Below are 72089 nucleotides of genomic sequence, written 5' to 3'. Positions count from 1 at the left end.
GAGAGGCAGGGACAGCGAAAAAAAAATGCAGAGAGGGATTTTATAAAAGCCTGAAGGCAGCAGAGGCTGATTGTGCCGAAAAAAGCAAGCTTCTCAGAAATACCCTTGACCAGCTTTAAAATAAATCAACCAAATAATAAGGATTAACAAAATATATGATTCCTGTTATACCACAGCTAAGCAGCACGGCTTATTATCTGTGCCTTTTCCTGAACCACTGCACCAGACTGTCAACAACTGTATCTACACAGTCTGGGGCAAACAAATACGCAATATTTTGCACATAGCTGAATCACATGGCAAATTGATCTCTTCCTAAATTAATGTTTTCTTTGGAAAGCATTTTCATAGCTTGACATTTTGCATACTTGCTTTCTTGCTAGAGTTAGATATGAGGGTCGATACCATGAACAGCAGTTTATCTGGCTGCTTAAGACCTACATGCAGCGTCTCTGCCGGTTGCCTGGCAACCTCAATGTGACAGCAAGACTCACAGAAGTCACTGCACCCGACTGTTGATCGGCAAGAAGTAGTCAAAGCACGTAACTCCTCGTAAAGGTCATGGTAAAGGCACAAATGGTTGTTTTTGACCATGCTTGCTTACAGGCTATAGGGAAGGAAATGTCAATCTGTCACTTGAAATGAACTTAAATTTTGTGTCTTGTGATTCATGATCACCAGCAAATGAATCCTCCTGAGTTTGGTGACACCCTGACCTTTTACTCCACTAGCATCATCATTTTATTGCAATGACAAAAAGTTAATATAATGACTAATGATCCAAGTCTGGCTGTTTCCATGTCCTTGTCACCTGCTTCATGGCTGTCACTCACAGTATGTTAATGCATGTCAGTAGATTTGATCTTCCCTTGTAAATTAATACCCAACAAAATTTCTGGTTTCTTAAGAGCTAATTCTCTCCGATGTGCTGATTGTGATATCTTACGGTTTCCACCTCTAGCTCCATCATGAGGTTGACTATTGTGATTTTGAGTGAAATTTCTCAACAACTACTGTGTGGATAGTCATGACAGTTGGGAGACTCATGCAAAATTTTAATTTGTCCGGTACTTTGGTTTATGAGCAAACACCTGCAGAATCACTGATATTCCCATCAGCCTCAGCTGCACTCTGTGTTTAGTGCTAATTAGCAAACACTGAACTATAATGGCGAGTAGCGTAAACATACCTGCTGAACATCAGGAAGTTTGCAAGCATAGTTATTGCGAGCATGTTAGCATGCTGACGTTGGCATTTAGATCAAAGCACCACTGTGCCTCAGTACAGCCTCACAGAACCAGTAGCCTGGTTGTAGATTCTTTGTCATACTTGTACTTGTGTGCGGATTAAACAAAGATACGCTGTGATAATTAGCGAGCTTTAGAGGTGTTCTTTCCCCCGTTTCCAGTCTTTATGCTGAGCTAATCGCCTCCTGGCTCCCGCTTTTTTACTTGACACACAAACATGAGAGCAATATCGATCTTCTCATCCAACTCCCTGCAAGAAAGCAAAGCGGCTCATTTCCCAAAATGTTTGACTATTTGTTCAAGAGAGACAGAGACATCGACGACTGAGCCGAGACACAAATCAAACAGATAATAGACTGATAGGACAGGCAGAATCAAACACACAAAGACAAATTTCACACTTAATCAAGGCAGATTTGTTGAGACGACTCTCAGTGCACCCTGAGTGAAGAGAGATCAGAGTAGTGTTCTCACACTGACTGCCCCTGGTGATCAGCTTTAATACTCTGTTTAAAAATAGCCACCTGGGCTGCAGATTAGAGTTTGCCATCCCCTTTGATTATGCTGCTCACAGGTGTTCTTATGAGACGCAGCGGCTGTGAGCCTGAGCTTCATCTTACCCTCTGACAGCGTGGAGAAGGCGCAGTGAGGGGAAGGCGGTGCGCACGTCCACAGTGTGCAGCAGGATGAGACGAAGGGCCCACTCCACGCGCTCCTCTCCCCCCTTAGCCATGAAGGCCGGGATCCACAGCACGCTGCCGCTGAGGCTTTGAAGACGCTGCAAAAAGCGATCCCTCCACTCCTCGTTAACCAGGTCCTGGAAGGCCCGCTGCACCACTGAGGGGTTCATGGTCACTAAGTTGGTCCGCCATCCAACATCCCGATGGTATTCCTCCACTGGTGCCAGGTTACACCTGAGGACAACAGGCGCAGGGCACTCAGTTTCAAATGGCAAATTATTTCCTATAAATATCTTTTATATATCTGATTTCTTTTGTTCTGAACATTTCTTCCATTTTTTTTCCCTGTTAAGAGTTTTTCCCCATCCGAACCACAGGTGTTGTACGCTGTGATCTGCAGTTTGTATGTACCGATTTGTGATGTCGGGCTACATATAATAAATAAAATTGATTTGACTCTACCACACACACAAACCTAAATCAACAAGAATAAGAAAGTTCTTTAGAGGGGACAAGTATGTCACCCTCCTAATTCTTACACTTCTTCCTCTCCCTTCTTAGCTGCAGCTCTGACATCCCTTCTCACATTTTTATTTTTTTATTAACACGTACCCGCTGAACAAGGCAGAGCCCGAAATATCTCTGTCTTTAGTGGACTGTTTTTAATGATTTAATTAAAAAAGATGTGAGGAGAAACTTTGTGAGTGCTCAGTCTGTATGTAACCTTTTTTTCCTGGCTGGTATCACCCTAAACAAGTGGTTCTGAAAAAGTTTTCAGATTCATTAATTGAAATAATCATGATTAAATATTTATTTATATAGTTTCCAAAGGGCTTAATTACAGGCTGCATTTATTTCATGATTAGACTTTTAGCAGTCATTACTTATTCACACAAACTATTTTCTTTCCATGAACAATTACAGGCCCATCATATTCAAGTACTGGGCAAGTCCTATAATTTTCATGTTATCTATTATGTCTATTTCATCTTTTCTATATATTATCTTTCTAATACATTTCTCTTATGTTATTCTATTACATAACTTAGTAGAAGTATTAAAAAAAATAAGCTATGGCAAATTATTCCAGGAGACATACTGACGGAGATCCCTGATACATTAATGCCTAAAGAACCTAAAGAACACTGAATGAATCAGGAATGTAGATGTTTCTGTACATAGACGACTCGTTTCACTAATATAAAAATGATGAGAATCACATGCAGACTCACAAGTGAGCTCAAATAAAAACCCAAACATTACCCTTTATAACGGTACTGATCGTACAGGTCTTCAGAGTGAGTCTGAACGATAATCTGTATCAGTGTTTGCTGCTTTGAATATTAGCATAATGATGAGTGAAATTTTGGGAGCTGGCTCATGGACTGTATTCCAAGGAGAACTGAAGACATTTTCTTCTGGCAGCTCACTGTGGCTCAACACTTTACCTTGACACTTTTACTTCGTTATCTCCTTTAATTTATCACCCATCTGTCCATGTCCTAAAGCTATTCAAACCATTTTCCCCCGCAGAAATTTCTACCAGGAGTGAAATAGAGCAGAAATGCAAGTGAAATTCAGCAGAAAAGCAGACAATGGCCTTTTTGTTAATTGATGTTAACCTCAGCCTCAGAATAAATGCCAGAAAACACAAAAGCCAGTAATTATCTTCACGGTGAAGCATCGCTGTTCTCTAAAAAGTGTGGCAGGAAAACACACACAGGAGTGCCTGTTTTAATAGCTTTGCATGCTCAAATTTACACGCTCATCATGTATATCCAAAACATTGACCTTTCAGGTTTGTGACAATTATGTTTTTTTAAAGGTCTGTTTAGTATAAGAAATAAAAGAAAACTTGAAGGTCACATCGGTACACTTTTTCATGTTTTTGTCATGGTGTGTCTAAAGCCCCCCCAATATATGAAAAAAGACCATCTTCTGTCCTTTTTGCTTGCTCTACGTTTCAGAAAATGTGTTCAAAAACAACAGTAAGATTTATGTCACAAAGGGTTTAGCACCACCTCTTGCTCAGTGAGTATCCGTCCTACTGAATACCACGTTCAGCCACAACAATGTAGAAAAACATTTATTTAGGCAGTGGCAGAGCGCACTGAACACCATGTTGTGTATGCCAGTTTATACAGTTTAATATGACAGTTTATACATACATTGTCGCTGCTGATTGGACAACACCTCTGACACTCCCACCAAATGAGAGAAAATGTACTATTGTTTTACACTGTTGCGCACCATTTTGCAAAACATATTGTTTAATCTGGAAACCGTAGCATAACAGTGCATGCTGTTTTCAGATTGAACGCGCACCTGGTGACTCCTGGTGGGCATAGCTTGCTCAGGGCTGTGGGAGCTGACCAACCAGAGAAGACTGGCCCCTACACACTCCCACTCCATGACGAGTGTGACTCCGTGAGTCACACAAGGGGGAGGGTGCAAGTACACTGGTAAGCTACTGGTAGGGGCCGGACTGGAATTGGGCTGGAGTGTTTCAGACAGAGGGTGAATGGAGGTGCTGAAAATATGGACCGTATGAGAAAATTAATGTGTTTCTCAGGAAAAGAGCATTTCAGAGTCTCCCAAACAATTTAAGTGAACGATGAACAGTTTTCAAACATAAAAAATGACAGAAAAAAAGGCTCCAAGCTGACTTGAGAGGCATCATTTACACCATGTTTTTACTGGTCATCATTCACCTCACTTCAAATAGTTTGGGAGATTTCCTGGTAAACTCCAGCAGTGTCTTGTGGACTAAAAATCCTAAACCCGACCTTCACTCGTCATGGGGGTGATAATGACTGAATTTTCATTTTTGGGTGAATTGTCCCTTTAAGGTATAAATTTTGTGCATACTCCTTAACCAATAGTTGAAAATGCTAATAATGGAACAATCATTATTAATCAATAAGATAAAAAAAGTAATTTTTTTCTTATTTTAATTTTTTCTTGTCATAAGTTTCAGTTTCCTTATTCACCAACTGCCCCCAGCAGACAAAACAATGTCAAATGAGGCACAATTACTGCCATTTCTAGACTCTTAATCATCATATGCTTCCTTTAATTCTTTAGTTTATCAGAAAAATTCAAGCATCACCAAATTTGTACAACTATAGATGTGTGACTGGACAGAGACTTTTTGTTCTTTTACAGCCTTTTGGTTGCTGTAAACACACAATAGTAGACCTACTTTAGGAAACAGTGACAAATGTGCACCATCTGCCAACTCTAATTTACTCTTGAAAGTTCCCATTAATTTCACCAAATTACTTTATTATATCATCATAACACTGAGCTGAAGTCATCTATAACAAGTAGCCCAAACACTGTCAACCCACTTAGTGAAAACTGAGTGTGGGGCAAAGAACTATATTTAGCTGAGACATTATCTCCCTATCTGAAACACGAATGCCAGAGCAAATTCCTCAGCTTCTCAAAATGCCACATTCCCTGTTGTCTGCCTTCAGCCAACCATTACTGCCGCCACCGCCGCCGCCGCCATGCCCGGGCATTATTATCATGCTGCTGGAGTCTAGAAATCATGACCTCTTCCTCATCAGCATAACATCGCAGCACTTAGAAGAGACAAGACACGCAGACAACAGAATCAATTTCAGAATAAAAGAAAAAAAAAAAGTGGGACATACAAGGATTTTGAGGCCCATTCAGCTATCGATCAATCAGCTCAATGAGGTGCCACCGCAGACAGCTGCTTCCTGCTCCATTTATACAACAACATTAAAGCCATTGATTTATGAGGGGATGTTTCTCGCAGCGTGTTTTGTTAGATTGTCCCTTGCTGTACACAGAATACCAACCACAATACTTTTTTTTGGCACCTTTCATTATAGTATAACCGTAGACAGATTTATTTTCCGCCAATGACAAGTATGAATAGTGATAAATAACCTGCTCAGAGACTCCTTTGCTTACACCCAAACACGAGACACGACGCCGGCTGATGGCTTCACAAACAGAATCCTCTGATAAATGAGAGCAGGACCCCTGAGAATGTCAGTGTTTCTCTGACAGGCACAATGTGTTTCTGCTGGCTGAAAAAAAAAAGCTTTTCAAAATGTCAATTTAATGTATAATCATGCATTTAATTGCACTCAGACTGCCAGCTCGGTTCCAACTTTAAATAATTAAAAAAGCTCTGACGGCTTTCTCAAAAAGTGCAATTAATGTTTCCAGCTGCGTGAGCAGTGCCGCCTCAAAACCTGAATTATAATATTATACTCCCAGTAAAGTGAGATAAACCTAAAACTGAAACTAATGTGCTAATCCATTTCAATAACCGTCCACTTTAACTTGCATGTTTTATGAGTTCTGTCAAGTGGAAGGCTTCCAGCGTATTTCTGTGGTGAAAAATAATACCTGATAACAAAGTCGTGGGAGTCGATCTCGGGTCCACAGCTGCTGTTCAACAGGATCCCAGAGTTCCCCACAATGGCGCAGCGCCTGTGATGTTGGTTCTTCATGGGGGACACAGTTGGCAGGAGACGGTAGAGATTCTCCGAGATGTTTGTGGTGCTGTGGCGATCAAAAACATAGTGGATGATGTCTCCCGGTTTCAGCATGCCCTTCAGAATAGAGATGTCTCTCTCCGGATCAAGAAATCTCAGAATATTCTTCCTGCGGGGAATAAAAGAAAGAGAAAACATGCACCGGTTATGAAAGAGGCCGCTTGGTCGAGTGTGAAAATGTTGAAGTAACAGTGATGAGCCTGCCTGATGAGGTTGGAGAGGGTCTTGTTGAAGGTCCAGTTGTTCGATGACAGCCTGGAAGTGTTGTTGTAGCTCGGACCGATAACATTTATATCTTTGCTCAGTCTTGTCAAAGCAGTCGGATCCACGTGTGCTGCAGTCTTTCTAAATGGGAATGAAAAAATCAGGTTATTGATACACTGTGTCGATCAATAAGAAACTTTGCCTTGTTAATTGGTCCATGTATTGTGGGATTTTAATCTTTTTTCCCCAGTTAAAGGTGTCATAAAGTGAATGGTTAGAATGTGATCCGCTCAGATCACCAAGGTCTTGTCTTCTTGGGGACACGACTGTGGTGCGGCAGTCAAATAAGTCTGCAACCGGCTTAACAACTTGTCCTCGGATGATTCTTAGATGTTGGAAAGAGCTTCAAACACCTACACTGAAAATGTGGAAGGAACAACTGATGGAAATAGCTGCATGTGCAAAGATGCTGGGAAGACTGAACTGCAAAAACAATACGGTTAAAGAACAGCGGGTGAGTTTCAGTGGATCTATGTGAAACCTAACCTCAAGAAGGATCTGATACTTTAGCATAGTATTACATAATCTTGGTGATGCACTAACTGTCTCTCCTATATCAATATGCGTTTGCTTACCTGCCTATTTTTTGTTCTGTTTGTTTTGTTTCCCCCTTTTCTGTTTTTTTGTGTGGATATTATTGCTATATAACCCAATAAAACGATCATTTTCATGGGACTTTATACTTCCATTGTATAGAAAGATTTTACATACAAAGATAAACTCAGGATCAGCTTAAACATAAAATATAATGCATTTTTTATAGATTAATAATTAGTATTATAGTTAAAATTAGTTCCACCTGTTCTGATACATTTTAGCAAGTACAATTATATGGACTTTTACTCCAAATGGAGCATTTTTGCACAGGGGTACTTATTTTATGACCTATCTTTATATAAAGAGCTGGAGAAAAAGTTGAATGAAATCACTTTATTTGTCAGGGCACACAGGAAATAGACAAACAAACAAAAAACCTGCCATAATGGCGAGCTGACCCGTCCTTTTATGTTAACAATTTCTTCTCCATCTGAAAAACACACCTGCTAAATGATTAGCTGTTTGTGTGTCATGTTTCATTGTGAAGGCATATGATGATGACGCTGCTGTTTATAAACCAGGGCATATTCATTATGTGCTTCAATGGCAGTTTGCATTTAATGCATTTACGTGGAACTATTTAACATTTTATTAAACAGTTTCATTGAAGTGTCTATTGATGATATATATCACAATCGTTCTATTGCCCAGGCATAAGTAAAGCCGCTGAACACTTTCTCCACCACTGTGCGTGTGTGTGTGTGTGTGCGTGTTTAAACTAAACTGACTTCACTTGACTCAGCTTGAATGAGGCTTAGAATAACTAAAATGCAATAAAATTATGTTACTTGAAATACAGCATTTTAATTCAGATTTATTCTTACGGCAGATGCTTTGTTATAACAGATTGATGGGTATTTATAGCAGCTGCCTGCCTTCTTGCTGTAAAAAGTAATGAGACACTCACACTGTGAATGACTCACTGTGTTACTGTTCAAGGCTGTAAGGGAATCAAATGACCAGTGCCAACTGGAAATATAGAAAGACCAGTGAGCAGCGGAGGTCTACAGCTTCATGTATATGCACATATGTAATTGTGTGTGGAGATAATTGGATTTCAGACCTGTGCGGTTTGGGGATGAGCCGGTGTACAGTCATCTTCTTTGAGTGTCCATTATTTCTAGAAAAAAAAAAGAGATTGAATTATGAACCACATACTGTAGCCTGAAGTCTTGGGTGATAATGGACAGATGCTTTGAATCCTTTCAGTAATCCTATCATGTAACAATAATGCACCCAGAGTATTGAATACTAGCCTTACTGTACGTCTGTCTTTTACAACAGAATGAAGGTGAAAAGCGCATCAAGGTATTTTTAGAGCAATCCACTGTGGGCCCATTTGCTGATGTAATGAGGAGAAATGTGGCCTTAATGGAGCCCCATTATACTGAAGGAGGAGGTTTTCTTTTCACAGGGGTGTTGAATTCACCAGCCGTGATGCATTTACAGTAAACACGCGTGTGTGGATTCAGATTTTTAAGCAGCAGCCTATTTTACAATCATGACCTTGGTCACATCTGATAAAATCGTGACAAGCTGGCGGCAGCTGTGCAAATGAAGGAGCATGTAGAGACTGACAGACAGGTGGTGGGCCCCGTTCGCTCACATTTTACAATCCTGCTGGCTTTAAATATATAATTGTATTAAGCTGCATTTATGCACAAGTGGAATTGGTTCTGGTTCTTCTCCCACGGCGAATCTCAAACCAATATGACCTCATTATGATGTGAGCCACAGCCGGGTAATTGCATTCAAAACAAAATGTTCTTGCTGAAAGGGAAATGTGAGAATCCAAAAGGCTTCACAGAGAAAAAACAAAAAAGGAGTCGTTTTTTGCTGTTCAGGTAAAACATCAGGCTTTGAGAAACACTGATCAGCATTTTTCACCATTTTCTGACATTTAAGGGACCAATCAAGTAATCGATTACTTGAGAAAATGATCGACAAATTAATCAGTAATGAAACTAATTGAAATGTAATCAAAAAAAAGAGTAATTTTTTGCTATTCAGGTACAACAGTAGGCTTTGAGAAACACTGATCAGCAATTTTCACCACTTTCTGACATTTTATGGACCAACCAACTATCAATATCTTGTGAAAATGATCGACAAAGTGATCAGTAATTAAAACAAAAAGAGTAATTTTGCCATTTAGATAAAAACAGAAGGCTTTGATGCTTTAATTTGCTTACCCAAATTAAAATAAATAAATAAACTGGGTAAACAATGCATTAAAGTACCATCAGGACCTAGTAAGAATAGCTAAGAAAACTACCAAAAACGTCACATTGGTAGCTAAAGTCACCAAAGGGATGCGTTGTTTGCTAGCTAGCTAAGAAGTTAACAAAATGTTAGTTTGCTGAAAAGTTAAAATGTCACATTGTTTGCTAGCTGGCTAAAAAATTAGTTAGCCTATGGCTTGAAACTTCCCTCCACTTTTCACCATTCTGTGACATTTGGACCAACAAATCAACTGAGCGCTCAGAAAAATGATAAATAGATAAATTGGCAATGAAAATCCCTGAAATAAAAAGTCATTTTAAGCAGCATGCTTTGGGAAACAATGATCAATATTTTTTAATTAAATTAATTAAAATTACTGAAATGAAAAGCAAATTTTTGCTCTTCCTGGTATAACAGTAGGATTTTTGGAGCTGCTATGATAATGATGAGGTCTAGAGGAGAGGAGGACGCTGAGACCTGGTCGGTTTTTTACATGTGAAAGAAGTATAATGGTGCTGAATTAAGGATGCACAGTATTTCCTTTCCTTGCAGGTCAAATGCAAGTAGGACACAGTGAGTGTTTGACTTGGAAGATTGCTGCTGCACTGCTCAACATTTCAAAGTGTGCAAACGAAAGAGAAAAAAAAAGAGGAAAGCCTCTTTTGTTTCCAATCTGTTGCCCCCTCCTCCTCCCTCTCTTTCTCTATCTGTCTGTCTCCGTTTCACACTCACACTCCACTCTGTCTCATAGTGTAAACGTATCCTATCCCGCATGCAGGCTGCTGCAAGACAAATAGCCTAATCCTTGGAGACCCGGGCAGGCTGCTGGAGAACAGCTGCTCCTGCTGCACCCAAGTGTTACAAACGTGGAAACAAAACCACACACACTCCACATTCAACTCCAAACTTCATTTCAATACAAATAAACTCATTTATTTCACTCATTTATGCTTTTTTCCACCCCTTCCTTCTCCTCCAGCACTTAATAGATGCAATCCTGTGAGGAAATAAAGCTGCTGGACAAGAAAACAATGGACCACACTAACACACACACACACACACGGCATGCACGGGTAAATTACGGTGGGCTACTTACGCAGTTTCTTCCTCCACTTCTGCAATATCATCTATGATCAGAACCACCACCAGCAGCGTTACAAAGCCGAACAACAGCGTGCGGAATACAAGCGGCATGGCTGAGGGGGGCAGGCAGAGGCTGCAGCCGGGAGTCCCTCCTGCGTCCACCAAACACAACACTGTTACATTAACCTTCTTATGTTTCCAATTTACAAATCGACAATCCGCTCAGTCATCTCTCCCATTGTTCTTATCGCCGGAGTCGGACACAAGCTGCGGTCCTTCTCCTCCTCTTCCCCTCTCTCTGATGAAGATGATGATTGCCTCTCTCTCTCTCTCTGTGTGTGTGTGTGTGTGTGTGTGTGTGTGTGTGTGTGTTTCCCGACGGGCCGATGCCGCTGCTGCCGCTGTCTCCACTGTTACCTCTTATTCCCCAGTCAAACTTTGTAAGCGTGCACCTACACAGCCTGCCATGGGAGCAGCAAGATGTAGACCACATGCGGTCTTAAAGGCGCAGGGGCGCACAACTCTCCAGCCGTCTCCGTCTTCACAACCACCAGCAGCCGGTTTGGATTCACTCTCCAGGTGTTGTTGGCTCACCGCAGTGTGGAGACAGTCAGACAGGTGTATGTGGGCAGGTTTGCGCCGAGCGGATTCATATCCAATCAGAGAACCTGTTTTTTTTTTTACCAAACGAGGGGTGTCTGATAGCCTACATTTCAGAAATAGAGGTCAAAGCCTGAATGAGGCTCATGTGGCCACCAAACACAGTGACTGAGCCCCAGTAGATCAGACACCGGATGGAGGTAATGGGAACATCTTTTTATAGCTGCTGGAAGATAATGAAGTGCATTAACTACTGTTCTTAAAGGGACAATTCTGCACTTTTCATGTGGATGTCTCTCATCTAATTGATGGGAATCAATTAAAGCAATAAATATCCCAGGAGAAGCTATACTGACCAATAAAACAGAGTTTTCCTGCTTATAGAGCAATTCTGACAGTGCCTACAAAAATAGCCTGTAGTTCTTCCTGCATCCAGTGACATCACTGTGACATCACCAGATGCAGGGAGAGCAACAAATCCCGCAGCAGGAAAACCTTTGGTCAATATAGCAGGCATTAACACAACGTATTGCTTCAATTGACCATATTTTGCCATCAACACTGATTGGACTTGCCTAATTTCCCTTTAAGTAGCCTACCTAAGCCTACTTGAGCGTTTATATTTTACATGTTTTATGCCTCTACTCCACTATATTTTAGAGGGAAATTGTACTTTTTACTATTGCACCCGCAAAGATTTAATTTGAGATCTAGTTAGAGTTTAGAAAATTAGCTAGCTAAAAAGTTTACAAAAAACTGTTTGCTAGCAAGTTAAAAAGTCAACAAAAGTCACATTGTTTGCTAACTCACTTAAAAGTTAGCAAAACATTACATTGTTTCCTAGTTAGTTAAAAAGTAAACAAAAATTGCATCATTTGCTAGCTCACTTAAACATTAACAAAACATTACATTGTTTGCTAGCATGTTAAAAAGTTAAAAAAATTTGACATTGTTTGCTAGGTAGCCAAAAAGTTAACACATTACATTGTTTGCTGACTTGCTAAAAGTTATCAAAATGTTACATTGGTTGTTAACTTGCTCAAAAGTTAACAAAACATTACATTGTTTGCTAAGTAGCTGAAAGGTTAGTTAGCCTAGTTAGTCTATAATGATTGCTTGAAATATCTCCTGGCTGAATGAAAGGAACATTATGGAAGACAATAAAATATTTAAAAAGGGACACCAGCAGAGTAGTTACAAAACAGACTGCCTGGCAGCCACTGGCAAAATGTTTTGGAAGAGAGAAGAGACACATCATAAAACTTCACTTTCTTTGAGGAGCTTGATTATTTTTTCCTCAAAACCTTTTGAGCATCTATTTTTAAAAGTTAAACCTCCCCAAGTGTAACCTTAAAGTGAATACTAGATCACATTTTAAATTGTTTAAAGTTTTGCCAGCACTGCGAAACTGACTTGCAGCCAAGAACACAATAACTAAATTCACTTGCATATCAACAGTATTTACAGTGCATACACACAATTAACAGAGACAGCATATTGTATTTCTCCCCACAGAGATGAAGGGCCCATGCTGCTTGGAATACTCAGCCCCCTTTAAAGTCTTCTAGATAAACGGTTGGGATAAACACTCATTTAAAATGTATCATGATGGTTTCTGTGTTGTGACATCTTCAAAGTGAATGCTTTGGATATTCCTCCAGTTTTCCAGTAGGTCTTTTGGGGCTCTGTAATTAATGACTAAGCCCTTTGGTTATGCAACAAAAAATGCAAAGTTAAAAACAGCAGCATCACTCAGAGGCTCTGGTTTAAGGCGCCCTGGGCCTGGGTCCTAGTAGGCCTGTTTGGTAATCCACCCATGACCATCCATGACCAAAGACTGATTTCCCCCTCAGATGGTTTCCTTTAAAGAAGTGTTCAAGACCCAAAGAACTAAAAGTATCAAATATTTCACAAACGAGCAACAATGGAAGGAAAGTCCATCATTTTTTCTTTTCTCCAACTTCATTTATCATCTTACAGCAGCTTTGATTTGTCTTGTGACCCTTTGGAAATGGTCTGACCCTATGGATTAATCTACCAAACTGTATGAAGAAGTTAAGCTCGATCAGCTACACCAATAAAATGCTACTTACTGATGCATCAGTATTAAGACTCTAAAATGTCATGTATAATAATAATAATAGTAGAACAGTAAGGACCAAGAAAAGCCATCCTGCCTCCCAGTGACAGTACCTGCCATCCCATGATAGTACTACATTATGTCGTACATATATTCATTTACAACAACAATACAGCAACATGCGCTTCTATATAATAATCTTAACACTTCTTAATCCTACAGCTACAAACCTCTTAAATGAGGTTTAAGGTTTTTGGAGCAGTTAACTTCAATAGTTGGGAGGAAGGCTGAGATGAAAGTAATATGAGTTTCTTTATTTTCACTTCGGGGTGAGATATTCCCTGTAAGTGATAAATGTTGGACACTGCTCTCATCTCCAAAACAGATGTTTTTGAAGCGTACATTTCTCATTTCTTTTGCATTGCTCAGGGAATTTCTTTTTTTTCCTCTTTTACAAAATGGCAGGACTGCTGATGTTAGGAAAATAAACGCACCAGACCATATATCTTTGTATTACCGTTACTACCACCGGCTCTGCTGTGTTTTTCATTATATATTTCTGAAAGCTTGGGTTTATCCTGAAAAAGCTAGCTGGGCACGTTTGTTCTCTCTTGCAGTTTCCTGCTGAAATGTTCTTTATACCTCCAGCACATAAATGATAATGCTGGACTTGCAGTAAAGAGCCGTTGCACTCAGAGCCACAATCTGAATCAGAGTTCACAAATTGCTGCTTAATTAACGAGTGATTAAGCACTGAGTAAACACATGTTAACATTTTAATTATCTATAAGTTTCCATTTTAATTATAACAGCTACATTAACTGCACTGGAAGCAATCAGTGTAATTAACCACAGTGTGTGGGAACACTGTACCCACATTGTGGTAGTTGATGTGTCACTTCATAAATAATTTAAAGGGAAAAAATAAAGCATTTTTAGAGTATGCAATAATTAAAGTGACTATTGCATTATACATTTGTTCATAATCCTCGCAGAGTTTCATTTAATCCTGTTAAACCAGTGACAAATCACAAAGATGTCCAGTCTTGCTCGTCCCACTTTATAGTTGCCTCAAATGAGCTCACATCTTCAGCTATAGAATATTGATAGGATCAATATAGGATATTGAAGTATCCACTGACGTACCACCAGACTTCAGAGCAGCTTCTTTCCTCAGGCTGTGAGACTTGTTAATTCATCCCCCTCACTCCATCAGAATATATAGTTTTGTAGCAGAGAAGAGGTTTTCAGTTTTTTCTCAGTCACTAATCCCTTACAAGATAGAAAATATACCAGGAAGCCCTTAATGTAGGCCTATGTCGCTTGGAACAGAGAACCAGTTTCCCAATTAATGGGTGACATATGAGTGACATGTGCTTGACTGACAGCAGGAAGATTTATATACATATTTATTAAGCGTTATAGGTTGTTGTATTAGAATGTAATCTATTAACTATTTTAGATTTAAAGATTTGAATATTATTTATTAAACCATGAAGGCTTTTGTAAATAAATAAATAAATACATGCATTTTTTTTTTATATTGAGATGATTTAAAGGTAGAACGTGCAGAATTTGTCGGTTGCTGTTTGTAAATTCACCATTCAAAGTTGGCCCCTCCTCCTCAGCTCAGTGAATGGGAGAGAAAAAGAGCGGTGGTGGTTGAGATTTCTAAAGCACAAATAAACACGCCCACGCCGCCATACAATGCCAGATTTTGTGTGAATGCAGTCAAAGCAATCTTTCATCCTGTCACTGTGTCCTCAGTCTGCCCTGCCTGTGTATGCCTGTGTGAATGTGTGTGTGTCTCTTTCTGCAGCTCTCACAGACAGAGAGCAGACAGAGACAGACACAGTGATGTAACTGTTGGTCGCTAAGTCCTGACCTCGCACTCTGCATGGCGTTACTGGCTGGGGGCTCCATACCATTTCCCAAAGGCTGATGCACAGAAACGTCCCAAACGCCGCTAAATGTGAGAAAGTAAGAAAATACAAGAATGGGGCAGGATCTCTGCAGATTTCCAGTCCCTGGGCTGGCAGTTTTAAAGCTCTGCTTTAAATCTGAAAACTTTTCTCTCACCCTCTGGCAGAATGCCACAGACCCTTGACTTAAAGGGACTATAAATGTGAGTTTTGTTATACAACGTTGTGTTGTAAAACAACCAATAAATGACCTCTTACTGTATCACAGTTTATTATTATGTGTTTGCTGGCTACAGGATGGCTGACCACATGGTTCACACATGGTTAGTTGGTTGGTGTTTCAATGCAAATCGAACATTACACAGTCAAAGCAAATGTAAAGTATCTGTTTTCAAATTTCATGCATATATTATCTAAACAATTGTATTTCATAGACACGAATAGGGCTAATTTACATAAAATGAAAAGTGCAGCTGGAGCCTTGAGAGTGTGCATAATGACAAGAATCCTAATCATATTTACCTGGTAATAATATCTAATATTATCTAATGCTGATTCGTTATTAAAACTGTATATTCTGCATTTATATACATGATTTGACACTAAATGAAAACTCTCACATGAATCTCTCTCATCTTCTACAGCCTTTAATCTTATTGTTGAAAAATCAAGCATGAAAATGTCAGCAGGCTGAACGGAGTCACTCCAATAGATTAATGTCACAGAAATACACACAGGATATATTCCTCAGCAACATGACAAAGACATAAATCAAAGTGCTCCACTGAGGATTTATTGCTTGATTTTTCCTACCAGACTTGTTGTGTAACAGTTCGTCTTACTAAAGCACCCATTAGGCTAATTGGCACCTCTTGATTGAAAGAGAAAACTCTCGCCTGTGGCAGCTTCTATTTCGAGGTTGGTTGTTGGCTTTTTCTGTTTTTTTTGACTTTGCATCGAGGATACTTTCCCGGTTCTCGTCGTAGTTGCATTTTGTGTGTGTTTGATGTGACGAGCATCAGGAGTGAGGTGTGTATCAGAGAGGGAGATGCTGCTGAAACTGTTGCTGTTGTCAAACACGAGCTTTTTTTTGTCTTGTTGAAGAGTGTCATTGTGGTATTATTAGACTTTACAACCACCTGCAAACCACACACACACACACACACACACACACACACACACACGCACACACACACACACACACACACACACACACACAGAAACACACTTGCTCATTTTTCAAAGCATTTTATATTTACCAGTCACAAGAGCTTAGAAATGATGGCATCTATGACATGTTTTCATAAAAGGCTACTTCCATGCCTGCTTCAGCACATGAGCCAAACGTTAACATTTTGAATAAAGTTATAATTTATTATTTATTGTTTACATGGAATCAATTATTTATGTAATCAAGAGTGAAATCTATGATATAATGAAACTGTGATTCATTCTGGTCCAGCAGACTGTGTTTTGTTGTATTTGATAACAAAACTGTCTCCTTTTCTGGCACAGAACAAGCTCAGTTTTGGCTCAAGAGCGACTTAAGCTTTGGTACAAATTCATTATTTTGATTCATTTAAATATGTAATACACAAGCCTCTCTGATCTGTCTTCAGATTAACAGCACACAAAATGTGCACTGCGTAAAAACAACAAGCTTACACGCACTAAACCTTAACCCCTGGACTTCCTGCTGCTGTGACAGACTCAGGTCAGACTCTAATTGGCTGCGCAGGTGTGAGTTTCTTATTTGAAACATGGAGGGCAACCTTTTGAAATATTTTGGGAATGTGATTGTTGGCTACAGGGAAATGTCATCTCGGTTACACCGGTGCACCTTTACTTATATAAGACAATGCTTGCTGTGCCTCCACACAACCTATGTATCTTTATTACAAAGAAAAGACACTGCACGGCAGTCTTTATATTTATATTTATTTATACTTTATATATTTGTGTTCTCCAGATTTCTTGATGCTCTCGGTCCCAAATGCCTGAAATTAAAGTGGAATATAGAAAACCGCTTTTGGGTATTTGCTCCCTCTGCATGGAATACAGTACTGAATGACTTAAGACTCAAAGAAATAATTTTGTTTAAGGTTCAGTGTGTAAAGTTCAGCATAATCACCTGAAATTAAAAATGGTTGTTTTTGTTACCCTAGAATGAGCCATTTATACAGAGGCAGCTGGTTCTCTTCCACGGAGGCTGCCATTCCAAGTTTCATTTCTATACATGCAGAAAGTGAGGGTGAGACGAGTGGTATGCAGTCCAAAATAAAAGAATTAGAAGCAGATATCTTTAGTTGTCCTGTTTTTAACTCACCTGTTTACACAACTGACTCCTTGAAAATGATCTTTCTATGATCTGTGAGCTCCCTCACTTATTTATTTATGCAGCTGACTGTCTTGGCCAGGTCTCATGTGAAAGGCGGTGGAAACCTAAAAGTTCGAGAGCAAAGGTCATCCGTTCAGCTCCCTGGACCAGCAGGATAAATCCCCCTTGAGCAAGACGCTGTGTGAACGTGATCAGAGTGTTCCTGGAAAAGAGGGCATTGCTCTCAGTGAAACTTCCCTTTAATAAATAAAGTAAAATAATCTCAGTGGGACTCTCCTGGTTAAATAAAGGTTAAATAAATGAAAATTCTTATTTCACGCTGTCAGCTTCATCGGTCACATACGGTATAGCCAAAATGTCAGTGTCAAAGTAGTGGCTGATGAGGTAGTGTGTATGCATATCTCACCATGATATCTGGTGTAAGCAAAAAGGCAAAAACAAACCCAAGAGCATCTGCTTACTGAATAGATGCTCCCAAAAATGAGGATTAATTGAGCATAATCACAATGTTTTGACACTGTCATCAGTTAATGTAGAGGCTCAAAGTAAAAAAGGAAATTTGCCTTCAGTCCGCTGTGAACGGCTTTTATTTTTGCCTAGAAAGGGTCATCATTCTTAAAACATGAGAGGATATTTGGTTCTTTCTCTGCTGCTTTGTGTCTTCACTGTGTATGTATTATAGATAAATGCAAATGTATCATGTCATTATGCTGATGTTGCCAGTTTAGTGATGAAGGTCGATTGCGAGATCAGCCAACTACCGTCTTCGGAATATATCAAGATTTGAAGAGTTTATACCTCAGCAGGATTGAAAAAAACATTGCCACGCTTTGATTTTTTTTTTTTTTAGGTTGAGCTCGACTGCTGTCAGGGAGTTTTTACACGTCTCTCTAAAAGGTCAATCATTCAGAACACAAGGAGCATGGATCACTTCTTAGATCTGCACACTTGCTTCTCGCGTGTCAAAGAATTTCCTTTGGTTTATAAAGCGCTGGATGGTTTACAAAAGAACATTCATGATCCGCTCATTCAGACCTCTTAGATGGTCTGAATACTGTCCTCAGAGCTGAAACTAAACACGGAGAAGCAGCATTTTATTCTCCCAATACCTGAAATAAACTCAGAGAAAATTTGAGATCATTGCATTTGTTTGCCACTGACTTCTAATAAATTAAATTTGGTGTTTTCATTCATAGGTTGTACTGCTCTGTAGCTGCACTCTAACACTTATTTTGCTGTTTTATTTAATCTTTTATTATATTTATGCCCGAAAAAAAAATCTATTTATGTTTTATATATCATTGTCTTTCTTGTACATCTTTTCACAGTACCTTTTTATTTCTTTTGTGAAGCACTTTAAATTGCCTTGTGGAAAGGTGCTGCAGAAATAAACTTGCCTTTTTCTTTTGTCCTTCTTCCCTCAGCTCTGCTTGCTGTCTGAACCATATTATTTACCGTTCTAACCTACTTTGGAAGCTGAAGCAGCTTTTTAAATGACGATAAAACACTGAGTAGCAGTCTGATGAAGCATCCAGGTTGGTGAATAAGAGGAATCGTTGGCTTATACTGTATATTTACCCACTCGATTTACTTGAGAATGCATCCAGTAAATTATCACGCCGAGCATCAAACCTGACAGCTTCTCAAACTCTCCACGGCTCCTTTATGAATAGTGGCTCAATGCTGGAATCTAAAAGCTAAAGCAGGAGCTTCGAATCTGCTGTGCGAATCAAAATTAGACAAGTCTCTCTGCCTGTGTGGTCCATTAATTTTTCGGCTCAACACTTCACTTCTTACTGAGTGAGCACTTAGTGCAATATTGAAAATGCACTATGAGCCATGAACTGACACTGACAATCAAAAAACACCATGCTGTTCCCTTTATGATGTTTCAACACTTGTTTAAAGTCAAAGATGTGATGTGATAGAAAATCTATACAATATGTGCTACATATCAAAGCCAGAGTGTTCATCATATCGTGAATTTGTATTATGTATTATGTTCTTTTGGATCTAAACCTTTGTGTATGCAATGACCAAAAATTAAATAAAAATAGTTTAAAAGACATGTATTTGAGTTAAAATGTAGTATTACAGCTTTGGTGTGTATCAGTAATATAGTCTTTGTTGTTATGATTTGGGGAAGACCAGGGCCACTGTGGAAATTAGTCCTGCAACTTTTTGTGTTATTTTTATTGTATGCATTACTTCACATTGTTTGTTTTACTTGCTTGTTTTATTTTATTATATCTTCTTTTGGTTTATATGGTTTGTGTTTTGTTTTCAACTTTTTGCTGTGAATGTTTGGACAAGTTTATTATGTGTAGGTTGCAGAGGTGTGGACTTTTGTCACATAACTGCCACTCATGTCAGACTCACCAATTTCATGACTTTAGACTTGAAAGTAATAAAGACTTGCAACTTGACTTGGAATTAAACACCAGTGGCTTACATGACCTTGAGCTTTTCGACAACAAACCCAAAGATTAAAATGTATGTTATTTAAAAAGTGTGCCATGTATCAAACTGTTAATTCGCAACAAGCTGACGCTGAAGTCCCCAGGTCCACTTTGGAAAAAATGATACCAAAGACAATTTTGTTTGCAGATAAAAAAAAACAAAACGTAGTGGACAACAAAAAACAAAATGCAAAACATGCAGGCAGAAAATTACAGATGGAGAGACAACAATTTCCAATTTCCTTTGACATTTGAAGCTACACCAAGAACGGTAAGTTCAGGCTCTATTGTTAAAATGTCACTACATTTGGTTGAGAGTGGATTATGACTTGTTTAGGACTTTGTACTTGTCTTGGGACTTGAGTGCAAAGACTTGAAACTTACTTGTGACCTGCTACACAATGACTTGCTCCCACCTCCTGTGGCTTGTTTATGAAAAAAAACCCAAACCAAACCAAAGAAAACATAACATGAAAACGCTGGACAAAGCAACCCTCTAAAACAATGTCTATAAAAATAATTCAAAAACACTCAAATTTTAATCTATTTTCTGAAAAATAATTTATTTCCAGAGTAAAATAAATGATATGTTGCCATACAAAAAGTGTAAGAAAAGGGACAATGTCAAAACTGTAACTGCAGAGTTCAGTAGAGTAACAGGTTGTATGCGCTGAGTTGGATCCAAATAAATGTCCAGGAATAAATTCAGTGTGTTCACTTTGTTTGACCTTGCACACACAGCCTCCTGTAGTACTTTATCCCAGATATTACAGGTTTGAAGACACAGATTATGCTCCCCCCCACCCCCAATAACGCAACATACCACTTTCATGTCTATGAATTGTCCCAAATCTTCTGTGGCATCAGACACACATTTCAGACAATTAGATTATATATAATTTATACTGTTCTCTCAAATACAATCTAATAAAACAATCTGGGCCTAATGAAACAAATATATTACTCCTTAACTCTTTTACTTTAATGTCCAAACACAAAGACATATTACTCTTTAATTTTCTTCTTTGCTCTTCCACTAGGTGTAAAAGACAAAAGAAAATAAAATTAACATTCTTATCGAATAATCCCTTATTAAGACATATTAGGCTGAATAAACTCTGCAGATGTAAAAATAAACATGGAAATGAAAGAAACTGCTGCTATAATGAGAAACAAACCTGCAGTCTGACACAAATCTAGTAACAAACACGGATGTATCAGATGTGAATTGCACATTTGCACCTATGAGACGAGACCTCACAGTCTAGTCTAAACAGTATCAAAAACAGTGCCTGTGATCCAGCAAGAGAACAAGAAACCAAACAGTGCATGATGACATGAAAACATGATCTTGTTTAAAGGTATTAGACGTGATTTTATGACAGTTAAAACATCTAACAGACCACTCTAATAACCCCCGTCAAGGTGTTTCTGTTCTCGTTTTATAAGAAACCTTCCTGCACTGAAAATAAACCGATGAACTATTAGTTGTAAACACTTGGCAACTTTTAAATATGAATCACTGAAGAATCACCCATAGAAATCTCAGTTTTGGAGAGGGTGACAGACAGAACACACAGTGCACTGACTGAAAGGAAACTGTCATTCTTCACACAGATCACTGGAATCATGACAGACCTAAAAACAATATGGCAACTATAGTTGTAGTAGCATCATGTCCACTTACTAATAATCAACTAGGACTGAGCCAGACAGTACTGTAAGTCGTCTTCTACCACCAAGTCAACACAGGAATTCACCGGCAACACTGGACAACACCTCGCTGATACGTAAACGACTAAAATGGACCCTTTCAAGAGTTTGCCGGGGACGTGGACGGCAGCGGAGAGCCACGTCTCCTGTGACCTGAACGGGCCGTTAAATAGATTGCCTTTATCAAAAAAGTTTAGAGTTTATTTTATCCTTTCAAGAAAAAAAGAATAAAATCATAAAATAGTCCTTTGAGAGAATATGAATATCCATATTGTCCTTTTCTTGCATAACAAACTATAAAACTGACTCCATATTTTCACAAAACTCATGGTCCTCCAGGCTGTATATAAACTTTGTCCTGTCCACTAGTTTGGGGCCGTCTGTGAGAGAGGGGTAAAACTCAGCTGGCGTCATGTTACCCTCATGACCTTTGATGTATTTCTTGTAGTTCCTGCGTAAGCAATACCACGTGGTGGTGTAGAGGAGGAAGGCGACGCCTTTCAGAATGATGGCGAGGCTCACGTACAGGTGCCTGTACTTTACGTTGTCGTACAGCAGGCAGGCGCCCTTATCGCCGCAGTCTGAGCTCCAGAAAAGGCAAGTGGAGTCGATTCCAGCACCAAAGATCAGAGGAGGGGGGATGAAGCCTGGAAGACAGAAAACAATGATTGAGCCCACAAACTCAAATAACTTCAAAGCTAAGAAAAACTACTCCATGTGCATTCTGGGTCAAAAGCAAGCAGCTTTCATTCATTTAAATTTTTTTCTTTCTTTTCTCTACATGACATGCTGTGTTCCGACATTAAATGCCCCAGTTCATCCTTTCTATTCTCAAATTTTAAAAAGTTAAAAGCGCCATCCACCTTTGGGTAAATACTGAACTTTAGAAGATGCCTTCCACTGCTTTGCACCTTGTAAGTGAAATGAAATATAGATCATTTTAACTGGAATGTCTCATCTCATTGATGCTGTATGTGCTTTTGTTATATTCTTTATATATACAGTACATCTGTGTGCTTTTGCTACTACATCTGTGGAGTGTACTACGGTGCAAGTTTTCCTGCACACTTATTTTTTACCAGACAATACACTCACACTCAATACGCCTGCCGTATGTCTAATGCTGCACATTAGAGCTCTTAAACTTTTAACTTGATAAATTTAAACATGATATTCAGTAATAGCCTTTAGGTCTGATACTGTCCCGTAATGAAGGAGACATGGAAATCACTTTAATTTTTGGCCAATTCAATATAATTTTTATTGATTGAATATTCTCTGTGATAAATACTAATAGGCTAATCCATTTTGTTCTCTCGGCTGCAATATTCAACAGACTTGGCAGCAAATTAGGACCAAACATAAAAACATTATTATGCATTTTCTGCCTCATCAGCTGAATGCATGCAGTTTCCCATGGCAACGCAATGCATACAGGTTCATCATAAGGAAAAGAACTGGTGAAAGGGAGGCAATTTTAAAGCCGATTGAAACATCTCAACATAGTCGTCACATCACTGTACCTGGTTTAAAGAAGAGGAGCAGTAATAGACGATTGACAGGGTCTGTCCCAAAATCAACACTCAACATGAAGAGGTTGTACTTAGCTCAGTATGCAGTAATAATTCAAGTCCAAATGTTAAATTAATTACCTGAGTGCTTCTAGATAGACTTTAGACTTTCTTAATCCCATTACCCACACCCGATTCTGTTTGTAATGGTCTACGGTCGATACACACTTGGAAATAAAAACAACAAGCAAACCATGATGAGATTAAGCTTGTCCCAGTGAGCTCTGGTAAACCTTCACGCACTTGCAGCCTTTATGGGCGCTGGGAACCTTGGCAAATGCCTGAGTGTGACTATTGAGACAGACCCATAGTATCTCAAATTAATGTGTTATCTGATAGAAGTTCTTACCGAGGAGTCGTAGCAGAAGAAACAACACTCCGAGTGCATACGACTTCAGTTCAGGGCTCACAGTCCTTCAGGAGGAGCAGACAGAATAAATTATCATGTTTTGTTTTCATTTTATATTCTGTGCATGAAGTCTTCACAAACACTGCACACACACACACACACACACACACAGCTTATATGCGCAAACATACCTGATGAGGATGATAACAGAGGGAGTCTGGGCCATGGCTCCAACCAGGCTGCACGCACAGATCACACAGAGAAAGATGAGGAAAGCCTCCTGACAACCCGGCATCGGACATTTCCCCGGAACTGCTGTGGCGAATTTGCTCTCATTGGAGATGCAACCACATCCGGTAAAGTTCTGTGGAGAAAAAAAAAAGACAATTCAAGAAGCATTAGAACAAAAACAAGTTAAAGAAATTACAGGTAGAACACCCTGGATTCTGGGTGGTACCATTACACCATAGAAGTGTTATCTATAGAACCTCTTATGGGGGGTTCTAGGTATAACCTTTTATGTTGGGTTCTACATAGAACCCTCTGAAAGGGTGCAAATTGGACCCTTTATATAAAGCTTTGCCGGGAACCACAAAAGGTTCTCCTATGGGAGCAAGTCAGAGAGCTCTGCATGGTTCTAGTTAGCACTTTATTTCTAAGAGTTTAGAATTGGTCTGTACTTTATATTTATACTTTAAAATAAGAACCTGCTGTATCTGCAGCAGGAAAGCAGCAGTAATATTTGTGATACTTTGTGCTGCTGAGCTGATGAAAATTCTCTTTGCGTGTGATTTGAATATAGAGGACGTTAATCTGCAGTCGGCATCTGATCTCGAAACAACCACAGTAAAACTTGATTGCCCAGCTGATGACAGAACTATGAAATACTCTTTTACTTTGAACTTTCATATCAAAGTATAGAGAACATTTTAATAAGTTCAAAGAAAGTTTGAATAATCTGCAATTCAGTGGTAGTTTTTCTGCGGCACAATCAGGTAGATAACTGCTCTCTGCTCCATTTTTCTTCTACTGTTGTGATTGTTATCTTGGAGTAAAGACCTGAGAGATGCTCGATGTGGTCTGAGCGCTTCCTGATCGGGTGCAGCCAGCGAAGCAAGCGGACAGGTAGGTGACGCCGTTGGAGCCGCACACGGGGCTGATGGAGGAGGTGAAGCAGTTGCAGTGACTGATGCACTGAGCCTCTGGTTTCTCGCCCACCTGCAGGGTCCTGGACAGAGACGCAGAGAGACACGCTGAGCAACCTTTCCTACTCTAAGTGTCCACTATATCTGTATGAGGCACAAACAAAATCGAAGAAGCACTCTCTGCCGGTTATCAGTGATACTATGGGTCTCCACAGTCCAATTTTAACATCTCCATGGAAACTGCACTGCACCACTAACCTGCTCTGGAGCAGCCTGGGTTCAGGCTAACAAATCGAGAAGTAGTAAAGGCCTTTAGTCAGTGTTTCTGCAGGACCACCATATAGACAAAAATACTAAATGATAAGAAATAGAGCCAACTATCTGATTGGGTATTATAATATTTTTTGTCACAGACTGTTGTGTTTCTGTGGCACAAAGAACTGATCTAAACTGCTGTACATGCATCTGTCTATGATAAAAATACACAGCATTTAAAGGGTAAATTCCACCTGAACCCTACTTTCTCATGTTTATGTGTATAAATGACTACTGAGGTAAACACATGAACTCTGTGTTGGTTGAAATAAACCTTTAATTCACTGTATTAGAGGGAGATACAGCATGTACAACCAGAATATTTTCATATAAAATACAGTGAATTAAGAGTTTATTGTGATTGCTGAAGCAGTGGAAAGATGAACTAATATGTTTTGGATGAGTTTTACTTTTTATTGTTTATTCTGCTGTTAAATTAAATTAAATTAAATATGAGAACAAAAATCTAAAATATTTCTATAAATAGAGTCTGAGGGCTTTGGTGGGATGAATAAACCCTTCTGGTTAAACAAAATGTACGTTACTCTTTAACAAGAACGTCTGTCTCTTAAGGAATCCATTACTTAATGTCCTCAGACAGTTACAATCTGAGCCTGTCGGAGGCAAAAAACACTTTTAGTGGACGTACTTTGATGGTTAACAATTGCCCATAAGGATTACACTGCAGCCTGTTTTATGGCTGACAGCTGCAGCGGCCTCGCTCGATACTGGACTAATTTCAAAAATTGTTGTCCCCATTAGTCACTTCAACACAAAAACATGAGAAAATAGGGCCCAGGTTGATTTTTTTTTTTCAAGTGAGAGACTCAGCGCCAAAATAAAAGGATATGACAACAACTTTATAGATCTACAACAGCCTGTCATTAGTTTCTTGCTCAGCAAGTGGTCTAATCCAGAGGGGAAGGGGCACACAGGTCTAGAGGGCCCCTGATATTTCCATGTAAAAACACAAGTGGATTTGCTTGTACACAATAGTAATTGACAGAGTGTGTACATGAGTGTAAAAAGATCTTTACTGTGTAAGGGATCATTTATTCCCACTTAATCTTTCTCTTCCTCTCTGTCTTTTCTCCCTCCCTCTCTGATGTTTGATACTGTTGTGTTGAGCACTGATGTGATAAATCCTGCAAATTTCACCTTTTTCATTATTCATTAATTTACTGATTATTTTCTTGATTAACAGATTAGCCATTTGATCTGTAAAACTGTGAAAAATGCCCATCATAACCTCCAAACAGTCTTTTTTCATTTTCATTCATCAGATTTTAAAGAGATTAGTTTACTGTCATACATGTAGAAGAGGAAGGAAACCAGGAAAAACACATTCAAGAAGGTGTGACTTGTTTATGGTGATTTTGTGTATGATTTGTGGTCAAATTTACTATTCAATACATCATAATTGTGCCCTTTGTGTGTCTAGACTTTTTCCTTTGTAGTCAACATTTTGTTAGTTTTTGTTTAGACAACATTTAATACATTTGATAAGGTTTTGAAATGGTTTTGTATAAAAACATGTTCCTATTCCTCCAAGGCATTTTGGTACTGGTATCAAAACAATCAGCGACAAAGGAGTGTAATTCATCACAAGTAATCAACAAGAAATTAATAAGTGCCTCTGTGTGTATGTAAAACAGTAACAGTTACAATTGACCACTTGATAAATATAAAAGTGAATGAAAAGTCCTGTCGAATGATAATTTTGCCCTGAAACATCCCACAGAACTGGATTCACTGAAGTCTGTTGCATTCATATTCAGCCTGTGCAGGTCCGAGGAACACGAGGTCACTTTCTGAATAGAAAATCTTTTTATAGACTCCATGAAATGACACAAAGTTGTTTGAATAAAAAGTCCCTCTGTGCCCTGATGACCGGCAGTGATAAGAATTTTTATTTACACATTTAGTCCCTCTGTGGTTCACCTCCAATAAAGTCCTCTAACCTTGGCAGCAGCTTTTCACAGCTCACATTTCTTTATTAGTATTCTAATACTAATAAAGACTTCTTATGAGAGGACACAAATGTTAACAAAGGATTTATTTCACAGTCTAGAGACTTAAAACCTGTGGGAATACCAGGAGTACACATTGATATAAAAACACATTATCTATATTATTATTTCTCATAATCTACAGGCTAGTTTTCTCTGTTGAATGTAGATGGATATGTTGATTTTTGAGGATCAACTATTTCATCTTTCTGCTGAAGTTGAACGTGATTATTTAGTTACAAAGCCATCTTTGTCATGAACATGGACTCCTGGCTAAACTGGAAAATCAGAGCTCGTCATAAGACCAGTTATCCAGGAAGTTAAACTTTTTGAAATCAGATAACTTTAACACAGTGCAACTGTGCTGCCCGCATTTCGAGTCACATTTTTCATTATTTTAACTTTTAAATCTAACCTAGGGCTGCAGACAGAGATATTGTGATTGCACTGTGATTAGCAATAAATGGAAAAGATCATTTTTGCATCATTATTTTCATTTTTACTTTACAGGGTGATGTGACCTTTGTTGGGGTCTGTCTTTGCAGCACTACAGTACTTCATTATAATGCTGTTTTGTCACACTTTTTTCCTTTATCAAAAAATTGCAGCTTCTGTCATTTGTATATTGCACTTGGCCATATTACCATTTCGATAATATTTCAATTAATTGTGCAGCCCTTCTCTAATCCAAACGCTTCCCAACCTTCTGGGGTTTTAATTAGGGTTTAGCAAGGCCTCAACCTCTATTCAACTTTAAATATAAAAGGCTGGCAAACGCTCATGTGTTCTGTTACCTGTTGTCATATTTGACCGTCACTCCTGCGACGGGCCCAGTGTCGCAGCCCAGGAACAGGAAGGAGACGTAGCAGGCCGTGGAGATCAGGTTGACCAGCATGGCCATGCGAATGGCTCCCAGCGCTGACAGGTTGAGCTTCTTCACCAGCAGGCCGCCCATGAAGATCCCCAGACACGCGCAGGGAATGGCTGTCATACCTTGAAACAGAATGACCTATTTATTACACTGCCGTACAAATGTGTGTGTGCGACTGTGCATGTGTGCACGCATGCCTGACTGCTGTGAGCACAAACCTAGCAGCTGGTTTGCTGAGGTGGTGGTGAGGTTGAACTGCTGCTCGAGGTATTTCCCCAGAAAGGCCGCGAATCCAGCCACGACAGCGATCTCCATACAGGCTGCCAAGATGATGCAGGTGAACACCGGGTTTGACAGGAGGTGCTTGGTCACCTTGGGGATCACTAGTAGTAAAAAAAAAAACAAAAAAAAACATGATAATTAAAAAGTGAAATATTGATACACATGCAGTCTTAAACATACTGTACACTCTTAAATCTTTGTGTTTACTTATTTGGTTGCCTTTTCAAAAGCCTTTCGTCTAATTGCACTTTTTGCACATTTTTGTACAGTTATGGTTACAGACTCTCTCCACGTCCCCTACACTTGTATTTTGAGTGCAATTAATTTGCAAAAAAAGAGACAAAATGCACAATAAACCAAGTTAAAGATTATTTTAATAAAAAAAAGCAGCATTTAGGTTCATGCAGTAGCTCTGGTAACAGTACCAAAACATCATTAATGTGTTATTGTTTTTCTCATTTGTTTGTTAATTAAAGCTTGTTTTGTTTTTGAGCAGCATTTTAATGTTGTACCTGCTGGATAGCGAGAAAATATAGTTACAAGAGCTACTTAATGAACTTAAATACTAGTTTTTATTATTTGTAGGGCTGTGACAACATCAGATTACACTACACGATCATCATGGCCAAAATAATTAATAATAACAACATTATTGCAACCTCTATAGAAAATTAGAAAAAAAAAAATGCTGTAAGTCAAAATCATCTTTAACTTTGTTTCATTTGAAACATGAGTGTATCGTACAGGGCCGGTGGAGAGACAGTCTGTAACATAACTGTACAAAAACATACAAAAATTGCAATTACAACAGAGGTTTTCAAGAAAGACACCCAGATGAACTGATCAACAAAAGAAACAAAAATTCTGAAAGCATCCAGTATGTTACTGATTTTTTTTATTTTATTTTTTTTAAATAACCTGGTGAAGGTTGCTGCATTGAAACGTTGCTATTATCAGATCTCTGATTGTGAGTGCAGAAGACAGATCTTTGTTTTGTATTATCAGCCCATGATCTTCTCCTGCAGGCCTGTTGATCTACAACTGTGCAAAGGTTTTGCAAAAGTATGAGCATGAAAATATACTCAGTAAAAGAATTACTGATGCATCAGTGTCACAGCTGGCAAAGGCAGAAAGGTGGAGCTAATTTGAACTTCTTTGTATACTGCCGGAAAACTATAACAATTCATTATAACTGACAGACTGATGATATTTCTTATTAAAATTACTTATCTTCAGTGTAACTAGTAGCTAAAGCTTTAAATTCAAGCACAGTGTTTCTCTCAAAATTATACTTAGGTACAGAACTTGAGTAAATGTACTAAATTAAAGGAGCTGAAAACTTCTTCTACCGTAGGAACTTTGAGTTGTAAACATTTTAGATCAATTCCAGCGTAATTCTTTCACATCTGACAAACCTAATAAAATAAATTAATGAGTATGCGTCATGTATTTTTACAGAAGATGTCCTTGCGTGAATGCACTGCAGCACTATACAGGCTCTTGCACACTCACCCCTGAGTTGCTGACAGCAGGTGGGGCTGTTGGCAGGCTCGTGGTTGCGTACAACCCCATTGCTGGACTTTGGAGTCTCATAGTCTGAACTGAGAGCGGGAGGAAGCATAACCTGCTCGCTGTCTGCCCCCTCCTCTTTCTCCCGGGTCGGCAGAGACTGAGGGAAGCCAAACATAAAGAGAGCCGAGAAGAAGAGTAAGGCACCGCACAGGAGGAAGCCTGCCCACCAGGCCCCGATCCACCGCGGGTCGTCCGGAGTGATGACCAGCTTACCTGTGGAGAGGCACAACATAAGTCAACACATGGCACGCACAGAAAAACACAGGAAAAGAAGGCCGGAGAGATGTTAAACTCACTGGTGTCGATGAAGAGAGCATCCACGTAGAACTTAGTGCAGAGGGAGCCGAGGATGAAGCCACAGGCCGGCCCAAAGACCAGAGTAGAAAAGAGGATTCCTGCACAGAAACAAACATCAAATTTAATGTGTGGGTTTGATTTTATCCACTTGAAACTTTCAGAAAGACATGTCAAAAACAAGCCCCAAAGCAAGTAGGCTTGTTTTGTTAGAACAGTCATGGATATTGTGCTGCAGCTCACAGGCCAGAATCATGAGATGTTCTGTATAACACAGTCAATCCCTTCTGGATGAAGCTATAAAACAGTGGTTCACCACCTTTTTCCTGGGGACCCCTTTTCTATAATTAAGTAAAGTGACGACCCAAGCGACACATTTTTAAAAAAAAAATTATTTCTTAATATATTCAAAACACACAACTAGTACTAGTACAATTAACACAAATAGTGAACACAGGAACTGCAGGAAGTTTGTGTAATTTGAATTCATTTGAGCAAATTAATCCCTGTGAACACTGCATTAGAAATGAGACTTCCCGATATTTTTAGTAACTTTTTCTGTATTATGTATTTTCCTTTTTAAAAGTCATGCATACTTAATAGGCTTCTTTTTTTTTTTGATAAATTCAGTGATTTCTTCTCCCTGACACTTGGCCATTGTTCTACTAGTTCTTCGGCTGATTTTACTACTTTCCTAAGGCAGGATAAGGCTGTTAAACAAAGTGAAGGCTCTGAATACAGCTTGTGTTCAGGTCTTAAAATTTATATCTTAAATAAAAATCTGAACTTTAAGGATAAAATTTTTATTTAGTTTTCTTCACACAAATTAATGAAATGCTGAGACATAGGCCTACTGTACATTTTTAAATAGTTTTCTTTCATGTCTTAGAATGAAGAAGGCCCCATGACCCCACATGAAGCTTTGGCGACCTCTTGTGGGGGGTCGAGACCCCCCGTTAGGAAGCAGTGCTGTAAAGCAATATATATTAGGCGTCCTTTGTGCCACATTCAATCAATGTCCCTATTTTGGGAAACTTCAATAATTTGTATCAACTTTTTAATGTATAGTGCTGATGATTTGTGGTGCTTGTGTTTACTGTGTTTATTGGTGAGACAAAGACACATTTCCTGCTCTGGTGGAACATATTTTATCTTAATAACATTAAAGCTGAAATTCTGGATAGACAGCAACTAATTATTTTCATTATTGATTAATCTGTTGATAGTTTTTTAAAATAATCAATTAAACCGGTAGTCATGAAGTGTAAAAAAAAAAAAAGTCCAAAGTGACGTCTATACTGTTTTAATATTGCAAAAACTTTTATACTGTTGTACCTCAATCATCTTCTTGCACAGACTTTTATACTTTTTAATACTGGTTCATAATGCACAAGATGTTTTATACTGCCTTTTACTGCTCCTCAGTCTTGTTATTTTTCCTCTTTCTTTATTTTTTTAGTTTGTAGTATATTTCTATATTTGTAAATACAATAATTGAATCAGGTAGAGAGACACAGCAAACTAAAAATGTCATTGCATTGATAATGTCTGCATATGAAAATAAAGCCTTTGAATCTGAACAAAAAATTCAAAAAGCTGCAAATCTTCAAGCCATTTTTACATCATTTCAGCTCTACTTTCTATGTGTCCTTTTCCAGGCGATAAAGTGTAAAGCAAGACAGCAAACAGGGAAACATTTTGGCTGGCATGAAAGATCAAATCAGCCAGTTAAAACCACAAGGCGAATGCAGCAGCGGTGTCACTGCACTCGCTCTGATCACATGGCTCAGCCTTCTCATCTTCGAGGGGTGACACACCGAACAAACAGACACAAACACACACACTGCGAGGAAGACACCTGACTACAGAAACCAGTTCTTCTGTCCCAATCTGCTCTGGTGGACAGCTGGAGATAAAATGTGGAGCCTGGTCCAAAATCCTCATTAGAGCGCTGTCAGCGGGGTGAGAGTCTGGCACTGTGACTCACACTGCAGGCAGATAATGAAGACTCAAAGCTCAATTTGGGAGACAAATTTCTCCCTGACTCTAAGTCCTGTGATCTGTGGTATTATTAGACTGCAGTGTTGGACTGTTTCTGGCACACAGCGACAAACCAGATCTAAGTTTGAGCACTGCTGCTCACAAGAGCTGCAATGCTAGCATCAAATTACTATCAAAAAAATGATAAAATCATCTCTGCTCCTCCACTTCCTCCTCTGGCCCCTGCAGCATGAGACACGTCCCCTTTGCCGGCTGCAGGTTGGCCTGCACATCGCTGCTATCAGCACGATGCCGTCTCTCCAGTAAGATGTTGTTTGGATGCCAGGAGCAGCCACTTAATGAACAAGCGTGGAAACTGTGACTAAGCTTCGTATGTCTCTGCTGAAAGTGAATGCACGGCCTGCTTCCTGCCTTGACCACCCACAAAGGAAGGGAGTCAACACGTTGACATTATTGTAGCCTCATTCACATCATAGTTTATTCTTCACATAAAGGAAATTGCTCACAGATTTGCTAGGTGTGGCTCAGTACCTAAATGCGGTATAAACAAAGTCATTTTAGGAGGGGGGAGGAGTGAAACAAAAGAAAAAAGGAGTCTTTATGCTGGGAAGGGAACAAACTGATTTCTTTTCGCAAGCATACAGCTGAAACATCTTTGTGGTTGACACTTAGACCAGCGCGGAAATGAGCAAAGTGTGTCCATGAGGCGCCAGAGCATGACAGGTTTTACCTCTTCCTTCAACAAGCTATTTGAGACTTTGCAAAAAGAAATGAACTGAGATAACAGCCAGGAGACTGCCAAATCTGAAACTGAAGTGTAAAGGAGAAATCTATAATATATTTACTATAATAAATCATAAAATTACCAGGATAAATCACCAGAGAATAAGGAAATATGCCAAATTGAAATACTCGCTTCTCTGACAATGCAACTTGTGTTTTTGTTTGCCTGTTTCACGTTAATTAGAATTAAATTAATGCTGAATGTTGCCAAATGAGTAAGTGTCTGTTTATGAGTCATAACAAATCATTAATTATCTTTTATAAGGAGTACATGTTTATAACGGATAAATTTAGCAATATAATAATGGAGCCCGGCAGGCAGAATGCAGCCAGTCACTGAAGTCCAGCTCCAGGGCGTGTATTTTCTGAGCAGTGGACTTTTCTTTTCAGGATAACAGGCTTAACTTTACATTGATAGACAACTAACAGTTATAAACATCTAATCAACTTACAGTGTAGGGGGAGGAGAGTGTTGAGAAACAACTCTCTTTAACCATAAACTGTACATCAAACAGGATTTCATCCTTTGTAATAGATTGTGTATGGCTCCAACTTACTATTTGGACTCAGTACTCATTTCTGGACACGAAATTGTCATGTAATGCTCCTTTAAAATAATTACGCTCAAACAAAAGAGTTTAACCATCCCTAACATATGCAGGAATCACACCCACAAAGTCACAGTTTCAGAGCTGTTGTGGCTGGATACCAATGAAACTGTGAAGCTTATCAGCGCTCTCATGAAGGAGGGCTGCAGTCGCTACGTGACGAGTGAATTTGCCTGTGGTGTTGCAAATGAGGCCTGTGCACTCTCCGTTTCGAGTGTTTCCTTAGAAACTGAGTGTTGTCTTCTCATAGCAACAACATCACAATTGCTCTCACCACAGGAAACCTCAAAGAGGAAATTCAGTTAGTGAAATCACCTTCCAGGAGATGACGCCCCAGCTAGCCCACAAGACCACGACTACTGAGAAGGTAAATGTTTCCACTGAGATTCGTGCCTACCCCTGGTCGTGTTCGAGAAACGCTGTCTCCTTGATGATAACATTGTGCCACAGTCAGTGCGAGATCGCTAATCTATGAGGGACCATGCCTCCTTATCAATCTGCTGTGTCTGCACGGGAAAGAAGGGGGACGCAAGTTTGAATGCGTTGATAATCTTCGCATGAAAGATTAACTCAAATATTGTTCTTGTTGATTTAAGGTCAAAGCCAGCAGGAGAAAACCATGCAGCACGTTGAGTCTCTCACAATGGGATTAATCTAACATGAACATGAACTGGAACCTGTAGTCAAAACATAAGCAAAGTATCAAGTCCAACACTGCTTTAAGATAGCTCAACTGATATTTTACTTCCACCAGCCAGAGCCTAATCTTCTTAATGTGAGGTGCTCTGATAACAAAAAAAAGTCTTTTGGGACCTACTGCATAGGAAAATGGACACATCTCCAGTTAAACTCTTCATATTGCCTTAAAGAAATAGTTCATATTTTGAGAAATATGTTTATGAGTGCGAGTTGGGTAAGAGGAAGTATGATACAACTCATCAAGGGGTGAGAATCAGGCCCCACTATATGTCATTGTTGCAAATACTAAGTCACAATACAATATTATTGAGATTTTAAACATTTATGTGAGTATTGCAACAACATATGTTGTAATATATATATATATATATATATATATATGACAATGTATCGATACAATATTGGCAATGAAAATATCACATAAATCACACTATGAGTTTTTCCTCCATCCCTATGTCTGTCCATTAAGTGTAGCGCTAGAGCTGGGAGATGATTAGCCTAGTTTAACACAAAACCTGTAAGCAGGGGGAAAAAACTAGCCAGGTAACCTCAAAATCCAAGGTGGCTGCTCCGTGCGTCAACAGTTCTGAAAGCTGTTTATTACCTCTGTCTTTTGTGTCTCATTTCCAAATGTCAAATTATTCCTTTCAGGTAAATTCTTCTGTGAACAGGCAGGAACAGAGGAGACAAATGGCATACAACCACAAATTAGAGCTGATTTGGATGGTTTCATTCAAACACAGTGACGAGCTGAGTTACCATTATTACCAGTCTGTACTCCCCATCCATCGCAGTGCAACAGTTATTCTTTCTCCTAATTCCATTTCAAATAACCGACCTTTGCTCTCAGGTCAAAGATGAAAAGACAACTGTAAAGCTGTGGAGACGTATTTCATGTCATAACAGGGTTAGGCCGAAGAAAAAAAAAAAGGAAAACCTAAGTTAAGCACATTAAATCTCCATGAAGGACAATACACAACCAGAGCCATGGGTAATCTTTGTAACACACTACTTCTCCAAACTGCCTAAATCCCTTTTCCCTTCCAGCGGTCCTGTTACGAGATAAGTACAAAACAAACTAATTTGTTCATGTTGTAGTTCGCCCGAGCCTTTTAGTATCCTGTGAATTATACTCTCAGGGGAGCATGTCAGATGTAATTCAATAACAAAGCTCAGCTCTAGTGTTTTTGTCTCCCTCTAATTTGTTTAGAGACCAATACAAAAGGCTGGGAACGTTGGCTGGTCCATGCCGCTTGTCCTTTTCCGGATATTAATTAAGCCACAGATGCATCCCATATCCTACACACAACATTTGGAAAGTTGACTTAAAGGGATAGTTCAGATTATTTGATGCAGGATTAAACGAGCTAAGACATGAACTTCTGTGGATGTGGGTCAGAAACAATGGTATTGTAGCCACTTAAAAAACAGCCCACCTAAATAAAATCATTATAAGTTTAAGTTTATGCTATATTTAGAATATTTTCACCACTTTACTTTGCAGCCTTTTTGGAAACTGCCCTTATCGAAGCCAAAAATCATCCTCTCCAAACCAACAAAACTCTACAATTCATACTCTATAGTAATTTTTCTTCACTGTACTCCGTACGCCTCGACCTGTTAGCTTGTTTTTGTTATTGACTGTCTTCTGATCATTTTAAAATTTAAAAGCAGAACAACGCAGCAGTGGAGCAGCAGCTCCTGTGGCCTGCAAAGTAAAATGACTGACTTTGCCTGCAGAGTTTGGATACCTTGAGGAGTGCGATGTTTGGCTTATATAATGGTGTTTTCCCATCAGAAAAGGCTGTCTGATGGCAGTGAAAATATTTGAAATAGTACACACTTAAACTGATATCGATCTCTTTTTGGGTGGACCTGTTTTAAGTGTGTGAAATACCTTTTTTTTGTTGCTGACGCTGCCCACACATTCCCTTGAAGAGAACAAGGAATAGATTTTTTATTTTCTGCAAACTGTAGATCAGAGTTGGTATTTCACACGTAGCACTATGTCACTGACGTCATGCTACTTATCTTTCACACTTGGACAGCATTTCCACATAGGCACGTGACCATATACATGCACTTCCATCTCATACAACAGACTTCTGCAATGTTTCAGATAAAACACTATGCAAAGATTAAACCATAACAGAGGAGATGATAAGTGTGACAAGCTGTACTCTTCATAAAATCACTCCTGAGATTAATGTGGAGGCAGGTGAAACCCCGTGAGAGTTGTTCGACACAGATATAAGTTCCTCCCAAAAGATTGAGTCGCAAAGTTTTCTTTAGGCCATCTAAACCAAGGGGTTGAGATTATAAACCAACACAGCGTGAGGTTAAACAGAAAGCTCTTGGTAATCGAAATGTCAGATGCATTACACCCGCACCGTCCTCAGTTTATTTCCTGCTCTCGCTGTACAAAAGGAATTCCTTCTCCTCCATTAATCCCGCTCAAGTTGGCTCAGTAATCCCCGAGCTAAATAAGAGCAGAGGGACAGTACGATGTGGGAGGCCAAACAACAGCTTGTGCCACTTTCACGAGGGGCCAGACTGAAACTGAGAGTGAGCTAAATGATTACTAAAGATAAAGCCAAGAGCCAGAGTCTCAGCTCTCCGGCTCTGGGGCCAAAACATGAGTTTATGTCAAAAGGTCAACTGAAAGAGTCTCGGGACAGAAGAACTGCATAAAGCAGATAAAGCATTTCAAGGTTACGTTTGCAGTGGCTGTAAACTTTAAAGAGCTTTCAAACAAAAGCCCTGTCTTCCTCCTCTGCCGTACATCAGGTCATAACATCCTCTTTGTAGAAGTGCGAAGACATTTTTTAAGATTGAAGAGGCTCAGGAGAGACACTCAAAACAGACCAGAGATGTCAGACTGAGCACGGGCCATTTTCTGCATGTCCACTGAAGTATCACTCACGCTGACAGTTACACAAAAGATTCAGACTACAACACCTTCACTCACACACATCGCATCCAACAACCATCCATCTGCTTCCTGGCAACGTTTCCTCTCCTCTCATCAGCTGGGCAGAAACAGCATGCGGCTGTTTTCAGGTATGCAGAAGAACTGCTAAATGTTTTCTGGCTTATGAAAGAAACCTGTTTTCATGCAGTGGACTGGGTTTAATAGAGCCAAAGGCATTTTTATTGTCAAAAAGAACAAGCCTCGCAGCTTCTTATCTGTGGTACTGTTAGCTTGTATGTTGCAGACAAAAGTGTATGATTTGTTTTTTTTTTTGCTGAGGAGAGGTATCTGAGGAAGATTGATCGATTGATGGGCCAGGCAACATGGTAGGGTTGGGCAACTGGAGTTTTTTGACCATTTCTTGACAATTTCTGCATTATTTTTGTATTTTTGTAGCTACTTTAATGGCCTGAACAAGTGCGAGTCTCTGCTCAGCTGCACAGTCTCATTCAGCATCACAGTACTCACCCACTGAGCTGCTGAATGAGTGAGAGGAAAAAAGCCTGTGGAGCCAGAATATTTTCACATCTAACTCAGTGAATTAAGGATTTATTTTGACCAAACCAGAGTCTGTGATTGGAATAGTATCATAATATCAATTTTTTAGCTGTAAAAAATGCTCGGCCTGTGCACCTGTGCCCTGGTTTAACATTGCTCTCACATTTTTCTATATATCTCTTACCTTGTTGGTCTGTGGGTTTATTTTAATGGGTCAGTACTTTCCAATTATTACCTACTGAACAGGAACTTTATTAACCATATAGACACAAGCTGTTAGGAATACACCCAACAACATGTTTCCCATTTTCTCTGTTTCACAACCTGCTGCAGTTTTGCATCTAGACATGATGTTTCGGTATGAAACTCATAAGTGAGGCGTCCGACATAATCTGTGGTTCTCAAATTACTGCCTGCTACATCTGCTAATAACACAGTGGGCAAAACACTTACTCATCCTGCACCTGCATGATGTTACCAGCTATGATCACAGTAATCAATTTATCTATATCAGTTCTGTAAGTGTCAGTCACATATATCAAATATATTTCAGGAAAAAACAGATGAAATGAATCTTGAAGGAACTGCTTGTTCGGTCTCTGTAAAGTTTTGTCTCTTTCCATGTATTTTTTTTTGTACTTTTTTCGCTGTCACATCTGATCTCAATCTCAAAGTCATTTGTCTTCAGGCACTCGGAGGGGAACTGCTGAAATTCTTATCTTTCATTTCTCAAAGAAACTCTAACTGAAGCACTACTTCCTCCTCTATCCTTGGACGATACTACCAGCACTGTAATCCTGCAGACTCACTGACTCCCTGAACATTTGGTTGACACCCAAGATGTGAACCTGTGAACACCATCAAAAACACACTTGCTGAGAAAGCCAATTTAAATGAATAAATCCCCTTACTGAGATTTAATACGATTGACTCTAAATTCTTTAAACTTTGGCGTGATGTGAAATCCAAGTGTCTGACACGATGATCGGGGTCTGACATCAGTTTATGCAGATAGCTGTTATGTAAACTCAGCCGACGGGATTAATAACAAACAGGTAAAAGTCATGCAGAAGTCACCTCTAAGGTGAAGTCTATTTTGATGAGGTACAGAGGATATTAAAGGCTACCAAATCTTCAGTGATCCATAAGTAAGAACTAACAGCATTAGACAGCAGCTTTCACCCCAGGAAGCAGAGGCTCGGCCCACCTGAGTGGCTTTTAGTATCAACGTCAGCATCAGTTGTCAAGGAAAACATTATTCACACTGAAGGCAGGAAGTCTTACTGCAGATTTTAAAAATATCTTATAAGTTTGCACCATTGTACATTTAGTTTGATAAATGAATATGGTTTCTCTGTCTTTTAAAACCACGTATCTCCAAAATGGATTCGCAAAAAACAAACAGACAAATAAATAAATAAATAAAATTGCATTATCCAACCATTTTCTAAACACACATTTTGTTAAGTTCTGCTGCTATGGGGTCTCTGTCGCATCAAAAGAATAATAAAAGTTGTATTTTAATAATGTCAGCAGGTAGAGTGGGATCATGGGAGTTGTTATTTTCTTATCATAATGTATGCTGCATTTTCCCCTGAAGTTTCAACAACTACTGCTTTATTTGGCTTTAATTTATGGTTTATTGATGAATCAGTGGATTATTTTCCTAAATTTGTTGATAAAAATCCAAGAAAAGTGTGTGTCATAATTTCCCACAGCCAAAGGTGATGTTTTCAACTTGCTTGTTTTATTGAACTGATAAGTAAAAAAACAACAATAACAAAATATTCATTGCATTCTACATATACTGTATATAAAGCATCAAATATTCATATTTGTGAAGCTGGAAAAAGATAATTATAAAATTAGTTCCTGATGATCTGTCTGATATTGGGCAGCCTAACACCCTAACACAGTTTGAGGAGTTTGAGATCTGTGAGATCTGCCTTCATGCATATCTTTGTTACAAGCGTTTGATAAACACATTTGAGGGATCATTGCAATATAAGCTGATATATATCAATATCAGAATTCTATATTGTTATCGGCACCGGCCTCAGTATCAGTCGGGGCCCTACTGATGATCTCTGTGTTGACTGACTGACTAATTATCAACTCAGAGTCACAGCTCTAAATGACTGAGAGAAGAAAAAAAAAAAAAAACTGAGATGGCTCGTTGGTCAGCAGCCCGTACCCTACAGTAACCCCGTTGGCTCTACACAGCCATGACCTAAATAACAAGCCAAAGCTTAAAGTAGGCTCTCAACTCACATTCAAATGCCATTACATCAGGATCATCCTGCTTTAACTTCCGTTTACGTCAAATCATCTCAAATTTGAGACCACTCCTCTCTACACACGCCCGGCTGCTGTCTGACATCAAAACAGCGTCTTCTCGTCTTGTTAACTTCTACCTTGCAGCGGCGCAGTCGACTGTTAGGGCGGTTTCACTGATGCCATATGGTCACGATATAAAAAGTGCAGCTTAAGGACACGTTTAAAACTATTAGCATTTTGACCCTGAGGATGAGCAGTGGGGTTACTGCAGAGCTTCGTCCGGCCGACACGGCGGGCTTCTCAGCGGCGCTCTTCCCCTCAACACCCTGTCACGTTAAGCCGAGCTCTGGCTCAATCTAAGCCTCCGAGAGGTCACGGCCTGAAATGTGAGGTCAACGTCGGGCCTCGCTGTAGGCTTCACTGCATCATATCAGTGTCTGTTTTAACACACTCCTGATATGAGTCTAGACTGCTGATAACAAGATTATTTTTATGTAGAAATCAGGTGGCTTTTACTGAGTCTACTGTACATACAGTACAGTTTGTGTTTTACTACATGTGGTTACGTAATTACCACAAAAGACACACAGACGCCGACATCTCCGTGTTTCACTTCCTAATGTCAGATACACAAGACTTGTTATGAGTGTAAATATTTGGGAAATGTCACTTGAAGTAACATTTACAGTTAAAGCACAAATATTTCATTTACTATCAGTATTTCATTTCGTTTATCACACAGATTAGAACGCTGTGTGTGGTGGTGGCTGTGCTTGCCTTTCCTTATTTTCTCATTATTTTGCTTATTACCAGCCCAAAACATCTGTATTTGACATCCTGGAAATCTTTTTAGTGCGTTCACAAAAAGCTCAGACAAATCCTCCAATAAATGGTGGGAACATTTTATCTTCTGAAAAATATTATATATTTTCTGAACCTTTATGAATTAAAAAACAGACGAAAACTGTGGATGCAAGATACCAACAACTCAAGGCAATACCACCAAAAATAGTCCAAGATATATTATCCTGATATAAAAAAAAAAGCAAAATGACGACTTGAAATTTGTTAGATAATAATTGTATGCAGATTTTTTTGTTGAAATTATTTTTTCCTTTAAACTTGAAGTGCTTCTGCTTTACTTCTTTAAAAAAAGAAGAGAAAGCTATGACCAAAGCACGTGCTAAAAATGTGCATGTGGATGAATTGTCTTTTTGTTTGAATTATGTATGTGCAACTGCAAAACAAAAACAATATTACAATAGATATTGTAACAGTCTGGTATTGTATCGATTTATTTTTTAATTGTGACATTACAATATTTGATATATTGTTACATCCCTAATAAATACATATTTATTCATTTTTGTGGTACATTAAAATACATAAAACTGACTTTTGTTACAGCTTAAATGATTAATCAAAAATCTCAAACATTATCTGGTTCCAGCTCGTTAAATCTGGCGATTCACTGATTTCTCGTCTTGTTTATATAAATAAAAGTAAAATGATATATAACATTAAATTTAATATCTTTGGGGTTAAACAGTTGGTCAGACAAGTCATTTAAAAATGTTACTTTGGATCTTGGAAACAATCATTAGTTGCATCCATACTTATTTTTTCCATTGTTTAATTATATTGTTTATATAACATTGTTTCATGCCCACTGTGTTACATCAGAGGTAAAAAGAAAAAAGTGAATGCTGACTGAAGATGTGCTGTGCCCAACAGATCTCTGTCCTGTTTTATAATTCAGGGGCTGCGACAACCGAGCTGCCACATCCCATGACTCTTTGGATGACAATACAGAGAAAAATCACTTAAGTAAAACACACTGCAGCAGGATGGGAGAAGGAAAAAAAAAGAAGGTTTTATCGAGTGAGATACACGGCAGGCAGAGCTGGAACAGTCAAGCCCTGTCATGGAAATAAATGCTCTTTTTAATCTTAAGAGAAAAAAAAAAATCAACATCCGGCCCTTATATAAGACAGAGTGAAGCCATCATATTAAACTTTGGAAAAAGAGCAAACTGTATCTGTGAGTGTTCATATCCTCTGTGGGTCTCCTTACAGATAAATATTGGATGGGAACACTTAGATACTGATAAAGAAAGCACAGAAAAGGTAAAGTCAACAAACGGACATGAGGGAAATTAAAAAAACGGGAATGACTGTTTAAAAAGCATCTATTGCATTTAGTCTAAACACTAAAAACGGATATGACAAATATATGGAGGTGCTCCTGCCTCCCCTGTCTGACCTCAAAGTCCCTCAACTGACCTTCCTTATCAAGAGTTCAACACTTCTTACCACAGGAAGTGTTTTTAACTGTGCGTGTGAGATAAAATTTGCCTTAAATATCTGTTTGGGTATGTCAAAGGTGTTGATCAATACCAATGATGGACTGATGGAGTCTTTCAACTAATATTTAGCTGCATACAATGTTGGAAAAAAGAGTTCAAACTACTAAAGTACTAATAGATTATAAAAAACCCTGATAAGTATTCAACTGTCCAGGTCAAACAGACAGTGGAGAACTCAATATCCCGCTGCAAATTCTTTTGGAACAATCTAATACAATATTTTGTGACTCCAAATTTGAAATTTATACAGCAGAGTTCTGAGCAACAGCATGAATGTCGGTGGTAGTGTGTTCAGTCGACGGCAGACCATTTTCATATAATTTGCGGCTTCCCTCTAATACATTCATATCGGCAAGAGATTGAGGATCATTTTTAGAAGAGAAGCTGATTGCTCTTTTGTCACATTATACCTGACCAAATCCAAACTCCCAAATTCATGGTCCAGGATGAATATATTTGTAAAGTTCATTTGTTTGCAAGCAAGAGAGCTATCACATGGAAGTGGCTGCAGGCAAACTCACAACCAAAGGACAAGTGGATTGCAATTTTCAGTGAAATAGATGGTTTGGAGAAACTAATCTTTTCTGCAATCGCAATGATATGAAATACTTGGAAAAATGGACTACACACTTTAAGGGATGTAACCTTCTGATTGTGTAAATAAAAAAAAAAGAATGGGACTGACGTACGGACAACTCAAAAACATAATGCCTGCGTCCACAGCTGTCGCCAGCATGGAAGCACTAAAAAGCTCCTTCAGATGAGCTTCTTCAGAAACTCCTTATTTAAACCCTGTTTTGGGTCAAACAATCTCAGTGAAAAGGAATTTCAAGACGCACACTCACACAGGTGTTTTCAGTTATTTGGGATTATTGCAGAACTATATTATGCTCGAATTATGAGGTGTTACCGCACTCACATGTGCTGGTAAGGAAGATAAATGCGTCATCTGTCTCAACCTAAAAAGGTGCGATAAAGCTGACAGGGGAGTCACAGAGATGTCAATCCATCAGAGTCAGCACACGCCCACATCACCCTGAAAACAGGTCTAATACGGTAGGCAATTTTCATTTTGACATGTCACAGCAGGAAAAGGTGTGAGTGATAAAATAGTTCCATTCAGCTGTTTCAGTTCCAGAGCCTGCTGGCTCTCATGCTGTCAGCACGCACAATATAACAGAACAGAGGCATTATTCAAGTTATTAGTGACACCTGTGCTTTTCCAACTGTGACAAATCAAATGGCTGCTGTGAAAAGGGCTAAAATAATTCAAATCACCTGTGTGGGTTTACATTTGAGCCTCTAATACTTTTTCTGTGAGATCTTTGGCTCAATGTGTGTGTCAATTACTGTACAACTATGTCAAACGTGGGTGATCAAAGTGATTCGTTCTTTCGTAGCTCTCTGTGGCATTTAATTAGTCGTAAAAAACAGGTGTATGCACGCACGACGCACAGAAAAGCATCCTTGTGACAGAACATCGCTGTTCCCACATGCAGAAACACACATGTCCCTTCATGTCTTCGTCTCATCATTTGACCCATAATTACAACAATAGCAAAGTATATAAGTAAATTTGCTTGAGGAAAGTATGACTGTGTTTGCTCCGCCCACCTCCCGGCGAAGCTTCAGATATTCACGGGTAAATGTCATTGAAGCTTCAAAATGGTATCTGGGACAGCCTTTGGGAATACAAGCTTGAAGAAGAGTCCTTTTCAAGAAGATGAGTCTGATGTACAGCAGCTATTCTTAATCCTGTTGTGTCGCTTAAGGAAAGGATCCTAAAAGGACCCTAACATTGTGAACGTATATTTTTTAGTGGTAAAAATATATTAATATATATTTCGCTGAATAAACTGTTGTAAAAGTTGGTGCATCCTTGCTTCTTTACTAATCAAATAAACTCTCAACATATTTCCTTGTGTGTATTTGTGTTGTGTAATCAGGTCCTTCTTCCACCTCGCGGGTCAGAGGTATTAGGCTACCTTGACCTGACATACAGTAACTTAATCTTTGAGCCCAATTAACCTTGTGTCATCACTCTCAAACTATTCCAGGAAGCAGTAAAAGCCCTCATTAACCTAAATGGCATCAGTATTAGTTAGCTCTAACTGAAGTCCACTTGTTTTTGTATCATGACCTACGGATTTAAATCCACACGGCTAATTAATGTAATGATCCTCCTCGCTCAGAGCCAGACATGATGTCATTATAATGATTTTAATTCACTGTTCCTGTGAATCAGCGCTGCCAGGCCTTTCTGTGCAAGATTTCCAAATATTACAGTAATGCAAGCCTCCACTGCTGTTACAATAATAATAATGATTTCTGTGCCATAAGATTACATAAACAGCCCGGGCATGTTTTCAAACAGGGCACTGATGTGATTCTGAAAGCACAGAGGACTCGGCCAGACTGCCAGCTCTGTGAGCACCGGGTCAGCAGAGGAGGGAGACAGAGGGAGACAGAGGGAGAGAACGACGGATAGACGGTGAGTAGGAGTTAATGTAACAGAGCAAAGCCTTGTCGTTCTGCCACGCTACAGTGATCTGTTTGTAATCCTGCTTCAGATGTTTTCCTGGAGCCAGGACGGCGCTGCCCACAGTCTCCATTGTTGGGCAGTCAGGTGGTAGGATGAAGGCATGGAGGAGAAAGGGCACAAGACCAGAGCGTGTACGTCTCTCCGCTGGAGAGCCGCAGCTGCTCTATTGAAGACGAGAAGCACGGAGAGGTTTGAGACTCTCTGACAGCAGCTGGTAACAGCTTCTTCAGCAGGTGGCATGGCCTAATTATCAGAACAGAGATGCCAAACAGCCCGTTTCCGCCTTTCTCAAAGAACATGTGAGAAGCAGGCACGCAATACACAGGCAATTGTACAACAGAGTCTATCAGCAATTACAACGATGCACCAAGGGTGCTGCATCCTGAGGAAGAGGAGAAAGGATGGGGAAGGCCAGATGTGGGAGGTGTTTTGAGAAGGAAAAAAGTTGACTGAGAAGCGAAGGTTATGCACTGTTGTGTTGTTGTACTGTTGTTGTGATCGGTTTAAAGAAATACAAACAAAGCAGGGCATATTTTCCCCCTATAGCAGCCTGCATGTGCAGATTCAGACCTTTCTTCAGCGCTGAGTGCTGTGGAGAGAGGTCTGGCTATGCGAGACTAATCACAACATAACACATTTTCTGTCACTTCAGTGAAAGGATTATAAAAAATGAAAAAAATGGAAAAGTCTATTTCTAATTAAATGTTGAATTATACACTCAACTAATAGAATGCACTTACTCATATTTGATTATTTTTCTATTTCCATTTAGAACTTTTGTGCAAATGTTCAATTAAGTATCCAGCAAAATATAAAATATGAATGTATAAAATGTAAGGGAAATAGAAAACACTTTTCAACTCTAGTTTCTGGTCCGTGTCAGACTTTTCACACCCAAACCACATGCATGCAGCTGGTGTAGGCCCTGTTTTAGGTATAAGCTCCTCATTTTGTCCTGACTGATTGGAGACATTGTCCTTTTCACAATTACCCAGAATTTCTGAGTCACGGTCACTCCCCTCCATGTTTGTTTGTGTTGCATTCGTGCAAATTTCCTGCCTGCATCTGGGATGTGCAGAAGAATGCAAAGCATCGTCCAAATGCCATAAAGATTGATTCCTGACACAGTGAATTAAACAATGGAGCATAATATGTTAACAATAGGCATTTTTCTATTGACATATATCATCATATCGCACAGTCCTGCGGGAATTAAAGAGTCGTAACTACTTTTCCCATGGCCTGGTGTTTCCTGAAGGCGTGGTTTCTGGTGAAAAACATGCTGGACTTCTCAGCTAGTTGAGGAAACACACACCGCAGCAGTCTGTCCTTAGATACGAATATTCAAGCAACTTTAACCCCTGCTTCCATTCACTCCTAAATTTTCACTGTTGTTTTGTTTGTTTCAGACTGTGAAGGCTCACAGTTTGGAGACAAAACTTGGTGGCCACCTACATAGATTATTTGGTGGCCACAGAGTAACCTTACTTTTTCACACCTGTTTTGAGGGCAGCTTAAATTATTTTGATGATATGCATAAATTTCTAAAAAGTGTGTAGGGCGGTGCTTTTGTCTGACAAAAGATCTTGGACAGAGCACAATCATCAGCCAAGACTTTGTAATTTCAACAGATGAAGCTGAAAGTGAGACACCTGCTATATGAAGCTTTTGTATATTGATCTTTGGGAATAAAAAATAATGACAGTTGTTTAAAGATTCAAAGAAGAGATTTGTTGGACTCAGAGAATCCTGGTGTGGAACCAGATCCTAAATGACCAACAGTAGATCAGTCTTAATTCTTAAAAAATGAAAAAAAAAAAAAAAAAAAAAGAAATCACATATCTGGATCTTTGGAGGACACTAATATGTGACACAATCACATATGATCCCACTAAAACTTCATAAATAATATTATTGCATTATAACCAAGCCCTACATCTATCATTTTTTTAACAGTCTGATTTATAACTTGAGGTTTCTACATACAGTGCATTGTGATGGGAAAATAACCCATTCATCAGGTAGAGCAGAACATGGTTGGAGAGTGATGTCAGAAAGAAATAAGACTCACCTCTGTTTACGCACTGAGCGAATAAAGGTTGACTGAATCAAACAGTTAATTATAATTACTGCCCACCCTATTGATCAGAGTCCATTTAATTAGGCACTGTTATCCTTCACCCTCCGCCATCAGTGATATGGGGATTAAGTGCTGAACATGCTTCTGAGTAATCCTAGGAGCCCAGAGAGCAACCACTTACACACCACTCAATCAATGAGGCTTGGGATTTGTGGTAAAGCCACGAGTGCAGCGTGAATTTGTATCTCCTGAGCAAAGTCCTTGTCCAAGGTCAGGACTTGCTATTACCCTTAACTGCTCTTTTTTCCGGAATTAAAAAAAAAAACCCAATTTCGTCAGAATGAAACATGAGGCCAGCCATCTGCATCTCGGTTTGGTTTGGTTGTTAAACTCGGTGTGGTTTGAAGATTGGGCAGAGCGGAGTGACAGCTGCATCCTCTACAGCAGGAGCAGAGGAAGGACTGAGCATCTCAATCCAATAGTGAAAAAAACAAAAACAAAACACACACACAGCCAAACAACTGTCCGTTTCTGTGGCAACGGCTTGCTGATGCTGCTGTGTTTATGATCCGTCTCCTCCCACCTCTTATCCCCACGCTCCTCCCCCAGTGGATGACAAAAAAAAAATCCCCTTTTTAATCAGCAGTGACAGAGCCTGACCCAGATTGCCTCGAGAAGGCTGCATGCATGGTGGCCTGGTGAGGTTTACTGAGGCCACAGGGATTCATGATGGAGAGGAAAAAGGTGCAATAAGCACGTTTAGGCCAAAATACTAGACACAGTGCAGCAAGACGCCACGTGAAGCACCTTTTCACACTGCTCAGCCTCGTGGCCACTGATGCAGATGGCGATCTGGTGGAAAAAAGACTTGCTCATGGCAATAGCAAGAGGCTTCAACATATGGCTCTGCAGGGTCGGGCGAGATGGCCTGAGGGCGTCATATCTTTTATCCAACACTGATCCACTTCCCACAGAGGTCTGACCTATTTACTGGCTTCCCAATTCACACTTTCTCAGCTCCCTCATGGTCCAGCTGAGGGATGAAAGGTTCATCAGGCCAGAAAAGTTCAGTAGTGGAACAGGTCAAACTCTCCAGGTGTGCAGAGCTGAGGCCAGTTTCACAGGGTATTTTAGGATGGTCTGTAGTATTATGGGGCTTTTCCATTGGCACTTTTGGCTGCAGTGAGTCAAACCATGCAACACTGATTTGCATTTCTATAATGCATGAGCTGTGCCACGTCACACCAGAGATGGACCATGTAAGAAGTGGAGCCGAAGTGCATCCAACCCGCCTCCAAGCAGAAGTTGCGAGACTCATCTCATGCATGTGCAGCAGGAGAGCTGGCAGAAAGACATTTTTAAAAGTGTGTCAGAGGTGTATCAGAAATTAAGTTTTTATCCGCCATTTTATCTCCATTGGAGATGCTGCAGAACATAGTGGAGATGCAAATCCTTGCTGTGCTGGGCTGACGTGCCAGATCAAACCAAGTCAAGCCAAGACAACAACATATGTATGGAGAAGGGGAAGTAAAATCTTGATTTTGCTCTTAGAAAAGGTTCCAGCCTAACTCAGAAGTAAGAGCTATGTTTCTACTTCTACAATACAGTATCAACCATGTCTTTGCTTCATGGAACCACATACGGTATTAGGGATGCACCAATACCAGTATTGGGTACTGGTCTGATATTGTGCTCACATACTCGTACTCATAAATTTTGATAGAACAACTAAAGAACCAGAAACACAGAGTCCAAGGAGTTTGCTAATGCTTGCAGTGAGAAACAGTTGTTACATTTAGATTCAGAAAGTGAGAAAACAAAACATGTTTTTCAAAGTCACTTTAAGAACTGTAATGGTATTATTAAGTACTCATATTGGTACTCGATATCAGCAAGTGACCAAATGTACTTGGTCTGAAAAAAGGCGTACGCTATACAAAACTGTCTCATATATGTTCAGCTGCTTACCTCTTTTTGTGTGTATGCTGTCAAAAACAAAACAAAAAAAACAAGGGGGGGGGATTTAGTTTGACTGTTTACATCTGATCCAAGCAGCCAGACATCCAACAGACAGCAAAACACACACTGGCATAATAATCACCATGTCACTGCAATACTATCCCACAACCACAGCAGATTGACTGGAGGAGGTGATTCACTTGAGACGAGCGTCCAGATGACGAGTCCTTATGAGACTACTATGCGGGCTGACACACAGCAGAAATCTGGGAGTGAAAAAAATCAACTTCGTGCCAAGTCCACACCCTTCTGAGGCTCATTTAACACGATCAGATAGCTTCGCACACCCGCCCCTTCCGATTCATATGAAAACCACGTGTAAACAAACAACCTTCAGTCTGCTTTCATCATCCCAGACAGCGACTACAGAAAAATCAAAAATTATTGACAGTGGACGAATGTGCTCTGCATGTTGGGCAGGCAGGACTGAAAGATGACGTTATTAGATTCAAGCAGGGACAACTGATTCAAATCTCTGCTCAAATTCAATGAAACTGTAACTTGTGGCAGTCACTAATCAATCACAATGACTTTCCATTTATCAAAACGGGAGCACTGTTATGTGTCACGTCTCCCTCTGCTTCCTCTGTTAGCTCAGTTTCTTCTGACTCATTTACATGATGCTGAAGACTGTTTGGGGATAATTGCTGATTAGCTTTGAGGCAGCAGCAACATGTTGTTGACCAGTTGGACACAAGTTAATCTCATGTTTATTGCCCTCTCTAGGACCAGGCCAAGGCAGGGGGCGGCCACCGTGTCCGGCCTGCAGCATTAACGCACAGTGAACGTCTCTGGGTCATTCAGCTCATAGCAGGCTGCTGAGCGTCCTGTCACACATGGCGCAAACAGTTCATTACAGTGATGCCGAGGAGCAGAGGCTGGCTGATAAACGTTCACCACAACGCCATTTATCATCTTGAGATAAAACAAACTGGTGTTGCTAGGCAAACTCAGCACGCAGCTTATGGCAGGGACGGAAAAACCCATTTAGAATCTAATCCTTCAAGATGACATTAACATGCGCTGAGTTTAAGTAGCTTATATAAACGCCCTACTGCAGCAACTGTTTGGAGTCAGAGCATTTTAGCAGGAATGTTGACAAGTCTCTCGAGGATCCCTCTGAGACCTTTGTCACCGCGACTGCCGCAACCGGTTTTTCCTAACAAACCTGAAACCACATTTATCCCTGCAAAGCTGAAATAAACACAAAATGATGAAATGTATCATTAGAAAATTGCTGAAATACGGACGTTTGAAATAATATGCGGGGACTGTGGTGAGAGACAGAGTTAAGGCCTGAAAATAAAATACAAACCAGTGGGTTGGCAGCAAAAATACAGAGATGTGAAAGGCAAATTTTTATATGCTTCCACTCTCCAGGTAGAGGCGGTTATCTTGTCTCAGGCCACATCGGAAAAAAAGGACCTTTGTGTTTCCCCACAGCGAGTCTGTCATTCCTAGTTTGGTAGTTTGGCTGTGTGAGAGAGTGAGAGAGAGAGAGAGAGAGAGAGAGAGAGAGAGAGAGAGAGAGAGAGAGAGAGAGAGAGAGTGTGTGTGTGTGTGTGTGTGTGTGGGGTATGTCTGCTACAGTTGCTCTGACAGGCTTGTGTTCGCCAATAAAACTCAGAGGCACTTCGTATTCTCTGCTGTTGCACTGCTGCAAACTGTTACTGCTGTCTGTCCTTGTTGTATGAAGTTGTAAAGGCCAAGTGAAATCACAATTAGGCATCCCTTTCACTGTTAATATTTATTCTGTATTTAAATGGAGAAATAAAGGTCTTTGGGAATATCAGAAATCCCCCTTCAGACCTCAAGCCTCTCTGGGTGGTCTGTTCTAGGCTTGTTTGATTGATAGCTAAGCCAGCAAGACACAATGTAAACAAACTGTAAACTGTAACAAACAGTAAACTGTACGGTTTACAAGTAAAAAACAAGCTTCATTAGCAGTGATGCTGAAGAATAAGAACCACAACATTTAGGATCAAAACCAGGGGTGTCCAAAGTATGACCCACGGGCCAGAACAAGCCCACTGGATGACACTGTGAAGTATAAAAAATTGCAGAGATGAGCATCATCTGAAAAAAAAAACAATGAATACTTGCAGTGATATTATGCAAAATATTGTTAATCAGCAGCTTCAGTAACAAATAGTCTGTGCCAGAATGGAACCCATGTTGCGAAGGCACTGCCAAAACTTGATTTGTAAATGTAATCTGTAAGGCGGAGGATAACTTCACCTTCTTCCTCATTAGCTTCTTCTTTAGTCGGTGTTGTGTGATGATGCAGCATTACTACACAGTCGGTCAACCCTTTTAAAATATCTCAACAGTATCTGCACGTTGTAGTCAATGCTAATTGGCAAATGCTTCTAATGGTAAGCATTAACTGCTGAAAATGAGCAAGCTGGTCTTGTCATTGTGAGTTATGTTAGCATGCTGACGTTGACATTTTGCTTAAGGCCCCATAGAGGCCATAGATACAGTCTCACAGAGCAGCTAGCATGACTGTAGCGAGCACAGACATGTAATTTACATAAGTGATAAAGTATGAATGCTTTAGCAGAAAAAAAAATACATGCAATGCAGACTTCTTTATGACAACTTCAGCAGGACTGTACCACTCTTTCCAGAAAAAGAAGCTGCTTCTGAAAACTGTAAACCTCTTCTCCATCAGCACTTTTGAATCTGATCATACATTTATTATATTCATTATGCAACAAGCAACGTCCAAATCTGTGGGATTTTACATGAAAAGGCATGACACTGATGAATTAATTAATGTCATCCGTTCACTCTCCACCATATATGTTCTGTCACTACATACATGTACATTATAGTTTCATGAAGAAATCCAGGCTGTTAAAAAGGCCTGAAACCTGGAGAGTCAGCAGAGTGGAGTCACAACACAACATCAGCTCTAAAGCCCTCTCTGTGTCCTGTACAGTATATTTATGCAGTCAGGGGTCCTGTGGGAAGAGCCAGAATTAGCAGTGGATAGTGAAAGGTCATAGAGCAGTGGGAATAGAGATCCTGTTGACGCAATCTGTCCAATCATATTTATTTCCTTTGGCCAGAGACAAGTGCCTACGTCTAGACTCGGGAAACAAACCAAAACAGCAAGATCCCATTAAATACATGTGTTTACATTTGACTCTGCTTTTAAAGTTTGACGGTGGTGCTGATGGCGTTCGAGCCAGTTTCCTGAGAACAGTACTTCTGAAGTACTTCCTTTTAAGAACATGCAACATTTAGGAGTACAGCCCCCCTCCCAAAACTTTTAACAATGACAGTGAACATATCTGAACCAGACAGAGACAAAAAGCTTTCCGAAGAGCTACAGCAGACTTTTCTTGAGTGAGTTTTACAGCTGTTTAAACAGCAGTAAGCCGTGTCTGCAGTAGTACACACAGTAAAAACAGGCAGTCGGAGCCTCTGGAGGAGTTGTTTTTCACAGGCCTGTGTGGTATGCATGTGCGTCCCGTCCCACTCAGACCCACCTCATGGCTGGCTGGTTGGCATTCCTGCCTCACTCTGTAATTATGGCTCTTCTCCAGGCCTCTCGGCTCTGCTCTGCCTGCACCGCCACACTGTTAAAGGGCGGGGCTTGCCACTATTGAAGGCACACAGTTTTCACCTGGCCATTTAGCTCAGCCTCTAATTTTAACAGTAACACATCACTGGGTGAAAATGTGCACTAACAACAGCGGCAGGCAGGCAGGCAACAGCTGGGGATGTAAAAAAAAAGCTGCTTCTGTTACACTCGGAGTCATGTATCATGAATCAGGGCTAATCAAGAGGATTTCACCTCGTGCTGAACTTAAAATTACGTGATATAACATCATTAAAGTGAATTAAAGAATTACTGTGAAATTAATACTTTGCTTTAAATCCTGTCTGCCCTGAAGTGTGTGAAGAGGGTTCAACACTTGAAGCTGTGGAAGTGTGTTCATGTCAAACAGCACATAGTTACACACTTGTGATCTGAGATGCGCAGAGTTAGCAGAGGAAGCTTTACGTGTTCATGTGGCACATCTGTCTGGAGCTGTTGTAAGGGAAACGTGTCAAGTTTCTGGCTAACGGTTTCTGGTTTGCAAATCTCATATTATGCAACATTTATGTTACAACCCTGATTCCAAAAAAGTTGGGACCCTGTGTAAAATGTAAATAAAAACTGAATGCAATGATTTGCAAATCCTTTCAACCTATATTCAGTCAAATGCAAATTAAAGACAAGATATTTGATGTTTTGTTTCTTTGTAAGTATACACACATATTGAAAAAAGTTGGGACAGAGGCATGTTTACTACTATGATGCATCACCTTCTCTTTTAACAACACTCAGTAAGCATTTGAGAACTGAAGACATGAATTGTTGAATTTCTGGAAGTGAAATTCTCTCCCATTCTTGCATAATATATACGACTTCAGCTGACAGTTGTTGTCTTTGTATTGTATTCAATTGAATATAGTTCGAACAGGGTTTGCAAATAATTGCATTCTGCTTTTAATTACGGTTTACAAAGCATCACAGTTTTTTGTGGAATTGGGGTTGTATTTTGAATTAGATAGTCTTGTGAGTCCCAGGTGTGTTTACAGTGAATTAAAAATGACGACAGAAAGCCCACAGAACTTGTGCAAAACCTGCAGGAAATAAGCAAATATTTGCGCACAACACTTTGGCAATACATGTTTTGAAACAAAACTTACTGCTCTGCTGAAACAATGTGAACCTGTTGACGTAAACTGATGAATAATCCAAATACATTATCAGTATGTGAAAGGAAATCTCAGAGAATTTCACACAATCTACTCCATTCATGCAGCTGGGGGCACATGACATGCCTGCAGCAGAAGGATTAGGACGATCAGCTGAGTGCGACTCAATACCACATTGTTCCTCGCTGCTCACCGCTTGTTTTTCCTCCAACTCTCCTTGCAGCTTATCAGAGGAGGACAGAACCAAATCTCCCCACCCATACGCCTGCCAAACTTCAATCACTCGCAGTCCACTTCCCATCGCAAACTGCGAACAAGCCGCTATGATGATGCCAAAACATCAAAAGCCTTTTGTGGTACTTTTTCAGGCTCTTTATCGTTTCAAACAAAGCTCGGGGTGCGTTCTGTAAAAAACCCACTCATGTTCAGGACAAATAAACAGAACAAACAACAATTAAGAAAATCAGCTTTAGGCTTGAGATTACAGAGCACACTGCAGCCTTTGTTAGCAGGTCACATCTGTATTTGAGTGACAAAAGGCAGCCACACAGCAAGCTGCTGTGTGAATGCATCAGAACAGGGTGAGTGCCAGCCTGAACTCATCCTCCATTCAGGCACTCATTGTCTCTGCTCCACGCTGATAACAAACAGCAAACACTATGTAGACACATCTCATCTACTCCATCAAAGGCTGATGTGGCAGTCTGGACAACAAACAGGCAGGTCCCCGTCACAACAAGGAAACATACCATTAAATAGATTTGTGGTGCTGCTTTGAGGGTAACTCCTCCTCTGCTCTTATGACCAACAAAATTAAAGCCAAATGGTTTATGTTAGCCTCTGAGTGTTGAACTTAAATGGAACAGCATGACCTTTTAAGAAAAATGCTTATTTGTTTTCATGCCAAAAATTAAGTGAGAAGATCGGTATCAGTCAGACTACTCCTGGCAAAGAAACAGTCCAGCACATAACAACACATGAAGTAAAAAAAATGTTGTTTTTTCTCCTAGTTTTTTGTACAGGCTAAATATATGAGATAAAATGCACTGGTGCATGATTTTCGTAGCTATGAACAGAGCCAGGCAGGCTCCCTTTTTCCAGTCTTGCTAGGCTAAGCTAACTGCTGCCTCAGTGAGGTGGAGGAGGTGACAAAGCAGTGTTATAATGACACACTGTAGAGCTGCAGAGATGACCTGGCCTACAATTTTTGTTCTCCAGATGTAAGAAAACATGTTTGTTTGGCACAGACCCTAACAAATGTCACGTCACTGTGATTTTTTTCAGTAAAACTAAAAAGAATGTGATGCAAAAATGACTGTATGATAATGTAGAAGGAGGCAGCAGATGATTAGCTTAGGTTATTACACAGATTGCTCCTGGCCAGGAAATAGTCCAGCACATAACTCCCCATAAAAAGCCATATTATTGATTTTACACATCACTTTTGTCATGGATTAAACACATGAAGTAAATACTAAAATAAAATGTGCTGGTGGATGATTTCAGTACCTTTGGACAGAGCCAGGCTAACTGTTTCTCCCCTTTCCAGTGTTTGGTATTAACTGATCTTCTCATTTAACGCTCTGCAAGAAAGCAAATATGTGCATTTCCCCAAATGTCAAACCTCCTCTTACATCTGCTGGTCTTCTATATGCAGAATATTAGCACAGTAACATATCTCAGTGGGTGGTTGTAAAGCATCTAACGTAGGTTCACAGAAAAAGCTACAGAAGTGAAAATCCCTGCATGGCTTAATGAGCCAGGTACTAAAGCTGTATACCAAAATAGAAAAATATACACATCACAGCAAATACATATCCCTAAACAGCCACTGCGTATTCAGAACTTTGCACGGAAAGCACTTTGAATGCACCTTTAAACCGCGAAGAGCCACATCAGCAGCATCTTGCCTTTGAGAGAGGATTGAGCGAAGCAGAGACATTTAACCCGAATCTGGCCTCATCGCCACTGAAACCGCTGTAATGGAGATTAAAACGCTCGGAGATGTGCTCACCTGGCACTCACGTGAACAGGCCTGTGTTGGGAACAAAGGGGGACAGTGTGCAGCAGAGGAGCACACACATGTACTGTGTTGATTCAAACTATGCAAATATTGCACCTGAAGGTGATGAACAAACATGCTCTTGGTTGACTTTCCGCTGTACAGGTTTTAGTAGCCTTGGGAAATCAGTTTGCTGCAGCCAATGGATTTTTAATTTAAAGCAAGATAATAATCTGTAATTTTATTCACCCAAAGAATAACAGACCTTTTTCCAACACGGTAGACACAATCTGGATTTTTAACATTTTATCAATATGGCTCACCTATATAGAGAGATGAGTCTTTCTTCTTCACGTGATCATCAATATAGGACACCCCCAGGGGCTGCACTGGTGTGGCTCCGATCCCCAGCAGGACCTGGGCTCCGATCAGCAGCAGGTACATCATGTTGGTGTTGATCTTGTTGGCGCAGACTCGTTCCTCGACCAGCTGGGCCTCCTTGCTGCTGGTGTTGGAGCAAACGTCCCGACCCACGTCAGTCCTCCACATTTCCCCTATCTCATACGGATTAGTCAGAAACTCAGGCAGTGCTGAGAGGAGGGCGCCGAGCGCCATGACGATGCCCCCGCAGCCGATCAGACGCGGTCGATGTGCTTTGGCCCCAAAGTAGCTGACAAACAGGATCAGTGCCAGGTTGCCTATCTCAAAGCTGCTGGCTATCACTCCTACGTCAGCACTTTGCAGGTTGAACCGCCGCTCCAGGGTGGTCAGCACACTCACCTGAAAACGAGAGAGGGACACAAAATCAAAGTAGAGTCATTAAAGTGATGCTGAATGAAGCAACACGGTTGTGTTTGTGCCACCAAATGTCACCAACTGAAAGAGAAAATTCATCATATGATTTATCATTACACAGGATCATGAGCATTTTAACTCTAATAATCCCATTTACACCTCACGTAACTGGATGAATTTACCTGCACATGGAAAAACATGTTAGTGCTGGTAAAGGTGGACAGTTCATCATACAGGTGGTCAGGTTCACATCGTGATCGGATCTTTGCCAGGTGTAAAGTGTGTCCACATTCTTAAGAAACTAAAATTACTGCTTTGCATCTGTATGCCTCTACCAACTATTTAAGTTGCAGTTTACATCCATGTGTCCTGTCAGGCTCATATAATGGATGGACTCATATTAAAGGTACATATATTTTTAGGGAAAACTGAAGTTATTATTATATTTACATGTACTATTCCAGTGAATGATTTCCAGTGAGAAACACGCTGTCTTCATTTAGAGGCTATTTTTAAAGAGGAGTGCAGAGGACTGATAGAGCTGAACATTATGATGTTCCAGTGAAGCTGACCTTTGACCTTTTGGATATAAAATGTCATCACCTCATCGTGTTATCCTGTGTGAAATTCTATCATAGTCACCACATGAATTATTGGAGTTTGGCCAAAAATATGTTTTGCAAAGTCACAGTGGCCCCGAGCGTCGACCATCAAAATCTAATCAGTTCATCCTATCATAATTTTTGATACCTCCTCCTACCGATTAGCATATTAAGACGTCCACAATATGGACATTTTGTTGATAGTGAGAACACTTGATGACACCAGGTGTAAATGCAAAGGCCCGTGGATCAGATGACTTTATCCAGATAATGTATCCAGATACACATTACATACTACAACCAGGTGTAAATCAGGCTCACATTTGATTCTTTTGGACATGCTCTCTGGGAAATCATGCATGTTTTCATCATCAGTCACGCTGTTTTACACTGTGCCTTTCCATCGGAATATCTTGAATAACAAGCTGTTCAGAAGTTCCACAGCACTCTGGCTCCTCCCTGGAAACAGGCCTCTGTTTCTGATTAGCCGGGCGCTGCAGCCGTTACTCTCATGGCTTGAGTGAGAACAGCTCATCACGAGCTTCTCTCTCTTTCACCAGCTGTCATCCACACAAGAGCCAACCAGAAACGTCCAGCTGAAGCAAACACAGCAAAACCGTTGTTTAGTCCAGTTCAGGTTTTTGTTTGTTAACTGTAATTGTCAGCGAGAGACAATATTTATTTTCAGGCAGTGAGTGCATTAACTTTGTTAGAAACTAAGTTCATCATATTTCAGAGACTTTATAATGAATCTGCTGCGAAGCGGGGCACAGATGTGTTTGCTTGTGATGTGTGGGAACAGTCTCTCTGTGTCGTATGAACCACACAGTCACATTTAAAGTTATCAAGCTATTTTCAGATCTGTCACAAACTGTCCTTGAAAGGGCATCACAATTTTCCATTTCCCAAGTGGCTCTGTTGAAGAGTTTTGACTGAGGTCTAAAAAAAGCGCCCCGCCAACACAAACATCCCCTTCTTAAAAAGAGTGACTTCATTTGCGAGATGAATCAACTTGTGGTTTTGCTGCTGGAAGTGTTTTCTATACAGCTGCTCAGTTATGCCGACGCACGTATAATGTACACAGTTGATCTGGTTTGTACCTGAATTTGTTAAAGGAAATGACCTTTGAGACTTCAAAAGACTGAAAGTTGGTGTCTCTTTATGCTTCGCAGGAAAACTATTTTCTCAAAGCCTAACGAAAGAAGATGCTCTGTAGTTTGGTGGTGTGGCAGCGGTTACGTCTGTATCTCTTGCCAGATGGCAGCAGGGTTGCTTTCTATTGGACATAAAAAAGATTCTTCACCAATCAAGAACTTAATTCAAATGTGTCAGGAAAGTCTAAGAAGACAGAAGGTCTGACTCTGGTCAGCCACGCAAGCTTAGGCAAGCAATCGTTAAAGGTCTGGAGAACAATGACCAATCTATGCTGCCCGGCACGCTGAAAATCTGGTGCCTGCAGTTCGGTTTACCATCTCGCCAGAATAAGGAATAGCATAGATCAGTGCTTAAGTGCTCTTTACATCATGTGTATTTTAAAACATATTACTCCTCTAGAAAAGCTGAGAAGAAATTTTGTTTCTTAAGTTCCCTTCAGAAAAATAATTTGCTTTTAGCTTTCTATGTGATGTTGATTCCTAGGAACCTAAAAGCCTGCTCCACCAGTGGAAACAGGGTTGCATGTCATTGTTGCCTTCTTTCTAAAATCAATGATATGGTCCTTGGTTTTGCTGACATAGAGATGATTGTTTAAAAGTACCCTTTTCTCATGCATTTACATGTGATTTGTTTTATAATTTGCTTTCTTTCTGTTTTCTCCAGTATGTTTCAGCCATATACACTGAATACAAAATCTGGCGGTGAATCAATAAAGAACAGGAAACACGACTTTTTGCTAATTAACTTTGTTCTATGATACAACAATCTGTCCTGAAACATAAAAAAATACACAACCTTCAGCCTCTACTGACACCTGTTATGATCTCTTTCTAAAAATGCTTTCCAAGCATTTCTTCACCTGATCACACCTTTAACTTTCCTTTACTATGTTCTTAATACTCTATTCTGTTCCCTGTACTCTCATTTGAGACAAGATTTAATGCATAACAGGCGAGTGAGAAGATGTCGTTGTCTAAAAAACCCACAACAGTGCTTTGTCATTAGAGTTGAAAATAAGTTTGTCCGTTGTGACTTTTAGGAAGCAGAAGTGACAGCAGGCCGCTCTTGCAGCTGCTCTGAACAACACAACTGCAGTGACTCCTTCAGTACGGATCAAAGCATGGGGAGGTTGATTGTTGGGAGCGGTTCGTGCCGGAGTGGTTTGGTGAAGTTGAAAACTTCAGAATGAGTCATGACGTCTCTGCCCCTTGGGTGGCTCTTTCTCACAAACCCGAGCACACTGGATGGGCTGCGTTTATGCCTGGCTGGCTCCGCCCAGCTAGGGTGTGATCACAACATTGTCTCATCCGGTTCTTAGAAACAACGCCAAACGGCAACAACCTGCTGACACTGTGGCTTCAGCTCCACACAGACAGCAGCAACAAGGTACAGCAGAGGAGCCGTCATCCGATCCAGTCACATCCCATCCAGAGAGGAGTGACTGACTGACAGCTTCTGCTCTCAGCTTTTAAACTTAAACCAGTTTAAAAATGTTTGTCCACTTCTTAAACAGGCAGCCTTCCAGGAGGATTAAACCCGGAATAAATTATATAGGAAAAATCGAGTGCCTTCTGGTCAGTGGTCACAGCCACGTTTTCTCAAACTGTGGAAATGTTTAATCTGTTGCATGGCAACAAAACAAACCACGTCATGCTGTGTGACGACCCATCACCGAACAGAAGAACGAGTCTTGTCTGAGCACAAGGAATCCCAACTTCCACAGGCTGACAGACAAAAAGCAGCTCAATGCTGACACTCTCTTCAGCACATAAAGGTTTAGCACTGACGTGAAAGTGCTGAAATTGTGCTATTTGTGAAGGCACAGCAGCTGTTAATAACTGAAACCTCGGCTATTTAGAAACATTTCCATTCAGTTTTATGGGGTGTAACCTACTGATGGTTGACTAAAGGTTAGCTAGAGGTTACTTTAACTGCTCTGAATAAGCTATTTTAAAGAGCTTTTTTATTTGTGTCTAAAAGAAGCAACATCTACAGCATTAGCTATGTGCAAATGCTGTTTAACCTTATTTTTGGAACACATGAGAAAACTTTACAAATGTAAAAAAAAAAAAAGTTCATGCACATCTGTGCAAAAAAGTGCCTCACATACAACATAGTAGATTTTGAATAAACTGCCTAATTGTTGATTTTCATAACCCAATTCTGAACTTTCATTTTTAAACTTTCATCTCTTTCTCAAGGGCAATTCACATCATTTAATCCCTTAATGGCTAAATCTGTGTGCTATTTAATGAGCAATCCTGCATTCATGTGGTGGAATCAGGGACGTGTATGGTTTAACTTTATTCAACGTTAAGAATTAAACATTATAAAAAAATTTTCGATATGAAGTTGATCACATATAAATGACAGTGATTGCCAAAAGAAAATGACAAGAAAAAAAAGAAAAATAATGTGTGTTCTGAATCTTGTTGATATCTGATTAATCAATTATCAACATTTTCAGTTAAGGAAAATGCACAAGATTTGCAACCCTAAAAATTATTTCCAGACTGGAAAAATTCATGTAATTGCAGCCTAAAATCACAACAATTTGGAAAGTCACAAAAAATTCATATACTGCATATCAATTTTTTGTTCACATGTAATGTTTGATATGGTATTTGGCTGTCCACATAAAATATCCTGGAGTAGTTAGAAAAATTATTGAATAAAATGACTAAGATGTCTAAGTAACATATGAACAAAATCATGCGCGTTACTGGAACAAATCATTTAATACTGATATTTAATTTAGGCTTCTCCCTCCCTCTGACACTCAGTTAATTTAGCGTGACTGCACTTCGACAGGTCTGCTCAGCTGAGACGAGCAAAGTTCAGGTTCAGGTGTTAGCTGCACTTTGCAGCTCAGTCTCTGAAGTGTCAGATTTGGTTCTTATCAGGCAGGTGTTACTATAACCGAGGGAGCTTAGACCCTCAGGTGCTGCATACACAGAGGTCACAAACAGAGTTTCCAAGGGCTTAATATCAACACCTGCTATCCAAGACTGATGCAGTTACTGCAGAAAGGTGGGAGTCAGGCAACACTGATGCTTCGATGTAAATCGCTTCTTTTGGTACATTTTAGAGTTTTCTCTTGTCAAAAGGCGACTAAACAGGTTTATTATTGGGTAATAGGGTCGGACCTATGTAGGAACAAGTTGTGTCTATTATTTTCTCTTTGAAAACAACTAAGTTACAGACACGTGGTTAGTAGTTAGTTAGTTGCTAACATTAGCTATCGGATGTAACTGCTGTAGCTAGCTAATGTTTGAGGTAGGTCAGGTAGGCCTACCAAGTTTTTTTTACACTTCTGGTCAGACAAAAAAGTAGGGCTGCAACTATCAATTATTTTCATAATCGATCAATCGGTCTATTATTTCTCAATTAAATTGATGAGTAGTTGTTCACCTATAAAATGTCAGCTAATAATGAAAAATGTTGATCAGTGTTTCCAAAAGCTCAAGATGACGTCCTCAAAAGATTCAGTTTACTGTCAGACAGGAGTAAAGAAACTAGAAAATATTTGCATTTAAGAGGCTGGAATCTGAGAATTCTGACTTTTTTCCTTAAAAAAATTACTCAAACCGATTAATCGATTACCAAAATAGTTGGCAATTAATATAATAACTGATTAATCGTTGCAGCTTGTACGAAAAAGGCGTTTGAAGACTTTGGGCAGTGGGACGTCACGATTGCCATTTTTTCACAACTTTTTATGATATTTAGGAACAAAATGATGAATCAAAATAACCGTCAGATAAATCGATGATTAAAGGTATCACTAATGTCTGTTAGGTCAAGTCATCAACTGCTGAATTTGTTGCTCATGAAATTATTTCCTTCAGACGTAGTTTTTTAATCAAGAGGACCATCAGTTCTCTTATCACTTCAACAAAAACTGAATACAGCAGAGTGACCATCTGAGAACTGAGAGAAAAACCAAACTAAATCAGGGAACTCGTGCTTCATATCGTACTTAAATCTGAACCTCTGTGGCATTATATATCCTGTGCAGGTTGACTGTGCGTTCACTTGCAGTCAGGCTGCTAAATCAGGACGCTCAGCATGCTGCTGCTAAGTGTCTTGTACTGTAAGCAGCTCACAGAAAGCAAGAGGTCTGTGAACGTTGAGTTTTGTCCCCTCACTGCCAGCAAACACTCTTACTGTAAGTCCCATCATCCAATCAGAGGTAGAGTAAGCTCATGTTGGTCGACGCCGGTTCACCAGATTGTCACCGAACCAGGTACCTAATGTCCTGCCCATGTAAATTAAGCTCCATGTAAATTAGCTTTGTTTGTGCTGACAAACAGAAACAGGCCAGACAAACGGATACCTTTGTGTGCTTAAACGATTCCAAACCTCACCTGAAGCTCCGGGCTTATTGTTCAAACTGTTACAGGTGTCCAAAACTAACATCCCACAAAAAGCAGAACTGTACTACCTGGTTTATCGGAAATAGGCAGCAAAAGAGGAAGAATATCCTCCCATAACGGCCTCTGAGCTGCAGCGCCGTGCTTAGTCGCTGCGGGATGCTTGAAGCTCAGCAGGTCCACTGTCTTAACACAGAAGATAAGATGTTCCACTCCAAATATGGCCAAGGCATTCTGAGGGTTTAGTCTATTAATTGCGAGGGATTCTTGGAGAATAAACATCGCTAATGTCGAAACTAAATGTTCACAGTGGTTGCCTGAGGCTGCGGTGCTCCTCTGGGACGCTTTGAGGAATATTTTGGGGCACTTCTGGGAGCTTTGTCCCACAAAAGCTATATTAGATTCTCTGCATGAGATCTGATTTCTCTGTGTTTTGATGTTTTCATGGCAACTGCAGCATACAAATATAAGATTTCGAGGTTTGATAAGAAGGGAATAAATATTTAAAGCCTTATTTGTACAATGAGATCGGAGGTTATCAGTATGAATAATAGAAAAAGTGAAACTAAAACAAAAAAAAGAGATGTGGGAGGGGGTCCTTAATCTTGGAGGATATTTTGAGTAAAAACAGTCTATTACTGCTTCTTTAAAGACAGTAAGATGTTTAAATGCTTACCAGAGCTTTAAGGTCAACTCTGTCTGAAATAAAGTTCAAGAGCACTTCATGTTTTTTAATGAACAAACGGCTCCAAACAATGATTATTTTGATCGTCAATCCATGTTTTTTTTTCATATCAGAGATCAGTGACAAAGAATGTTTGACCTTTTGGTTTGAAAAAGGACTGAGATGAATAATCAATTTGCAAGTCTTTTCAGCTCAACATAAAATAAATGGCTTTATAACTATATAATAACTTTAATCAATCAATGTATTGGTTGTAAACAAGGGATTAAAATGAGGTTCCAAAAATCCTGGAACAATACCCAGCTCTAGTTAGAGTCCATTTTACTTGCCCCTATACAAATAGATTTATTTATTAGCAGTTATCAAATAACAACACCAACTAAAGTTCAATGTCATGTCTAAGCTAAGGCTGCAATGTTTATAACATGTCAGTAAATTGTGAAAAATGTCCATCCCATTTTTTTTCAGTCAAAAAAACAAAGACATTCAGTTTAATATGATAATAGACTAAGAAATGTGGGAAATCTCCATCTCCATTTGAAAGGCTCACCCCAGCATTTTTGTACGAATCGATGATTAAAGTAAATTAATAACTTCAGTGTTTTTAGGGCAAGTGAGCTGCTAGATATACTAGCCGGACACAGCATTTTACTTGCCCCGGACAAGTGGGCAATCGCAATCGCTGAGCCCCGATATCAGTCTGACTCATAGTAAAAGTGAAAGGGTGATTTAAAAAAAAAAAAAAAGAAAAAAAAGAAAAAGAAATACACGATATGGGAGGGAAGTCCTTGACCTTGAATGACATTTTGGGTAAAATCAGCCAGTTACTGCCTCTTTAAATATAACAAGACTATTATTGTTGTTAATACTAACCAGTGCATTAAGGTCACCTTTTGGTTGCTGCTGCACAGTTGGTTGGAAAATTGGCTCAGCTTGAATTTTGATACATTAAAAGATTAATTAAGACATAATGGCATAAAAGCAGCAGGACACTGTCACACAACTACAACAGGAGACAGTTGAGCAGCATGAAATGTGTCCTGCAGGCTCTACTTTACGTGTCTCTGTCTTGCCATTGCTCTTCTGCATGTCATTTAGTCTAAAGCGTGCAAAGAGCAGCACGAACAACCACATGCAAAGAGCCCAGAGCATAACACAAGTGTGACTGACCCACAGCAGCAGCAGCAGCCGGGTCTCAGAGTCCTGTGTTGCACTCACCAGGTATGCTCCGACGGTGCCCTGTGCCAACATGAGGGCGCATTCCGATATCAAGAATATCTTGATATTTGAGAAGCATGAGGAGTTTTTGCGCAGGCCGTCTCCTTCCAGCATGTTCCCGCCGCTCCGGTCCGAGTCCCGGTGCTTCTTCACCTGCATCCTCCCGGTACTTTTACCCACACAGCACTGCGAGAAACCGAAACAGTCAGGAGAGAAGGATGACCGCAGGAGGAAGACACTGGCTGGTACAGTGTTTCGCTTTCCTCCCCGAAGACTACATTCGCGGCGCTCCTCTTGTCGCTAATTCAATAATGTGTCCTCTTACATCTGACAAGCTACCAAACACACATCCAAACTCCGCCGGCTCGCCTGCGTCCTAAACATCGCCTCCCCGTCGACGCGCAGGAACATGTGAACTCCCTGAAGGTGTTTGCAAAGGCACAAGTGAACCACTGGCGCGCAGTTCTCTGTCACAGCGCATGTTTTCCGTCGCGTAGGTTTGTGGTTTTTCAGCAGCAGGTTTCAAAGATCTTTTTCTTCTTCCTCTTGTCTTCAAACTCCTGCCGCTATAACCGGAGTGTCACGGTCCTTCGCGCACAATGACTGCTCACTGTGCCTCTGCGCTCCCACCTCTCCTCTCCCTGTACTACTCTCCTCCTCTGTAAGCACATGCACGGCCCTAGAGGCGCTGTGCAGCAGCTTCGCAAGTCTGCTCAACTTGCCTCCGACTTGAAAAATCACTACAGTAGTCCTGTGGGACGCGGTGTGTGTTGCCTGCGTGTGTGTTTGGTGCTACACTGCGAGTTTAAAGTGATTTACTGCCATTTTCTGATCATTTCGCCACAATAAATCTACGGGGATTATTGTCTGTGGAGTCTCGGGGCTGCGAGAAGGATTATTTCTGAGCTGAAGCGAGCTGAGGCTAGTCCACACAGCCATAAATCAATCAAGAGAACATTATTTGGCAACCGTTTTGATAACCGATTAATCAATCAAGTTATTTACAAGGGAAGTACAATGCCAAGCATTCTCAAACAAGGATTCTATCATTGTAAACTGATTTGGATTTTTTATGAAATCCCTTTGGGATTTACAGAGTTTACTAGTTCTTGTAAAACTTTATATTAAGATGCCTGTAATAAATGTTAGTAAATAGGTCCTATGAAGGCTAATTAAGGCCCTATGAGATGCTAATTAACATATGTGTAGATTATAAGAAATTTATAAGCACATATAACAAACTTGTTAGCCATGTTTATTAAGGTTAATTAACTATTAATTCAACTCTTATTAACAGTTAACCAATACATCATGGGGCTACTGGATCTTAAGTGTGAACAATGCTTATTAAGGTTTATTAACGCTTTATTATGCACTTATTAATAGTTAATTATGCATTTTGGGGCTGCCAGATCGAAGTGTCAACAATGCTTATTAAGGTTCATTAATCTGTTTATATGCATTTATAAACAGTTAGCAAAGATTATTGTTATTATTGCTGTTGTTATTAATATAATTTTCATGGTTTTTGCCTTTATTGGACGTGACAACTGCAGGGAGAAAAGAGAGGATGAAGAGTAAGGCTTCTGTTATGGTCCCCAGTGGACACAGATACGGACAGCTGTGAAGTTAGTTCTGTTTATACTGCCTTCTGGGGTCCGGTTGAAGGAAGCACTCCACACACGCGCAGTAAATCTCCGTCTGTACTGGCCGCAAGGAAAGGTGAGTCCATGCGGTCACAACAAATGGGCGGGTACATGGATGTCCATACAGAACCTACTTGTACACCCTCTGATGACAAAATTTACATCACCCTGACCTCAGCGGACCCTCTCGCACTCATGGACACTGAAGGCGTAATACCAGAGAGGATGTTCAGAGCAGGATGCAAACCCAAACATCTATAATGACTCACAACATGGGGTATAAATCCCACTATGTGAGCTAACGAGGGACCCCAATGCAGTTTGAAGCCCAACTCAACTTGACTAATCTCAAAAATATGTTGTTTTTGCACTTCGGATTTTGTACGGATTATAAAAAGGAGATATGACAAGTTAATTAGAATGCTTTAGAGATCACTAATGTTGGACAAAGTCAGGTTTGCTGTTGCTCCCTATTTCCAGTCTTTATGCTAAGCTAAGCTAACAGGCTGCTGTCTGTAGCTGTATATTTATTGCACAGACATAAGAGTGGTATCAGTCTTTTCATCTAGGTCTCGCCAAGAAAAGTGAAGGAGAACAGTTCCCAAAACAATACATATTAAACAATCAATCAACTATCAGAAAAACATTTGGTACTTAAATCTGTCACTCGATTAATCGTTGTCCTTTAATGCTTTGGTGATGTTGTAACACTGGTTGTGATGTTTGCACAGTTTCCAACATTACTTATTGGATTATCATGTTGTCAGCATGTCTGGGATGAGGCACTGCAGTGGCTATGATGTCACATAACCACATAATGTGATGATGATGGGGTGCAACTGAACAGGATGATAAACAAATGTTGTGTGAAAGCTTCGAGGGTTTTCTGCACAGCGGCAGCAGCATGAGGACATGTAAAGGTCAAGGAAATGAGCTGGTAATTTGATGAACTGTGAAATATGTTTTTGAACAAAACTGGACATTTAAAAACACCACAGTGACATGTAAGATGATTTATTAGATTTATTATATATTTTAGAAGAGTAATGCTATAAAACTGAATTGAATAGCTGATTGACCAATTAGTCAGCTGACAGAATACAAATTGGCAACTGTTTAAGTTTTTTTTTTTAATCTAAAAACATGCAAGGATTTCATAGTTCGGGTTTGCTGTTTTTGTCTATTTTATATGAGTGTAAATCAAATAGTTTTGGGTTTTGGACTGTTGGTCGGACAAAAAATTTGAGACAAAATGTTTGAGGTGTTAATTGAAATAGCCAATGGTCACATTTCTTTAAAAATACGATATACAGTTAGTAAAACTTGACTGATGGCTCAACAAAACAAACAAACATATGGAAATTCTCATATGAAGATGGTGTTTAAGTTCTTATTAATAAGCAAATGTTAGGAAGATATGTTTAAGATGATTAATCATTAATTGATAATTAACTGATAGCCAAAAATGGCAGTAATTGTGCCTTATTTGACATTATTCATTTAGCTGAATAAGGAAACTTAAAATTAAGAAATGAGAAAAATAAATGAGAAAAAAGCTAGAAAAAATAAAATGAGACTAGTGATTTGTATCTTATTAATTATTAATGATTAATGGATTCTTAGCATTTTCAACTATCAGTTAAGAAAAATAAACAAAATTTGCAGCTGTAAAAGGTATATCTAATAAAACACACACACAAAAAACCCATATTTGAGGCAACAGAATTAGTAAAAGTAGTAGTAAAAGAAGTCACATATCAATATCACATTGGTGATGTGATTGTTCACAGTTCATAACACAGTTTCATAATTATAGTAAACCAAGAGGACCTGAAATCATCTCACTTCCTTAAAACTACAGCTGAAACAAATCAACTATACTTGATTGCTGCATGATTTAACAGAGGACTGTGATTCAGCTCCCTCATTCTCAGACTGGACTGTGGCGGGGGTCCGGCGCAAAATGATCATCAATCGTAGACACTCCCTCACTGTCACTCCCACACAGAGATCCTTCCCACACTTCTGCATGTTGCTTCCTACATTCACCCTGCTGGAAGGAGAAAATGCAGGCTGTCAAGCTGACAGTTGAACCTTGAATCACACAAACTGTGCGTTACAGTGTTAAAATCCCACCCAGCGCCGAGGTGCCAAAACTGAGACAAGTATGTAAATATTGAAAGCCTAATGAACAGTGTTATGGGAAATGTAAATCTAATATAGTGCCACATGTTTGTTTCAGAAGGATTGTTTGAAACCAAGCAAAGATTAATGGTTCAAAGACCCGACACAGCTGCAACAGCCACCTGTGTGTGTTTGTGTTCAGGACGTTTACTGAACATACTGTAGTTATTATTCAGTCGCAGTAATTCCGTCAGTTCACCGTGTTCTTTCCTGAGTGATAAATCTCTCACCCTACAGTTCCCTGCCATTTTGATAGTGACCCATGAAGTCACAGTTTATATATTACCCTAAGTGCTTGTCAGATGGTCAAACAACATCCTGCCACACTGTCCAACGACGGTAAGACTTTTCCAAACTGATGATGTGACATTTATGCCCACTTCCCCCACTGATTGATCAGAGGCCACTCTCTGAAGCTCACTTTTTAAAAGTTTTTCTCCAGTGTGGTCAGACAACACGCCCTACTAACTAGCTGATCTCCAGTATACTCCCAAAAGGCCCTGCACACCTGTAGTTTGGTGGAGCTAAAATATGACATCACCACAGTCAACAATAATAGACATTTTCCACAGCAGTCATTCTGACATGAAATAGTAGAGTAAACACAGGTGCTGCCAGTGATACTGATTAAGGTTCTGCTCCATTCAGGTCAAACAGAGTGCTGCTATTGTTCATGCTGGCAGGGATGTTGTGAAAAAGGTCTATAATTGCATAACATCTCGGTCACACCAGTGGTTACAGGCCAAAAAAAAAAAATCCAGCATTTTTTCACTGAGTAATCTAGTCAGCATAGAAAGCTATTGTGACCATGACTGTTACAGACTAGTTCCAGTGCGTGCCTGACTAACCAGCATTTTTTTTTTTCTAGCAGTGGACTCACTGAAGAATTTTGCCTCTTGCTGGTGTGACTGGGTCCTGTGCCAGGTTCAGGCTACAGTATCAGCCCTATCCAAAAGACGCAGGAAAGTAAAAAAAAGCACAGGGCGAGACAACTGAACTTTTTATCAGAGGTAGCATACCCAAGTGAGAGACAACTGACGCTGCATCAGAGACACCTCCTGATATCTTGGTGTCTTATGTTTAAAATTATGCATAGGCTTGCGCCCTCTCCTCTTAGGCCTTATGCAGGGCCTATCTCAGCAATAGCAGGGTTTTGTCAGTCTCTCTTTCTCAGTTATAGTTGTGGGGAAGTGGAATTCAATGCCCACAACATTAGAGGCTCAGGAAGCTTTGTGGCCAGCCTCAGTCAGCATCAGAGTGTTGCCACTAATGATTGCCCTGTATTTACTGCATTTATCATACAGATTATTATCTCACTCTGCTGCACGTCTATGTATTGTGCTGTTTTATGTCATGTATTTGATGTTGTTTTTTGTCTTCCTGCCCACGGACAACAGATGCAAATCAGCCACTGGCTAGCTCTGGTGCAGTCACTTTTAATTATGTGCTGTCTCTGCAAAAACAAACAAAAAAAGAGGAAGAACAAAAGAAACAAAAACAGCAAGCTATGACTGGTTTGGGACATACATGTGGTCTGTGCAACAAACAAGTGCAACAAACCTTGAGTGAAGAAAGTCAGGGAGATGTGAATTAAATCCAGTCTGTACACAACCACACAGTCTAGAGAATATTGAGGTTTAATCAGCTTTAAAATGAATATTCATGTGATTCCTCGTCATGGCCTTATGTGTGGAAATGAGTTTTGAGCAGTTTCTTAAACTGAAGGGTTTTGAGAGGCCAGTATTTCTAAATACTTCTAAATAACTAAATTGTCTGACAGAGATGTTGTCCTGGTGGCTGAGGTTGAACTTGAGTGACATACTGTACCATACCACTGCACTGTCTCCAGTTCTATTCCAGTCTGGGACATTTGGTCCATGTCATATGCTATACCTCTCTGTGTCTCCATATTTCCTGTCCATAGCTGTACTATTACAGAATGCAACAGTTTGATTTATAAAGAAATGCTTTCTTATCTATCCCTTTAATTATATTGCAACGCTAAAAATGTAACTTTCAGACAGTTCTCTTTAATTGTAATAAATTAGTTTTCTGTACTGGATCAGACTCAGATCAGGTTCTGAGTTAAATGAGAAGTTTAGGCTTGAAAACATCATGAAGAAATGAGTGTGAGATCAAAAAGGCGTCTGTCTGTGTGTGTGTGTGTGTGTGTGTGTGCGTGTGTGTGTGTGTGTGTGTGTGTGTGTGTAGCACTGTTTACATACAGTAGACGTGCAGGGACATGAGTCAGGTAGTAACAAGCAGTGGGAGGAGATGGCTCGGACCAGTGCCAGGAATGTATGAATGGAAAAGCCTGCAGACTATTGTTCAGCCCTCTGAAACAGCTGCTATTTATAGGATTTGGAAAAGGGTGGATTGTGGAAAAGAAGCCCAGCCCGTCTGCTGGGAGACACTGGGAAACGAGAGAAGTCAGAGGAGTAACTGGGAACACAAACAATGCTGCTTTTTGGTCATTTTTCCTGTTTAAACATTTGAGGAGAACACGTCTGCACCACCTCTTATTTAACAATGTTTACAGAAGAAAAGTTAAGCTTTGCTAAAAATATAAATCTTTTTTCAGTATATCCAGTACTTTTTCTTACATGTTTACGTCTATTCGTTATATAACATAGAAAGCACACTATGAAGCCCATCAGGTGGAGTTTATGTTGCAATAACCTGCAGGATCAATAATGTTATTGACTGTTATGCACTGACTGAGTAAATTAAATGTACACTGCAGACATAAAATACTTGCATCGTACAGCATTCCACTTGTGTCTGTTCATTACAACATTATGATGTTTATGCATCTATGATGTATCCTTAGAAACATGACGTGAGCATGGCAACAAATAATTCACTAAAGTTTGCTTTGAAAAATATTCAACCATTTAATTTCTAATATAAATAAGAATTATTAACATATAATAAGTTCTACTATCTGTCTCTCTAATTAAAACAATAACAAAAGATATAGTTTGATGATGATGTGAAGTAGCATTGGATCATGGGAGTTGCTTTCTTCACTTTTAAACCAAACCTCCAATCCTTTACAAACCAGCTGTTGGTCTTATTCTGAATGTTTTTACATGTTAAGTGTGCCCAGTATTTTTCACACAATTAAGTCTGGGTATAGGAGATTTTTTTTCTGTGTCATTGGGCAAAAGTTTCATAATAAACTGGTCTTAGAGAAAGCTAGACTTCTCCTCCTCATCTTGGTACTGTTTTCAGGCTTTAGAAAATCTAGCCTGTGACAAGAAACTCTGGCCAATCATAGGTTGCTTCGATAGTTGATTGTTGAGAATGGCTTACTACATCTTTAAGTTTGTAGCATGAACAGTATTGGGACCATGGAGACTCTGACGAGGACACAGAACGGGTTGGGGACAATATTTTTCTTACACAGTTCGAGTGTGACAAGAAAGAGGCATAAACCATTATTTTCCCAAACCGACTGTCTCTGACTTTTCATGGTTCACTGCACTTTTGGTTATCACACAGGGTTTGAGAGAGAGTAGTTTTTGCCTTTGTGCCGCTTCTGACAGGTCAAACAGCATTTCAAACACGACCTGCAGTGGAAACATCTGCAGCTCTGCAGTGCTGGTTCAGTCACTCCACAGCAAAGACCGGTCGCACGGTGGTGTTTAAAGAAAGTCAAATGATGGTTTCACAGTCTTCATCTCATCTGTCATTACATCTCGGCGTCCGTCCCAAA

The 72089-nt window shown here is 39.8% G+C and overlaps 2 protein-coding genes across 2 annotated transcripts in view; both read right to left on the bottom strand.

The window, feature by feature from the left end:
- st8sia2 (ST8 alpha-N-acetyl-neuraminide alpha-2,8-sialyltransferase 2) overlaps positions 1 to 10986 on the bottom strand; it is a 15712-nt gene extending 4726 nt beyond the window's left edge. Inside the window, exons 1-5 of the mRNA XM_084734703.1 lie at positions 10646 to 10986; positions 8390 to 8446; positions 6670 to 6810; positions 6317 to 6574; positions 1868 to 2161 (exon numbers count right to left, since the gene is read on the bottom strand). Of these exons, the coding sequence (XP_084590829.1) occupies positions 1868 to 2161; positions 6317 to 6574; positions 6670 to 6810; positions 8390 to 8446; positions 10646 to 10743 (848 nt within the window). The 5' untranslated portion in view covers positions 10744 to 10986. The remainder of the gene's footprint in view (positions 1 to 1867; positions 2162 to 6316; positions 6575 to 6669; positions 6811 to 8389; positions 8447 to 10645) is intronic.
- Positions 10987 to 21620: 10634 nt separating this feature from the next.
- On the bottom strand, positions 21621 to 65234 carry slco3a1a (solute carrier organic anion transporter family member 3A1a). Its single transcript, XM_084734397.1, has 10 exons — positions 64542 to 65234; positions 56037 to 56493; positions 30155 to 30253; positions 29799 to 30071; positions 28223 to 28387; positions 27928 to 28126; positions 24724 to 24892; positions 23856 to 24028; positions 23665 to 23729; positions 21621 to 22391 (listed from the first exon to the last, which is right to left on the bottom strand). Exons 1-10 carry the CDS (start codon positions 64698 to 64700, stop codon positions 22039 to 22041), a joined length of 2112 nt encoding a protein of 703 aa, XP_084590523.1. The 5' UTR covers positions 64701 to 65234; the 3' UTR covers positions 21621 to 22038.
- Between the last annotated feature and the right edge of the window lie 6855 nt (positions 65235 to 72089).

Source organism: Lutjanus erythropterus, chromosome 13 (assembly GCF_056507025.1).
Source record: "Lutjanus erythropterus isolate fLutEry1 chromosome 13, fLutEry1.hap2, whole genome shotgun sequence".
Classification (NCBI taxonomy): domain Eukaryota; kingdom Metazoa; phylum Chordata; class Actinopteri; order Lutjaniformes; family Lutjanidae; genus Lutjanus; species Lutjanus erythropterus.
The sequence above is the reverse complement of the archived record's forward strand: the minus strand, read 5'-3'. Positions and strand labels throughout refer to the sequence as shown.

Excerpts from the sequence above, each read along its gene's own strand:
- slco3a1a (XM_084734397.1), bottom strand. The coding sequence starts at position 64,700 with ATGCAGGTGAAGAAGCACCGGGACTCGGACCGGAGCGGCGGGAACATG. Across the intron at positions 30,072-30,154 it reads TGCTCTCTTCATCGACACCA|GTAAGCTGGTCATCACTCCG; the intron begins GTGAGTTTAACA and ends GCCTCTCCACAG. Across the intron at positions 28,127-28,222 it reads CTCAGCAAACCAGCTGCTAG|GTATGACAGCCATTCCCTGC; the intron begins GTTTGTGCTCAC and ends TTCTGTTTCAAG.